This window comes from Maylandia zebra, linkage group LG11, assembly GCF_041146795.1.
Source record: "Maylandia zebra isolate NMK-2024a linkage group LG11, Mzebra_GT3a, whole genome shotgun sequence".
Lineage (NCBI taxonomy): Eukaryota > Metazoa > Chordata > Actinopteri > Cichliformes > Cichlidae > Maylandia > Maylandia zebra.
In genome coordinates this window covers 24331370-24399878 of record NC_135177.1, presented here as the reverse complement: position 1 = coordinate 24399878, position 68509 = coordinate 24331370, and the positions used below count along the sequence as shown (strand labels likewise).

The 68509-nt window shown below is 42.6% G+C and overlaps 7 protein-coding genes across 14 annotated transcripts in view; 3 read left to right on the top strand and 4 right to left on the bottom strand.

The window, feature by feature from the left end:
• The window catches only part of LOC101481823 (triosephosphate isomerase B), a 4844-nt gene extending 3424 nt beyond the window's left edge, over positions 1-1420 (top strand). The window contains exons 4-7 of the mRNA XM_004550804.5: positions 82-214; positions 354-439; positions 519-606; positions 684-1420. Of these exons, the coding sequence (XP_004550861.1) occupies positions 82-214; positions 354-439; positions 519-606; positions 684-802 (426 nt within the window). The 3' untranslated portion in view covers positions 803-1420. The remainder of the gene's footprint in view (positions 1-81; positions 215-353; positions 440-518; positions 607-683) is intronic.
• A 5805-nt stretch (positions 1421-7225) lies between these two features.
• On the top strand, positions 7226-8505 carry LOC101481546 (uncharacterized). Its single transcript, XM_004550803.2, has 2 exons — positions 7226-7512; positions 7624-8505. The coding sequence occupies exons 1-2, from the start codon at positions 7341-7343 to the stop codon at positions 8304-8306; spliced, it is 855 nt and encodes a 284-aa protein (XP_004550860.1). The 5' UTR covers positions 7226-7340; the 3' UTR covers positions 8307-8505.
• Positions 8506-19216: 10711 nt separating this feature from the next.
• Positions 19217-32786, bottom strand: atn1 (atrophin 1). Of its 6 annotated transcripts, none has more exons than XM_004550801.5 (10): positions 32350-32785; positions 30436-30570; positions 29866-29967; positions 29323-29442; positions 26297-29142; positions 25944-26160; positions 24308-25808; positions 22747-22914; positions 22416-22596; positions 19217-19956 (listed from the first exon to the last, which is right to left on the bottom strand). In XM_004550801.5, exons 2-10 carry the CDS (start codon positions 30460-30462, stop codon positions 19923-19925), a joined length of 5196 nt encoding a protein of 1731 aa, XP_004550858.3. In that variant the 5' UTR covers positions 30463-30570; positions 32350-32785; the 3' UTR covers positions 19217-19922. The 6 variants fall into 6 exon arrangements, 5 of the variants coding, with proteins under 5 accessions (XP_004550858.3, XP_076746188.1, XP_004550859.3 ...); XM_076890073.1 differs by having other exon boundaries at positions 24308-25805; XM_004550802.5 differs by having other exon boundaries at positions 22771-22914; positions 32350-32784.
• Positions 32787-35752: 2966 nt separating this feature from the next.
• Positions 35753-42707, bottom strand: LOC101480381 (gamma-enolase). Of its 2 annotated transcripts, none has more exons than XM_004550798.4 (13): positions 42508-42707; positions 41872-41957; positions 41612-41707; positions 41419-41477; positions 39929-39998; positions 39673-39806; positions 39359-39581; positions 39087-39284; positions 38478-38554; positions 37990-38114; positions 37795-37903; positions 36531-36589; positions 35753-36357 (listed from the first exon to the last, which is right to left on the bottom strand). In XM_004550798.4, exons 1-13 carry the CDS (start codon positions 42639-42641, stop codon positions 36288-36290), a joined length of 1440 nt encoding a protein of 479 aa, XP_004550855.3. In that variant the 5' UTR covers positions 42642-42707; the 3' UTR covers positions 35753-36287. The 2 variants fall into 2 exon arrangements, with proteins under 2 accessions (XP_004550855.3, XP_012774529.1); XM_012919075.4 differs by lacking the exon at positions 42508-42707 and adding an exon at positions 42310-42464 and having other exon boundaries at positions 35754-36357.
• An 815-nt stretch (positions 42708-43522) lies between these two features.
• On the bottom strand, positions 43523-50507 carry mlf2 (myeloid leukemia factor 2). The gene is made up of 9 exons (XM_004550796.6): positions 50185-50507; positions 47965-47979; positions 47764-47875; positions 47621-47656; positions 46150-46203; positions 45905-46033; positions 45499-45658; positions 45094-45309; positions 43523-44017 (listed from the first exon to the last, which is right to left on the bottom strand). Exons 1-8 carry the CDS (start codon positions 50226-50228, stop codon positions 45098-45100), a joined length of 762 nt encoding a protein of 253 aa, XP_004550853.1. The 5' UTR covers positions 50229-50507; the 3' UTR covers positions 43523-44017; positions 45094-45097.
• A 904-nt stretch (positions 50508-51411) lies between these two features.
• Positions 51412-58264, top strand: cdc42l (cell division cycle 42, like). Its single transcript, XM_004550795.4, has 6 exons — positions 51412-51537; positions 54626-54730; positions 54879-54951; positions 55068-55177; positions 56870-57067; positions 57192-58264. Exons 2-6 carry the CDS (start codon positions 54626-54628, stop codon positions 57279-57281), a joined length of 576 nt encoding a protein of 191 aa, XP_004550852.2. The 5' UTR covers positions 51412-51537; the 3' UTR covers positions 57282-58264.
• Positions 58265-59418: 1154 nt separating this feature from the next.
• Positions 59419-63762, bottom strand: wnt4b (wingless-type MMTV integration site family, member 4b). Of its 2 annotated transcripts, XM_004550794.4 has the most exons (9): positions 63513-63762; positions 62906-63133; positions 62415-62568; positions 62227-62311; positions 61977-62108; positions 61541-61683; positions 61309-61449; positions 60303-60465; positions 59419-60189 (listed from the first exon to the last, which is right to left on the bottom strand). In XM_004550794.4, exons 2-9 carry the CDS (start codon positions 62992-62994, stop codon positions 60020-60022), a joined length of 1077 nt encoding a protein of 358 aa, XP_004550851.1. In that variant the 5' UTR covers positions 62995-63133; positions 63513-63762; the 3' UTR covers positions 59419-60019. The 2 variants fall into 2 exon arrangements, with proteins under 2 accessions (XP_004550851.1, XP_076746186.1); XM_076890071.1 differs by lacking the exons at positions 62906-63133; positions 63513-63762 and adding an exon at positions 62839-62899.
• Positions 63763-68509: the final 4747 nt, after the last annotated feature.

Here is a 68509-nt window from a genome sequence, read left to right as displayed (position 1 = left end):
TTATTATTATTTCTTTTTAATGGCAGTCATTTAGATTTTTAAAAAACGTTAAATATTCATCATTGTCTCCTTTGTTGTTAGCTGATTGGTCAGAAGACTGCTCATGCTCTGGAGAACGGCCTTGGCGTGATCGCCTGCATCGGCGAGAAGCTGGATGAGAGGGAGGGAGGCATCACTGAGAAGGTCGTCTTTGCTCAGACCAAGGTCATCGCAGGTAAGCAGCTCACAGGTTTTATGCCAACATGAGTTCAAATGTTGTAACAGACATTCTTGTACATGCTTGTGCAAGCAAGAGTGTGGTGGATATCCGAACTCTTGTGAAATATAAATCTTATCACACGTCTCTTTCACAGACAATGTAAAGGACTGGAGCAAGGTCGTGCTCGCCTACGAGCCTGTGTGGGCCATTGGCACTGGGAAAACCGCCTCCCCACAGCAGGTAAATATTAGAAATCACTGAATATTTAACTTGCTGTGCTTACAGCCTGCAACACAATGTCACCTGTGTAATATCTCAGGCACAGGAAGTTCATGAGAAACTGAGGGAGTGGCTGAAGACCAACGTCTCTGAGGCCGTTGCCAACTCTGTGAGGATCATCTACGGAGGTCAGTGCTGTGCTGGGTAGCTGTTTTCCTTTGAGTCCCACATCGATCTCTTCTCAAGCGTCATTTCTTCTCCTCAGGTTCTGTCACCGGTGCTACCTGCAAAGAACTTGCCTCCCAGAAGGATGTTGATGGTTTCCTTGTAGGCGGAGCCTCCCTGAAGCCAGAGTTCATCGACATCATCAACGCTAAGGCATAAAATGCGGGCAGTTGCAATGCGACTGGATTAGAGTCCAACTCCAGACGGTCCAGTTCTTCATCCCTCGTTCTCAGCACTTAGTCCTTTCCCCCTTTTTTTTTTTTTTCATTCAAAGCATTTGTGATGATGTCATTCCCTCATTTTCCTTTTTTTGGGGGGGCGGGGGGTTGTATTCTGTCACAAAGAAAAGGGACAGGCTGACACACACTGTACTGCACTGATAACAGTCAAGTCCACTGAGAACAGTCTGTGCAAACTAGAAGCAACTCAGTGCTCAAGCTGTAAAGGCTGACGATTACACCTTGAGGTGGACGGGCAGTCCACACTTTAAGTAAAAGTTCATGAACTTTTTTTCTGTGTAAAACTGTGTCACAGCTCATGTCGATCAACTCTGTCTTTTTACTGGCGTCTCTTGTGTAATTATGATTGGGGTTTTCTTTTGTTTTTGTTTTTTTTTTCTGTGGCTTTTACCTCCCTCTAGTTGTGCGTGACCCATTCTCTCATTGGTTGTCCTGCCAAAAGTAAAGTGTCAGTTATGTTCATCACATTGTGTGTCACAGCTGATGGGAATAAGGGTAGGAAAGCTGTAAGGAAACATAATAAATGGTTTAGAGACTCTTCCAGTGCCTCGTCTCTTTCATCACATGCACTTGAGGCTGCTGTGTGTCCATATACACAGTGGTAATCCCAGTGGTATTCTCAAAATGGAGAGGGAGTATCATGTTACAGGAGTGAGGTCCTGTTAGCACAATGCCATGCAGAGAAGAAGTGCAGTGCTATTTTTAATCCCAGCGCTGAGCTAAAACAGACATGGCAGTGAAAGGTTTATGAATCGGGGAAATTAAAGCCAGTTACAAGTTTGTGTAGAGAAATTATTGTTTTTAGACTGTTTACAATTAATAAAAGCAAAAGCACATGGACCACTTCAGTCATGACAACTTGTTTACTGTAAGAAGGCTTCAATAAAACCACTAATCGCTCTCAGGAGGCCTTCATGAGGTCATTTTTGGTCCCAGTTTTTATGCTACTCTAAAATACTCAACACTTATACTCTGTGCAAGACTCGATACATATGTGGCCAGGGCAGCTGGATAGCGTAGTGGTTAGACTACACACCTTTGGAACAGAGGATCGCAAGTTCGATTCCTGCCTGGGGCGTCTGTATCCAGTAAGGGTCCTAAGGCTAGACCCCCTATGCTAAGCAAGCCTACCGCAGACATGAGCGAGACAGATAAATATGAAGGCATGCCGGCTCGGACGTCGCCCGGATCAACAAGGTCCGCGTCAGGTGTTGAGGAACCAGGGCACCCTGACGAAAAGTGGGCTACTGGAACAAGAAGGCATCGGTGGGCAAGAGACGAAAACAGGGCGTTGTTGGAATGCTACTACGCAAGTAACCCCGGCGGAAGGGGCTACATGAATAGGATGAGGGACCTATGGATTCTTCGATACCCAACATCCACAATGACGGCGAAACAATTAGTAGCTCAGTGTTCCAACATTCGAAAGAAGGGACTGCTCTCACAGCTAGAGATTGACGAGGTACAACACAAATGCTACGGCAAGGAGGAGTCAGGACGCCAGGTCAGGGGGGCGATATCACCCCCACCCGAGATTGGGTACATAGCCCCAAGTGCGATAGGAGAAGGATCGTTGAGTGCGAGAGGAACTGACCTGAAAAATAGGATCATGGCCAAGCTTGAAACCTGGATCCCCCGTAGCCGGTTACCAAGATTACGTGAAGTACCCTCAGAAGGTCTGCTAGATGATGTTAATGCAGCACTACAACCACGATTACCGACACTAACAAGCTGATCTACAATACGGCAGCAGTGATCAGTGAGATGCTTGGCTACAAGTTGAACAGCCACAAGGGGCAGTACCCTCCATGGAGAAGGAGGCTAGAGGGCAAGATCAAAGTAGCACAGAGGGAGGTTAGCCAACTAACGGAGTTGCAGAAAGGTGCGACAAATAAGGTGCCTAAGAAATACAGCAAGCTGTCCATACTGCCAAGCAAAGACTCACAGCTTTGGCCAGCCGCTTGAGGAGGTACACCAGAGAGATAGAAGGCAGGAGAATAAACCAGCTGTTCTCCACAGAACCAGCAAAGGTGGGTCAATACATGAGCGGGACACAGAAAGGAATTGGCAAGAATACCAGAGGCGCATAACACCAGCTACTGGTAGACAGAACAGTCAGCCGAGACTGCAAGACCAGACTGACCAACCTGTGCACTGCCTGGATTGATTACAAGAAGGCCTATGACTCAATGCCCCACAGCTGGATACTGGAATGCCTAGAATTGTACAAGATCAATGGGACCCTAAGAGCCTTCATCAGGAACTCAATGGGGATGTGGCGTACAACACTAGAGGCCAACTCCAAGCCCATAGCACAAGTCACCATCAAGTGCGGGATCTACCAAGGAGATGCTCTGTCCCCACTGCTGTTCTGCATAGGCCTGAACCCCCTCAGTGAGATCATTAACAAGACTGGCTACGGATACCGACTACGGAACGGAGCAGTTATCAGCCACCTCCTGTACATGGATGACATCAAGCTGTATGCCAAGAGTGAACGAGACATCGATTCACTAATCCACACTACCAGGCTATACAGCAATGACATTGGAATGTCGTTCGGACTGGAGAAGTGTAGTCGGATGGTAACAAAGAGAGGGAAGGTAGTCAGAACTGAGGGGATTGAACTACCAGAAGGCAACATTGCAGACATAGAGGACAGTTACAAGTACTTGGGGATCCCGCAGGCGAATGGGAACCATGAAGAGGCCACTAGAAAAGCTGCAACCACCAAGTACCTGCAGAGGGTCAGGCAAGTCCTGAGGAGTCAGCTGAATGGTAAGAACAAGATCTGGGCCATCAACACGTACGCCCTGCCCGTGATCAGGTACCCTGCTGGGGTAATAGGCTGGCCAAAGGAGGAGATAGAAGCCACTGACATAAAGACAAGAAAGCTGCTTACCATGCATGGAGGGTTTCACCCCAAGTCCAGCACCCTGAGGCTGTACGCTAAGCGGAAGGAAGGGGGCCGGGGACTGGTGAGTGTCAGCACCACAGTCCAGGATGAGACAACGAACATCCAAGAATACATTGGGAAGATGGCCCCAACTGACCGAGTGCTCAGTGAATACCTCAGGCAGCAAAAACCCAAGAAAGAGGAGGGAGACGAGGAACCATCATGGAAGGACAGGCCCCTGCACGGTATGTACCACCGGCAGATAGAGGAGGTGGCTGATATCCAGAAATCCTACCAGTGGCTGGACAAAGCTGGACTGAAAGACAGCACAGAGGCACTAATCATGGCAGCACAAGAACAAGCTCTGAGCACAAGATCCATAGAGGCTGGGGTCTATCACACCAGGCAAGACCCCAGGTGCAGGCTGTGTAAAGATGCCCCAGAGACAATCCAGCACATAACAGCAGGGTGCAAGATGCTAGCAGGCAAGGCATACATGGAACGCCATAACCAAGTGGCCGGCATAGTGTACAGGAACATCTGTGCCGAGTATAACCTGGAAGTCCCGAGGTCAAAATGGGAGATGCCCCCAAGGGTGGTGGAGAATGACCGAGCTAAGATCCTGTGGGACTTCCAGATACAGACGGACAAAATGGTGGTGGCTAACCAACCGGACATAGTGGTGGTAGACAAACAGAAGAAGACGGCCGTAGTGATCGATGTAGCGGTTCCGAATGACAGCAATATCAGGAAGAAGGAACACGAGAAGCTGGAGAAATACCAAGGGCTCAGAGAAGAGCTCGAGAGGATGTGGAGGGTGAAGGTAACGGTGGTCCCCGTGGTAATCGGAGCACTAGGTGCGGTGACTCCCAAGCTAGGCGAGTGGCTCCAGCAGATCCCGGGAATAACATCGGAGATCTCTGTCCAGAAGAGCGCAGTCCTGGGAACAGCTAAGATACTGCGCAGGACCCTCAAGCTCCCAGGCCTCTGGTAGAGGACCCGAGCTTGAAGGATAAACCGCCCGCAGGGGCGTGCTGGGTGTTTTTTTTTATATATATATACATACAAAGTACTTCTGTCTCTGATTATAAAAGGGTGGTGTACAATCAACATGTGATTGCTTTCAACACAATCATAGGTCTCTTATCCTATTCAGTAAGAACAAGTTCTGGGCTATCAAAACCTACGCCCTCCCCATGATCAGGTACCCTGCTGGGATAATAAGTTGGCCAAAGGAGGAGATGGAAGCCACTGACATCGAGACCAGGAAGACCACCTTACCATGCATGGAGGGTTTCACCCCAAGTCCAGCATTCTGAGGCTGTATGCTAAGCAGAAGGAAGGCGGCTGGGGGAGTGTCAGTACCACAGTCCAGGATGAGACAAAAAACATCCATGAATACATCAGGAAGACAGCCCCAACTGACCATGTGCTCAGTGAATGCCTCAGGCAGCAGAAACCCAATAAATAGGAGGAACCATCATGGAAGGATAAGTAAGCTCCTGCACGGTATGTACCACCGGCAGATAGAGGAAGTGGCTGACATCCAGGTCCTACCAGTGGTTGGACAAAGTAGATGTGTGATTGTCAACAATCAAGAGATGCCCTCATGAAAGGAAATGCAAAAGGTTTACAAGAAGGTGAAAAACACTTGTTACACTCAAGAACAAGAAGGTCAGATTTGACTTTAAAAGAGCCTGCACAAGCCTGAAAAATGCATAGATGAAACCAGCTTTTGGCAGAACGATGTGAAGAAAAAAGTATGGATAAAGCAAAGAAATAGGTCATCAAGCATACCGAAAGGAATGGCTGCCATTGATGATTTCTTAGGGCGAGAGGCAGGGTACACCCTGGACAGGCCACTAGTCTGTCGCAGGGCTAACACATAGACTATTCACACCTATGGGCAATTTAGTGTATCCAGTTAACCAAACCCCACTAACTGCATGTCTTTGGACTGTGGGAGGAAGCTGGAGTACCTGCAGAGAACCTACACAGACACGGGCACAACACACAGAAAGACCCTGGCCTGATGGTGCAATTGAAGTCAGGACATTCTTGCTGTGAGGCAACAGTGCTAACCACTGTGCCACCATGCTGCCCTTATAATAACTATAATTTCCACAATTTCTCCTTTAATCCTGGGACTCCTTTCCCTCCTGCCTCCTCTCTTTGTTGTGGTTGCTGTTTTGTTGACATGTATGTACCCAAGCTCTTTACACTTCTTCCCTCACAAGCTTTTCCCAGAGTTGGGGCAATGAGTTCAGGGGTTTGTTGACATATGGGTCCTTATATGGAGGCAATGATTGTTATTTCCTAACTGAAAACTTCAAAAACTGAGTTGAAAAAGTTGCTGGAATGAACAGGAGAAATCAACTGAACAGGCTTACAGCTGATATCCTGCTGTGAGCAATATCGGGGCCAGGCCTGAACAGGAAGGGCTTTGAAGCTGGGATGATGAAGTGAATGTATGTGAGAGTGTGTGTGTGTTTTGTCAGCAGACAAGAATAAACAGCCAAGAAAAAACCCCATACAGGATCATATACAATATTTTAAATAGAACTTGTCTGAAAAAATGAAGTAGGCTAAAAATACATAAATCTAAAAAGCTACACGGCATACCCTGATATAACAGCTGAGAAACAAACTCACTGATATCTGTCAGTCTCTAAAGGGTTATAAAACCTTTTATAAGACTTATCTACAAATTAAGAAAACCTGGAACAGCAGTGAAGCTTCCCAGGAGTGATCAATCTATCAAAATTACTCCAAGAGTACATCAATGACTCATCCAGGAGGTCACAAAAGAACCCAGAACATCTAAAGAACTGCAGGCTTCACTTGCCTCAGTCAAAGGATCAGAGTTCATGATTTAACAACAAGAAAGAGGCTGGGCAAAAATGGCGCACATGGGAGAGCGCTAACCAAAAAGATCACACATTTGCCAAAAAAACATCTTGATGATCTCCAAGACTTTTGGGAAACTGTTCTGTGGACTGATGAGACAAAAGCTGAGCTTTGTAGAGGGTTTGAGTCCTGTTACATCTGACATAAAATTAAAACAGCATTTCATAAAAAGAACATCACACCGACACTCAAACATGATGGTTTTAGTGGGGCTGCTTTGCTGCTTCGGGACCTGGATGATTTGCTGTAATTGAGGGAACCGTGAATTCTGCTCTCTACCAGAATATCAGGCTTTCTTTTCTGTGCTGAAGTTCAAGCACACTGGTGTTCTGAAGAAGGACATATTTTTTATTAGCATTGATATTAAAAAATGTAAGTGTCACAAATATTCAAAAAAGAGGAAAATTCTTTTTAACAGCACTGTTTATAATATTTAAATAGAACAGAAATCATAGTAAAGAATATTTTTTTATTTTATCATCAAGGCGTAACGTTTATTCTTGTCCTCCACGCCAGAAGGTGGCGCTGTTTTCTCGTGTTGCACATTTCTCACCTCACTAGTTTCATGTCCGTGTTTACAATCCAAGCGTGACGTTCACGGACCCGCACAAATACGTGTTCAGGAGCCACCGAGAGCTGGCAGCCTCCCGTCTAAATGTCCAGGATGCATTCACTGAAAGCTTTTCTGAGCGAGAGGCTGATGGTGGCCGCGGAGGAGATATTTGGAGCGGTTGAAAAGACAATAGCCGAATACAAAGAGGAGCTCTGTCGTTCAAAAGATCTGGAAATCAGCCGTCTCAGATTGGAGCTGAAGCTTCTCAAGGCAGGTAGGTTTGAATTAAACCCGCTTTATAGCCAAACCCGTGCAGCTTTTCCTTATAATGTCTGTATATTGAGTTAAAAATGAATAACTCCGGCGTCTTTTGTCTTTTGCTCAGAGCCTCCATCAGACAAATGTCTTGCAGCCCAGCTGCTGCAGCAAACCTATCACCGCCACCGTCCTTCTCCTCCTCCTCCTCTTCAGTCAGACCCTGCAGTGGATGCTTCTGAGCCTGAGGCCGAGCCTGAGCAGTGCGAGGAAGAGGAGGAGGATGGAGGCAGCAGCCTGGGGCAGATGGATGAGGAGCATCCAGAGACTTCAGAGGTCAAAAAGGAGGAGCAGCAGAAGAGCCACAGGGACTTCTGGATGGGTCACGATGCTGACCAGCTCGAAGCCCTCGAGTCAGACATCAAAGACTTCATATCCTCTCCTTCCAGTCTGAAAGCCAGTCTGCAGGACCAAGCCTTACATTTCCACCATTACCACCATCACCACCACCTCCACGGCAACGAGGAGGGCAAAGACAAACCCTACAGCTGCTCCGTCTGTGAAAAACGCTTCAGTAACTGCTCCCACCTGGCAGCTCACATCAGGACTCACACGGGAGAGAGGCCGTACAGGTGTGAAATATGCAGCAAGACCTTCATCACGACGAGCGCTCTGAACAGACACCAGACGATCCACACCGAGGGGAAACGCTTTGTGTGTAACTGCTGTGGCAAATCCTTCAAATGGATGGAGTCTCTCGGCAGACACGTTAGAAGTGTGCACAAGAGGGAGAATGTGGTTCAGGATCCATGAATGTGTAAAATTATAATCACGTAGTATTTACCTCTAAAGAAAAACACACGATGAGCTCGAACAGGGAATGTAAAGTGTGAAATGTTAGTTGTGGATTATGTTGGCAAATGTGCATGGATTTCATTATGCCTTGTGTGCATAAACTGTAGCAGCAGTAGATGATGTGAAAATAAACTTTTATAAACTGCTTATAACCTTAGATCGATCCTTTCAGAATAAAATATTGATTAAAAACCTGTTTTGTTTTTATGTCTTGTGTTCTCTGCTTTCCACGGTCAGTTCACGTGAAGGTCTGGCTCAAAACAGGACTTTGGGGGACAATTAGTCCACATGTGTGTTACCTTAACTAAAATAATTTTTACTTTAAAATGCTTAAAATATTTTTACCACAGTTCTTCTGAAACTCCTAAAGGGGAAATGCCCAAAACCTGTTTTCTATATGGGAAAAATCCTGACATATTCTTCCTTTTAGCTGAATGGGATGTGTGAGTCTTTTTGCTGCAGGAATATAAAAAGCAGAAGGAAAAAAGTTACACTTCACTCCACTAGGTGGAGCTTTTCCTTCATAGTTTCCCATCAATCTTAAGTATTTGGCAGGGTTCATATCGCCTCCTGTCCAATATACTCCATGTGGATTTATTTTCTGTGAGCTGGTGAACTCGCATATTAAAAATATGAAGGTAGTCTAGTCACCACATAATATAGGCCTCTGCACCATAAATGCATGCACAAGAAGCAGTGCTGAGGAAACTCTTCTGATTTTTAAACTACAAATACCAAAAGTATTTGTTGTAAAGAATGAGCCATAATTATACATTATTGAATTCATGTATTCACTGAGTTATTTTAGGGACCAAGAGGGATTATCTATGAGCCCATTATGGTTTAAACAGGGATGTTTATGGTTTCTTTAATGTTTCTCTTTGTGTTTATCATCAATAACAGATATTTTACGTGATTTAATGTATTTCATTTATATGTTTGAATCATTTTGATGCAAAAACAAGTTAATCCCACTCATCTCCATCATCACTTTGGGATTCAGTGTTTCCACAGCAGTAAATCTTGCTACTCCAGACGTGTTAGCCATCGTTCACTGTAACATCAACATAGTTGTAGTTTCTCTGAATATTGCACGGCGTAACTTGGGGTGAATTTGAAGTGTCTAGTCCTGGGACGACTGCGGCATTGTCTTAACACACAACTGAATACTCCAGACTAGCAAACTGGTCTAAAACTGCTTTTGATGAGCAGCACCTGGCTTTTGCATACCCTCTAAATTCCCATGGAAACATTAATAACACACTTTACTCTTCACCTGACTGCATATATGAAACAATCTGCTAAAAAGAATCAGATTAAATTCTACTGAAAGCAGTATTAAGGTCACATTATTTATTCTTCATGGAGGCTTGATTTATGCCTCACAAATAACTGAATTAGGCCTGTTTCCTGTCATACATGTGATGCTAGTTAAGCTGAAGACAGCCCAGTAAGTCATGACAGTACTGTGACTTGTACATTTACACCCTCCTTCTGTCTGGAGGACAACTTTGTGTCATTTGTACTTCGTGTACTTGGCTCCTGGTGAGAGACTAAAATGAGAAGTGGTATGAACTAATTAAAACTTGGCTGCTGGGAGGTGGGTTGGTAGCACACTGTCCTGGCTGATGGTGTGTGTAGTAATCTCCAAACTCATGGGCAGACTTGGCAGATATGCCTCTGACTGTAAAATGATATGTTTTCTCCTGCTGACTAAAAGTTTGTAGATCTTGACTGTATTTTGCACCTCATGCTCAAAGTTATACAACTCTGAGCTCCTACCAGGTTTTAAAAAGAGATTATGGCTCACGTTGACTTTATCGCTTTGGTTTAAAGGCACATTTGGACATTCAAGTACTCAAAGTTATACCAAATTATTGTCGTCCTATCATCCATCCATCCATCCATAGCCACTTTCTTAGGTCTGGGTCTGAATAGTGGGGGCAGCCAACTCAATTCTTCCAAGGAGACAACAAGGCTTCCCAAGCCTGCTGAAGGATCTAATCTCTCTGATGTATTCTGGTTTTTCCCCAAGGTCCTCTCCCAGTAGGAAAGGCCTGAAAAACCTCGCCTGGGAGGCACCCAGTAGGCATCCTAGTCAGATGGATAACTAGGATCCAGATATCCCTCCACCTTGTCATGATGAAGGGGTCTGTGCGCCTGTGTAATGCCAGGAGATATATTGTGAGGGCCAATTTACCGCTGGAAGGGTCTCCCAAGCAAAACTGCTTCTGAGTGAGGGGTCAGACAAGAGCTATTCAGAAAACCCCTATAAAGGGAAGAACAAGGGATCTGTTAATCCTCCCCAGGGTAGAGTTGCCTTGGTCCCACCCTGTAGCCAGAAAGAGTAACATGCACCCAGTCCCTCATAAGCCCACCATGTACAGGAGGGGCAGTCTGATCCCCAGTCGCCAAAACCTGTTATAAGGACACTGAACACTGTCACCTCTTTGGTGGGGGCATGTATACAAGTAGTTTCTGTGAGCCAGAAGCTCAAGCATCAGACTGATTTAAGTCACTGATTGATCTGTGTGATGCCAAAGAGAGGATACCTTTAACTCCTTAACTCATAGTGTATCATATTTGATACATTGAAAAACGGGAATAAATATCTCACCACATTTTTAGGCAATAAATTGCAAAAGAAAAAAAAATAAAAGGCCAGATGTAACAAATATGTAACAAATTCATTTATATGTTAATCTATATATCTTTTTTTTAAGTCAGGAGGTTCAATAAATGTTGAATTTAAAAAAAAAAGAATTATTTGATAGTTCAGGCTTTAAACAGTTAATATGGCAAAAATGTAGCTCAGTGAAAAGCATCACCTGTGATTTTTTTAAAAACATAATAAACCAAAATATAAGCTGCATAAAAAGGACAGCTACAACAAATTTAAATTTCTGAGAAACTGGAACAACATGCTTTGAATTTTTACTCAAAATAAGGGAAACGGTTTCCTCAGTGTGGCGTGCAGGCACAGAGCGCAGCACACAGGGTGTTCAACTCTAATTAGTATTTCAGGGTCTGGACAGGGGTGTAACATTTAGGAGACCACAGAACTTTTTGCTATTTTTGATCTTTAAAAAAATAGTTTGAAATAACGGTTTGATTCACCAGGAAACACAAAGACGTTTTTCACCAGCTCCTCACTCCATTTTTTGGCATCATGTGGCCATTATCTATACTCAGGGGTTACATTGGGACTTGTTGTTGCGAGCAGCTGTGACGCAGCATTTTCGCCTCCTAAAAAGTTTTCAGTGGGAGATACATTTAGTCACTTCTTCAGTCGTTTCTCACACTGGAAATGCTACGTCCTGGATGACTGAGCATGCATCAAGACAGCATCTTGGCCTGTTTGTCAGCGTACACATGCAGCAGCAGCAGGGTCGAGTATTTTGTGTTATGTGAAGCTGATATACGTGTTAATCAGCCCATTTCACGGTGTAGGTAATAAAGCTAAGTTCAGGTGTGCAGCAGTAACTGCCCTGTGACCTCTAAACATGAAACATGCAGTGCTTGCAAGCGAGCTGTGTTTGAAGATGTGTTTGTGTTTAGTTTATTTTTATTTCTTGCCTCTCATCCAGACCTGGTTTGGACCCAGCAAGTGCAAAGCCAGACCAGGCCTTTTTGGACAGGAATGTGCCAAGTTTGGTTTGGTAGATGTGTTAATTGTACGCAGTTTGAGGTCAGGATTGGTTTCTTAATATGACTTGATTTGTCTTCCTACTTTTAACTTACTGCAGTTGCCTTGGAATAAAAGCTCTGCTATAAGTAAATTACTGTCAGGGGCTTACTTTAACCGAGATATAGCCCTCAGAGTTTATCAGAATCAGAATCAGAATCAGAATACTTTATTCATCCCGAGGGAAATTAGGGGTTACAGCAGGCAGCACGTTTAATCTTTAAATCAGACATTTCCACCAAGTTACTTTGGGAGTTTTGCATGTAATTGGTTTTGTTAGTGTGTTTGTCCGTTTGTTTGTTTGTTAGCAGTCTAGTGTCCACAGTCTCAAGTATATCGTTTGAAATTTTGTGTGATTGTAGGTACCAATGACAGCTCGAGCTGATTTAACATGAGTGGAAATTGGGTCAATGTCATATCAAATGTGAAAATCAGTGAAAATTTTATATTACCCCCAATTTTTTAGGTGAAATAAAAAGAAACTTCAATTCTAGACCAGTTTAGAAGTTCCAGCCTCAGTTTCCAGAGTCAGTAAGTCAGTCTCTCCAGTGGAGTTCTTCACTGGGTTAGTTTTGGACTAGGCTCTATTCAAGTCTGGGAATTTGGCTGACAGACTTCAATATATAGACAGGTTTAATAAGTCAGTAAATTAATCTAAATGCTGCGTTTCTAAGTTCAGATTTAGGTTGATTTAAAATGCTTCCAGATTGTAAATGTGGAAAAAGCTCAGCAGGCACACTTCACGTCTCATAATAATGTCGAACAACATTATTTTATCGTACTCTCACTTATTGGAGAGAGACCCGCTGAGAGCTCTCATGCACACACAGGTGCTCCTTTCAGTAAACCACTTACAACAACGAGGAGACAATTAAAATAATGACACAATAACGACTTCTGGAGTTTCTACTACAAATCATTTTTATAAAGGACTTGGATTTAGGGAAAGATGCTATGGGACAATTTTCATGAAGTGTGAATACAAAAATGTCTCAACAGCGCAGATGACCTTGTTTTGTGACATCGCACCTCTGGTGTTTGGTAGAACCTCTCAGAAAGTACTTACCTTAAACTCTGTGCTCATATTAAATGTTTCAGGTACAGTCATGAAAAAGAAAGTACTCCCAATTTCAATTTTTAAATGTTATGTGTTAAGATGTAATTGAAAATAATAATCACCTTTAGCAGCAATAACGTGAAGTTAAAGCTTTCTTTATGAATTTATCAGTCTCTCACGTCGCTGTGGGGAAATTTTGGCTCAGTCTTCAGTTCAGTGTGGGTTCATTTGTTTATTCACAGCATTTCAGTCGCCTCTATTCTTTTCTTTTTCAGTCATTGTGTTGTACATTTGCTGCTTTTGCATGGGATCATCATCCTGTTGCACAACCCAATTTCAACCAAGCTTTAGCTGTCGAACACAGATATATTTGACTCAAGAACACTTTGGTATACAGAGGAGCTCATGGTCGACTTAACGACTGCAAGGTACCCCCAGGTCCTGTGGCTGCGAAACAAACCCAAATCCCCCTGTATGTGTATCACACATATTCATCTGAAGACTATCCAACCACTATTTGACAAAAGAAAAGATGGCTTTTATGTGTGCTTTGTTTTATAATTTCACTTGACAGATCTCTGCTGAACATCATTACTTTCTTTCTTCAGATGTTTTTCCTGCATTCCTTTTTGTTTTTTGAGCGTGACCACTGCAGTCCTTCAGCCGCTCCTGAAACCTACAAACATGAACGAACGTGTGCTCATTTGGACCCACTGTGAAATAATTTATCACCATCAAAAGCTTTCTGTCCACTTCTTGCTCTGTGCTGGCCTCTTATTCATCTACAAATGCATTTGGTAAACCCGTGCTTTTAAAATGTGTTGAATTTCATAAATATTTCAAATCAGACTACTCTGTCTTTAATAACAATGTGCCCTTCACATCATGTTCAAACCCAGCGCTGCATTTGCTCCAACACACGCACTACCACATGCTGATCCTCACAGTGACTGAGTTTTTTTTTTTATCCCTTTCTGCGCCTTTGACTCACCAACGCACCACTGCTTCCATTTCTATTCGAATAGGCACTCTAAAACTCAGCTCTCTCATTTGTCCAGTCACCTTTGCCATTCTTTTTATTTGTTTTAAACCTGACTTTAAAAGACTCGCATGGCGGTGATGGCACCCAGACATATGTAGTCACCCCTGCCTTCTTGAGCTGGTTGCTATGGTTTGTGTTCAGCTATGGCTAGTAGTAAAATAAAAGGTGTAATAAATGTTCAATCCCCCTGCTTTGGATGATCTGTCTTCAAAGAATCATTGCAGACCATATGTACACATTCTTGTAAGTTTCACACATGTCTGCATTGCTGGCTTGGAGATAACATAATGCAGCGTGTGTAAATATTCAATGAAATACAATCTGAGTTTCAAGTAATCATGCTGCTTTTTCAAATGAGAAATCGGTGCCCCTTCCTTTTTTTTTTCTTTTGCTGTTTCTCTTCACATCCTTTGCGTGCAGCCGCACCCAATCCTACATTTCAGCCAGACATCTCACATTTGAAATGACTTATAACACCAGCCAATTACAGTCTGTGTTTTGGGGTCTGGCTCATCACTCCCTGCAAATATGATACACATAGAAATGTTGGAGCGATGAGCTAAACATCCCTTTGAAGGACACAGGTGGATGTCGGGGTGGTGGAATGGTTGAAACAGCAGGCAGTGATGCAGGGAAATTCTGCAGCTTAAATAGAATGACAAACCGAGAGGGTGTTTTTCAGCTTGGACTGCTTGCCTAAGCTAGCTCGTAGGTTTGCCATCATTTGTGTCAGTGCACATGTCGATGTCAGAGAGCGAGGTGGCACGGAGGATGGTTGTTATACTGTGGAAGCATTTGCAGTGCATTATTTGTGCCATACTTGTCTGTTATCTGTTTCACATTCTAAAGAAGCACCTGCACTGGTGCCCCAGCTATCAAAGGGAGAGAGGTGACGTACACCCAGGACTGTTGCCCTTACCAGGGTTCAGGGAAATCTAATGAAAATCTTCACTGGATCAGATTCTGATAACATCATTGCTTGTCCAGCTGTAGTTCCCTGTGTCTGATGTAGAAGTTTTTAATCGAACTGGATTGCAAATCTCATTTGGAAGTGTGTCCCATATCCAACTATTAACATTAACTTTTCATGGATATTTTGACCGCAGGAGAAACCTAAGCTCTCAGAGAAATCTTGCACAACATCGGAAAACTATGCAAACTGAAAACACAGAAGAGCCTCACCCGAGTACAACTCCAAGAGGCAAAATATGTGGCTAGGATCACTAAAGCAAAACGTTTTATCAACCCTCTTCATAAAATGCTAGTTTAACTTTTACTAAAGAAAATCATATTTCTGTTTCGATGCTGAAATGGTGAAGATGTTGTCAAACCGATGTGCAGTGGAAGGAGGCAGAGGCCTCTCTGGTCCAATTCTCACTCTGATCACCCGCCTGTTGTCTACAACTGCTTAAAGATGCTCAGCAACGCCTCAAGATCATCCACTGGGATCATCTTCTCTGGGCTGCAGTGAGCAAGAGGTCAGGGGAGATTGATTGTCTGGGTGAGAGAAGGTGAAAAAGCCACAGACTCAGTTCTCCGCCAGCAATTGTGCCACTTTGCAGTTTGCCTGTCATTGCCGCAGGCTGGGACGACACTCCAATAGATGAATGAGATGTTGGGGGATTTGTTCAAGTAGAAGTTTCACTGACCAGGGTGAGTGTCTCTCCCAGTAGATTTCAGAATCACTATGAGAGTGTTGACGCTTCAGGGCTATGAAAGGTACGACTAACAGAGGAGCCACAGTACGAGACTGAAACAGTAAAAGTGGACAATGAAAGGGAGAGTTAGCAGGTGTGATCATGTGATCAGCAGCGGGGAAAAACACGACAGCTCCAAAGGGACAAGAAAGATGACTGTGGTGCAGATATTTTAGAGGAAGAAGCAAAGCGTGTTATAAAACTCTCTCTTAGGCAAAACAGCTGAATGAAAACGGAACATGTGGAGAAGAAGATATTTTTGCTGGAGGAAAATTTGGAACAGGAACTAAACCAAATTAGTCACTGCGAGTTCAAACCCAAACATATGACACTGAAACGTCACATAGTCTGTGGCACCATTTGAACGTTAGTGCATCATATTTGGCTCTTCGTCTGTTCCAGGTCTCGCTTCTCAGATTCTTGAATACTGATGAAGAGCTTATATTTTAAAACATGTGTTTCTACTATTATGAACTTTATTTTGAATAAATCTGAAATAGTATGCAGCAACCCTGACATTGTGCCCATCCACTTAAATACATGGAAAGAGCTTCCAAGGGCTCATAAATGATTATAGCACGTAGAACATGCATAAACTTCTTTGAGTGTTAAATCTGGCCCTGTTATTTTTGTGTGTTAAGTGTGTTGATCTGTGACCTTATACAGTAATTTACTGTAAACAAAATTAAAGCAAATTAGTATCATGTCATGTATTGCTGTACTTATGCAATTACAGCAAGATGTGAGATGATATAGAGAGCTAAAAATTATTAAACTGATAGCCAAACGAAATGGATAAATCGGTGAAACTGGTCATTAAACATAATGAAATGAATGGCAGTTACATTGAGTAGAGTGTAACTGCAAGGTTATGAATGGTTGAAACACTAATCTAATAAAGACGGTTTAACAAATGGTGACCTGAAAGTTCTCCGGGTTAACTGGATTTATTTAAGCAGGAAAGGTACTGGTTTCTGAGTCCATCTGCTGAGGCTGGAAAACATGACAGTCACCTGAGGCAAACTCCTGGGAATTCTTTCCTACTTCTGAGATGAAAGTAGCAAAAACCAAAATTATTTTTGGGGCAACTTTTGGCTGGCTACAGATGGGAATCAATCCCTACAGACTCCTTTGTTAAAATGTCCAACTTTATAGTATTAAAAAGCATCTTTACAGCCTGGTACAAAAAAGGTTTTGTGTTCATGGGTAGTTTCTCTATGGAAGCTTCCACCACTTAAAGGCAAAAATTAATCAATACATAAATTGCCATCTATAAGTCAAATTTTCTAGTTGGGTATCTCTAAATTTCTACTTACTAACTCAAACATCTGAGAAAAGAACTAAAAATGTAAAAAAATAACTAGAAATCTTGAGTTATTAAGCCAAGTTTTGAGATAACTTTACATTTTAGTTTAGATTTTTCAGTCAGGAAGCTCCAAGAATGTTTTATTTTTAGTGGTGAGAATAAACTTCCATTTTCCCTTTTCTTAAAAAAAAAAATCTATGAGTGGGGAAATTTTTTCATAACTCATTCACCTGGATCCAGGGGCGTGACCGTTTTGATTGACAGGTGTTCCCATCTGAGCCTGTTAGACCTCACGCATGAGTTTGAGTCAATACACTGGACTTTTTCATAATGTGTGAACTGTTGAATCTTTACTGGATTATCTTACTGACATTATGTCTTGTTGTGTGATGCAGATCACCTGAGAGGTTTGCGGGTCAGTTTTGGTGAGTGAAATTCTAGCATTTTAGCTAACTGTTTCCTAGCACCCATTCACTTTATGAACATAGCTTGCTAACCAAGCTAAATAGGGTTAGGTGAATAACTTAGCACGTCTCCCTTTCATCTGTCACTTCTGGATTCAAAGTCACTACATAGATGTAGTCACGGTGACTACATCTATGTTTTATACTGTCTAAGGACATTACCCATTGGTTTGAAACATCAACCTTAGCCATTTAGCTGACGCCATGTTGCTTCTTGGGGGCCAGTATGTGGACAAAACGTTTGAGTGCTAAGCTGTCAGTTGTTTATCAAACTGTATCAGATGCAGATACCTACTAATTACTTATTAGCAGGTATCTAAATACACTAAGAAAACTTTACTCACCTGACTTCTTGCCAGCGGTCTGGCTGCCCTCCTCTGACCTCTGGGTGAAAATGCCCTGTTGATGCCAAAGAGCGGCTACAATTTTCTCATTGTGTTAGAAAATCTCAATAGATTTGCATTTTCTGAAATTCTCATGCACCAGCAGCCACACCACGCACAAAGTCATTGAAATCACCTTTCTTCCTCATTCTGATGCTCAGTTTGAACTTCAGCAGGTTGTCTTGACCATGTTTAGAAGCCCAAATCCTCTGAGCTGCTGCCACATGATCAGCTGATTAGATATTTGCAGTAACAAGCAGTAAAATAATATTTCTTTGTTTTCTGTCCACTTATAAAAAGAGGCAAATGCCAGCCACATAGAATCCCTCAAACAACCTCATATGTCTTTCATCTATACCTTTCCCTACGTCCTCATCCATCTTGGGAAAGGACTGATGAAGTGCTAATAATAACCCCCAGATGCGATGTCACCGGGGGGGAAATCAGGTTTGTCCTGCTAGAAATCACTTTACATTACACTGACACACTTATTCAAGGTGACTTTAAATGGCCCACAACCTACATACCAACTCAACAGAATGGCCTGTACAATATATATATTTCATCATAAGGCCATCAGTCAGTGCCACAACAGTACGAGGAGCTTTTATTGCACAAAAGGGAGGCAGATTTGAGGCCTCTGAGGATCCACGTTAGACAGAGCACATCAGTAAAAATATTAAAGGCTGCGATAACGTGAAGTTTGTTTGAGCAGCTCCGTGCGCCAGCAGAGAGTCTGCCTGACGTAAAAAGGACGTATTCACTGATCCGTATCCGTTTTGAAGGAGATTCCTCTGGCAGGACGCGGTGAGAACACACACAGCCCCCAGCCTTCAGCAGTGTCCGTAAATCACACTCTCACAGCTCCTCCTTTCTTTTCATTTCTGTCTTTATATCTTTTTTTTTCTCCCTACTCTTCATTTTTACAGTGCAGTAAGGAATGCTCACTCTACAGGGTGGCTGGTGTTCACTGGAGCGACTCAACTCCCATGTCTCACACTCATCCCATGTGTCTCCTATTAGCCACACTCACCAAGAGAGGGAGGGAGTGAGCGATGAAGAGAAAGAAGGGGAGCAAGAAAGAGAGAGGGGGGGGCATATCAAGAATTTGATATGCTTTGTGCATGAGTGACTTGTATAAAACAAAGACAGGGGAAATACTCTGAATGTAAGAGCTGGAGCAGAGGTGGGGTTTGAGGGGGGGCACAGTGCACACACACACGAGCACTCGAGAAACTAGCAAAAAAAAAAGATTATAATTTATTTCCAGATTTTTTTGCCTTCCTTTGCATCTTGTTTCACAAGTTAAATTGAACGTAAAAATAAAAACTGACTGCCATACCATGAAAATGTAAAAAAATAATACAAATAATATGTGCTGTATATATAATTATATCATTATCAACAAACGGACAACATTAATCATTATAACAATGCTATTGATCGTAAACATAACAGAACACTAAAATGCTGGTCTCATGCATATTGAACGCCCCTCAGATACAAAGGAGGGGGTAATTACTAAAAATAGAACCAAAAGTTCCACCAGTTCAGAATAAGCGCCTATAGCTACATGCAATGACATAAAAGGGACTCATGTACACATTCCTTCTGGCATCAAGTATTTTACATATACTGTACTTCACTATTGCTGCCCCCATCTAATATACTGTACAGAGCACAATACAAAACAACATTATGCAGGAAAGCGCTGGAGTCTGGTGCCGTTCGCGGGGACTCTGTGCAAGGTTTTCACGCCCTCCTCCCTCTTTTGTTAATCCTTCAAAATCTTCTCGTTTCCTTCTGCGATTTCCCTGTCCACGAGTCCGACCTCTGTTCGGAGTCTTCAGTGCTTTTTTTTGTTTCGCTGTATGTGTTCTCTTCTTGCGCACACTCTCCCTTGGTTTTTCTCCATGCTGCTGTTTGTTGGTGCCCCTCCCTCACAGGGTCTTGTCGCTCTCTTTCTTCAGGTGACTAAAAAGTGAGAGGAGGAATCGAATGAGTGCATTAACCTAAGGTATTGGACGGAGGTTTGATTTCATCTCGGCACAAGTGTGTCGGAAAACGCTTCAAAGACTCGTCCCCGTGATTAAAACTTCCCTTCGATCTTCATCTACAAAAATAACATCAGTGATGTTTGTAGAGTCAGCCTGATCAAGTCTTGTTTAGAGGCAGATCAAAATGTAGCATGCAGATTTCTGCTACTGAACACATCCAAACAACGTGTGAGGCCAAACGTCAGATTTAGGGACATTTTTACTGATTTTGGTCTTCCTATGCCCCAACACACAACCAACTACAGTGATGATCAAAAGAAAGTACACCCTCTTTAACTTCTAAGACTTTACATATCAAGACATTACTAAATTTGAGTAGGAAAACAACATGGCATATTAGGCCATATATTGTTCCAGAAATCTTGCAGTTTATCCAGGTGCAGCTTTGCAGCCAACTCTTCCAAACAAGCCATACTTGTTCTTTTTCTAATTGTGCTGTTGTGAACTTTAACATTTAACTTGCTCACTTTGGCCTATAAAGTCTGAGATGTAGCGCTTGGGTTTTTTTTTACGTTTCTCTGACTCTGGGGTGAATTTGTTGCACTTCAAAATTGGCCTTATAACCCTTCCCAGACTAACAGACTAAGATCACTGCTCATTCTTTCCTTCTTGGCTTTGTGTTAACACAAACCTGAATGCTTCAAACCAGCAATCTGCTAAAACTTCTGCTTTTATTGACAGCCACACTCATTGATCGTCAATTAATCAAGTGAATTTGATTAGCAGTTCCAAGCTGCTACTTAACCGCTTTTGCTATGGAAGCCATAAGAAAGCTTCTGGTGAATTTTATTACGTCCTGATGTATCCTTTAAATTGAGGATGCAGTTTCTTTTTACCAGGACTGTGTATTAATGAATGCGACCAGGGAACAACAGATAAAAAACTAAATATAAATATAAAGAGAGAAATGCTAGTATATTCAGGAAGATTGCTTCCTGCATTCAGAATTTATTTGTTTAAGGTGATAAAATGCAAGACAGTCTCTTAAAAAATGAAGGATAAAAGAAACAGCTTTATTTTTATTGCAAACTGACATATGGAGTTAATTCTAATTGTTTTCCACCCATAGGAGTCTTCAAAGCTTGAACAGTACTTTGACAAAGCCTAGTCGTAGATTTAAAGATTCCTACCAGTGGAACAGACTAATAAGGGCTGGTGGCTCCACGGAAAATTATCAGCATTGTAACAGTTTTTAACCCGGTTTGTGTTCAGTAAATCAGAAATACCAAGAAAACCTGTAAAATTAAAATAAGGTAACACAGACTTTGCAGCATTTTGTTACCACCCAAAGGTCCTTTCTAAATCCAAAAAAAAAAATGTAAAGGAATTTTAATCATTTCTTAAAAGATAGTACTCTGTAGTATTTTTTTCTGTTAATTTTAAATATACAGAAGATAAAGCTTAAAGGCTCAGCAATGCGTTCAGATGGATTAGTCTGTAAAACAGTGCCTCAGTAACAGTAGTGGTCATTATATCAGAACATATTTATCAGCGCATATTTGGATGAATAAAAAGCTTCTGGCTTCCTATATGTTCAAAGACTCGGTTTCCATTTGTCTTATATGACAGCCACCCAGCTGTGTTCAGGGTCTGACTGTTGGTCAAGCCAAAAAAGGATACCACCACCCAAGGCAGTGCTGGGTGTCACACAGCACTGTAATTAAATTATATTTACCCGCAGTGAAGAAAAGTAGCACATTATTGTATTAAAGTCAGTAATCACACTTTCCCTAATCAACCCGATACTCATCGAACAATTATGTTCCATCTGTTTTTCAATTTTCTGCATCATTTTTTCCGATTTAAAAAAAAGTTAATCAACATTTGCTTTTCCTGCTCAGTTGTGCTACACAGTTCGTGTGGAAGGAGAAAACAGTATGTGGTCTATGAGGACTGGAGATAATGAGCTACTTTAATTTTACTTAAAGAACATGAACATGACGGTAAAGTGCAAAATGCACCCGGGCCAGGAACAACTATAAACTCCAGCTAACACAACATCACTTCACCAGCATCTATCAAAGAGACCAGGCTACAAAAAGCTAGCAGCCAAGAACTCAAAACCCACAATGTTGGTAAAATAGAGTGTATGCTGACCCCAAACCAAGCAGCCTGACCTTCATGAGGAAATGAAAACAGAGAAGGGCAGCCAGGCCTGTAGCATTGCTGTCGTACCTGATTCTACAGCTGAATCACTGTGACCTCAACATTTTCCTGTGAAGTGCATTTAAGGATGGTTTGTATTAATATTTGTCGTAATTAGGATAGAGCCTAAAGTTTATACTGTTAAGTGGTTATTGTGTTACAAATCATCTGAAAAAATTGAATAGTTAGAGTCAAACACTGGCAGCTGCAGTGGATGCACAGCCTCTGTACCTGTAATACTCATCCTGGGTGAGGGAGTGGTGGTGATGATGATGGATCCACTGCTGTTCCAGGGCCAGTCTCTGGATCTGCAGCTCTGCGCTCTGGGCCTGCTGCATGGCCTGGAGCTGATGGGCTGCAGACATAGGGCCGGTGAGGGAGGAAGGCTGGGGCAAGTCACGGAAAGGAGCACCTGTCACCAAAACAGAGAGGAAAGAGCAGCCGCAGCAGCAAGTGGGAAAGGGAGAAAGAAAAACAGGGATCATTCATCGCCGCCAGTGTCAAAATGTTTCTTCTTTAGCTTACAACACGGTGTTTTTAGAGAAGAAAACTGAACTAGTACATGGACGAGGAGCCTTCTCCTCACCGAACAGCTGTTGGCGGAGCACCTCGCTGTCAGTGAGGGGGTGTGCCAGGATAGGGGTGCCTAGTGTGGCTCCTGGGTAAGGGAGGCGTGCCAATGGAGACCCCGATGCCAACGGGTCCATCAGGGGGTGAACCCCGCCCGCCGCTGGATGCCAGTGATGTAATAGGAAATACAGGAGATTATTGTTGCTGCATTATAGCGCTGTTTGTTAACACTTAAAAGCTTTAGATTAAGTCAGAGCAGCTGTCACTACTGATACTGTGACATTAGGCTCATTTATTCAATAAAGGGGTAAAAACGTGAACTTAAGAGCCTTACAAACATTGACAAGTACAAATAAAGTTTGATTTTCTTTAGAGTTCGTACTTTAGTAATAATATAATCTGTCGTATGACATTCTGGCACCGCCCATAAAGACTCATTAATATTGATTTAAATCCCCCCTTTAAGGTCATCTATATTCAAAAGCACTACTCCATGTGTCTGTGATAAGCTCTGGATCTCTTTTTATAGAATTGGGCAAGTTCACAAGGAGCCAAATCTGGCTAGATCTGGTGGTGGGCTGGTGGTGGTGTTGCCAAGAAAACAATATGTTTTCATTAAGCTGTGTACCTGCATACGATGTTACGCATAATCGAGGCTGTTTCAGCCAAATGTTTTCCCTCAGATGCCTCAGGATGTTACAACAGAATTCACCCACAGTAATTAATTCAAATGATCAGCATGCTCCTGGTTGCGCACCTTTGAGCTTCGACATAGCAGGTTTTCCCACTGAAAACAGCTGCTAGGTCTTCACGTTTTAGCCACAAACTCGGCTTTTAATCACTAGGGGCGATCCTCGACATGAAAGTCGGGTCGGTTTGACACAAAAGTAGATGTTTGCTCCTTGCAAAGGTTCGAGTTCACAGAGCACACAGTGCAAACGGTCAAATCAAGACTTCCTAGGAACTTTCCAACTATAGAAGCAGTGCTAGAGGCAGTTCACACAGAGACGACCTTAAAGAGGAGAATAGCCAAACTTGGTTATATATTTTGATTTCTTTTTATGAGAAAAGTCCTGAAACTATGCAATCACAGAAAAGCTGTGTTCAGCGCTGAGCTAAACTAATACAAAAAGTAATTATACTGGAGTTAAAGGATAAGGCTTTTGTTTATCCAATGAGCAGAACCATCAGTGTGTTCGGTCAACACTTTTCAGCGCCGTGCCCATTTTAGATGTACTCGTACAATAAAGAGGGAAATCTTTTAAAATAGGTCACAAATATAATTTTTAGTTTTTCTTAAAAACGCGCATTTGTTCTGGGCTAGACACATTTACTGCAAGGGAAAAAACCCCAAAAAACTACCACCGGAAAACCTCTGGCTTTCTTCTTTATTGGTGTCTGTGCTTTACAGAACATCACCAGCTTTATCCTTTCCTGTAACAAGTTCTGTAAGATAAACTTTTGACTCCAGGAATTTTCTGAGCTACACGTCTGTGAAATCTGAAGATTGATGAGTTGGTATAGACAATTGCATAGTTAGTAGCAGTGGGTACCTGTGTCTTGCTGGTGCAGGTGAAGATGTGAGTGGATGTGTGAATGCTGGTGATGATGAGGCGTCACATTTAGCATCTGAAGACGCCCCAGATTCTCTCCTCCACCTCCTCCACCTGTACTGGCTCCACTTCCCCCTCCCCCTCCTCCGCTTCCTCCTCCTCCGCCTCCAACACTTCCTCCCCTTTCTCTCTCCCTCTCTCTTTCTCGCTCTCTGTCCCCAAAGGCCGGCAGAGCTGCTCTGTCCCTCTCCCTCTCCCGCTCTCTTTCTCCACTCCGTTCTCGCTCGTAAGAGGCAGGAGAGCGAGTGGGAGTGGGGTAGGTCTCAGGGGCAGCGGCCGGGGCAGGGGCTGGTGGCTGATGAGAGGACAGGGAGCCGAGAAAGGAAGAATGGGGGACAGGGTGGTGAAGTGAGGTAGCGTTGGAGGTCGGTGGGGCAGGTTGAGGAGGAGCCGGGGGAGGAGCGGCAGAGGCAGCTGGGGGAGCCGGGGGAGCAGATGAAGGGTGAGAGGGGAGTGTGGGTGGGAGCAGAGATGAAGGGGGTGGATTCGACAGGGACTGTGGAGCAGGAGGGTTGGGAGGTCGAGTTACAGGGGCCAGAGTTGGGTTCTGGAGGTGAGGTGGGCCAAGTGGAGCTGGTGGAGGCGGAGTGCCATAGATTGATACCTCATTACTGCCCGCTGCACTGCCTCCAAGGAGCAGAGAGTGTGCATGCGCATGGGCACTGGCGTGAGCATGTGAATGTGAATGAGCAAGAACTGCAGGATCAGGTATAGACCCTGGTGGGTAAACCCGCTCATCACTCTTAAACTCAAATCCTGGCTTTATCCGATCTCGGTGTGCAGCCATTGCATGAGGAAAGCCGACACCTCCCAATCCTGCACCCCCAATCCCTCCAGGTACTGGGCCCCCTGCCATTCCCGGGTGACCACCAACACCTGGACCACCTTCCAGGCTGCCACCATACAAAAATCCCAAGATGGCTGCTGCAGTAGCTGCATCAGTGGGCAAGTGGTGTGGGTGAGCTAAAGCATGATTCTGAAACTGAGGAAGAAAGAATGAGGGGTGGACGTGGGGATGACCATGATGAACTTGTGGGTGGTGTGCCGGGGCACGACTTGCCACCCCAAGTGGAGACATAGCGTGGGGGCGAGCATATTCACTCAGAGTTCTCAGCGCTGGGGTGTCAGGGCCTAAATATGGTCCTCCTAAACCTATTCCCAAGGCCCCCTGAGGGCCGCCAACCACTGCTGGTGACCCACCCATGGATGGTAAGAGGAGGGAGTGGGGGATAGAGTGGGAGAGAGTAGGGTGGAGATGGTGTGTCGGAGGAAGGTGAGCATGAGGATGTGAGTGATGATGTTGTGGATGAGGAGGAGGATGGGGGTTGCCCGAGGAACAAGCGGAAGAAGACGAAGGGTCGAGGATGATCGAGGTTGAGGAAGGAAAGAAGAGTGAGGAGCCCTGGCGACCTCCTCCAGCAGCGCTGGCATCCTTTTGCTGCTGAAGAGGAAATAGGAGAAGACAGTAAATCACATGTGCTTTGGTCTGCTTTACTCCCCTCCCATTAAACTGACCAATTTAAACGACATCAAATCCATTACATCTGACATGATTATCACCCTGAAATGTGCACACCTGTAGATGCCGATCGAGCTCTCTCTCACGCTCGCGCTCCCTCTCTCGTTCCCTTTCTTTCTCTCGCAGGTCTCGGGCTCTCTGCTCCACCTCCCTGCGGGCCCTTTCAATCATCTCATTCCTCTTCTTCCACAGTTTGGAGCCATCCAGGGGGACAAAGAGGACATCGCTGCGGGCGCAGGAGTTCCCACTGCCGCGGTCGAGGACCTTGTGAAACCTAGAGTCACGAGAGACACCGATGTAGTACATCATTATTACAATCATCAGGAGTCAGCAGCACCATCGTAACAATTATCGCTGCTGTTAATTACAGGGAGTGTACACATTTACAATCTCAATTAGGCTGACTTTACCGTGCTGACTGGCTGGCGTGGATAGGAATGTCTACAGGTTTTGGTTCAGGCGAGGGGCTTCTCATCACAGGTTGTGGGCTTTCACTTTCTTCCCTGTCTTCTATTGGTTCTTCCTTAATGACCGGTGTAGGAGGCGGGCCTGAATCCGAATGTCCGTCTCCACCAGGGAGCGAAGAACTGGAGGCAGGTGTGGAGATGCCATTGTTGTTGCTGCTGGCGGAGTTACTAAGGGGTGGAGGTCCCTTTGAGACATTCTGAGGTGAGAGTGACTGTGGATTGGTATTGCTGCTGTTGGGTGCGCTACTGTTGCTGCTGCTGCTGCTGCTGGCCATAGTACTGCTGTTGTTTCCGTTAGAGTGGTAAGATCCACTGAAAGGAGGGTGGTTGTTCAAAGTGCTATGATAAGAGGAAGGGCGGCATCCAGGCGAACAGCTAGATGACACACCTGTCGCTGGAAGCGGCATGCTGGCTGCAGAGGAGGAGCCAGGGGGAAAAGATGAGAAAGCTCCCATCTGATTGGTAGATGGGCTGGGTAAAGGAGAAAGGGGTGTCGGAGGAGTCTGGGCAGAAGACTGGTAGTGTGGAGGACGTACATTGGGTGCCATTCCTGAGGGGGGTGGTTGGGTGTGGGAGGCTTGAGGTGGGGGTAGAGGGGGCTGAGGGGGTGGAGGGGGATAAGGAGCATTCAAAGGGTGTCCGTGATGGCTAGAAGAGGAGGAAGGAGAGAGTGCAGGGGGTTGACTTGGGCCTCCACGGTTTTGGTATAGAGAAGTGTCTCGCAGATTTGAGTCTCTCTCTCTGTCTCTAGGCCCAGATTGGTAGTGGGGATGAGGTGGGTGGGGGTGCTGCGTTCCCCCGGGCCCTGAATACTCTCGTCCCAGGTTAGGAGTTACTCCAGGGGAGTTTAGGTACTCCCGATTTGTACCAGTGGAAGGAGGTGCACCAGCAGGGAAGTCTTTTCCTCCGGTGGGTGGATACTCCCTGTGAAAGTGATCCGCCCCAGAGGAGGGCGTTTGTGCCTGGTCGATGGGAGGAGGTAAGTCCCGGTTCGATGAGTTTGGGGGATGTGGGTGGGGGTGTGGCGGCAGGGAAGGATGAGTAGTGTGACTGGGATTGTTTTGGGGAGATGCAGGTGGGTCACGGTTCAGCATGGGGGTGACAGGTAGCCCGCTGGTTGAACTTGGGGGGTTTCCCTGTGGGATGGAGTTGTTGTTAGGGTTACTGCTCCCCACAACGTCTCTCGTCTGGCCCCCAAACTCACCCCATCTGCTCCCATCTTTGTCTCTGGGATGCCCCCCACTGGCTCCACTGGGGCCAAAGTCTCTACTCTGGTTTTGGTTTGGCAGATTAAACTCCCTTCCTCCTTCACGCTCCCTTTCACGCTCCCTGTCTCTGAAAGCCGGAGCAAAGTCTCTTCTTTCTGGCCCCAAGTTAGGTCCATCTCTCCCAGAACCTTGGAATTCCCTGTTCTGACTGACTGACAGCGCTCCAAAGTCTCTGCCTTGGATGCTATTGGGCCCACCCATCCCACCACAAGGACTGTTACTATTTGCCCCGCTGCTATTGTTACTACTGTTGCCAATCGGAGCGGAGAACTCCCGGTTGATCTCCCTCCCCCCACACTCCCCCCTCACTCCCCTCTCCCTCTCTCCTGCACCCCCCCTCTCTCTGTCTCCTCCCCCTCCAGCATACCTGGGAAGGTACTCCCTGTGAGGGTGGGGGTGAGGGTGGGGGAGGTAAGAGGGGTGGGAAGAGGAGTGGCGAGAGGATGGAGGGTTGTAAACGGAGGGAAGTTGCTGCTGCTGAACTGGGGGCTGGTGCTGTGGTTGGTGTGGGTGGTGGTTGCCAGGGTAACGGGTGTAGCCCCAGCTAGCCTGGCAACCAGTTGCCGTGCCACCCTGCCAGCCGGTGGAGCTGTAGTGGTGAGGGTGGGAGGAGGGTTGGGTCTGAGGCTGAGACTGGGACTGAGGCTGGGGACCAGTCTGTGGCAACAGAGAAGGTGGAGTGGACTGAGACTTGTCCAGAAGTTTGTCTCCTTTTTCCATTTTGTCTCTTTCTGCCTTAACCTCAGTAGGCATGTTTTGTGCCCCAAGCTCCAAAGGCTTCAGGGCAGGTGGAGGAGGAAGTGGAGGGGGCAGGGAATGGGGAATGTTGGGGCTGTTATGGGAATAATCTCCTCCGGAGATAGTTGTCTTGGTCACGCACTGTGTGCTGGCTTTGCAAGTCATTCTGCTGCTTAGCGCAGCATCAACGCTGGTCGGTCCACTGTACTCAACTTTACACATCAGCTTAGAGTCCAGGGAGAAATATGACTTTCTCCCACTATTGCTGTCATTTGATGAATCTCCTGCTCCACGGAGAGAGGGAGTCAGTCCAGAGGAAGAGCAGGGAGTGGAGGGGGGCTTAAGAGATGGACAGTCCTCAATTCTTGCATCCACATCTCGCTTTTCTCCATCTCCACAGGGCTCCTCACCCCTCCCCTCCCGCAGCACTCTCCTATCCTCTCCTGTCACCTTCCCTGCGCCCCCCTCTTTACCTTTCTCCCGGTCTCCTTGCTTTGGTGAATCGGGGCCATCAGAGTCAGAGTCCAGGCTGCCCAAAGGGGAAGCGGAAAGACTTGGGGATGAGGAACGATTGTCCTGGTCTATATCTCTCCCGCTGCTCAGACTGCTACTGCTATTGGCCAGGCTCCCTACAACTGAACTCCTGCTGCCCTGAGATTGGCCATCTTCATTGTCACTCTCACGGGATTGGCTGGCAACTGAGGTTGGAGGTGGGACAGTGGAAGGAGCTGAGCTGTCAGTCGAGTGTGTTGATGTTGGAGGAATTGGAGTAGGGGCTGAATCCTAACAAGAAAAGATGATTTGAGGGTGAGGTAAAAAGTTAAACTGTAATATCTGCTATCTACATGATGGCAGAAAATAATAATATATATCTATTTGAGGCGTCCCCTTTTAGGTGATTCATTTAAATCAAAGCTTTGTATTAGGTCTTTATATAACAAGTTGATGAAATGTAACACAAACCTGAACTTTCTGCCTCTTTGGAGGAGACACAAGTTCCTCCCCCTCACTCTCTGATGAATCATGCCCTTGTGATCTGCGACTGAAGCGATTTCCAGCCAATTCCTCACCAGCACCTCTTTGCTAAAACAACACAAGACTTTTAATTCTGTAGTGACGCTTTTGAATCCCTAATAGGCCTAGGTCTGTTTTTAGAACAAAGCTTCGCTTGCATGCACTCACGCTCTCTCACACATACACACACACACACACACGCGCACACACACACACACACACACACACACATACACACACAAGAGTGTCAAACATGAAACATCAAAGATTTCAAAGTGCTACGGTGTAAAACACAGACTCTAACAATTCTGACACTGCTAGGGGTACATCTATGGCAATCACAGGGATGACTCATTCACTGACAACACATTCACACACAAAAATTCAAGAAACACAGGAAGGCCTTTATTGTTCATTATGTACACGTACACGTTAATATATGGCCCAAACAGTGACAGGAGAAAGGAGATAATAAGATAGGCGGGGTCTAACCGTCTGTCTGTCGTTGCGTTCAGGGCGAGAGGGGCTGGGGTGCGGGCGTCTGCCCCTTCTTTCCTCACTTGCCCCCCGCCGTCGCCCACTGCGCATGGGCATCTGCGAAGCAAAGTGCAGCGAAAGAAGGAAATGTGGCATGTGGGGAAAGTGTTAAAACTGGACAATTATACAGGAACATCGCAGTATGCACGGAGAAATAAAGAAGTGATTGTAGCAAACACAGAGTTAAATCAGGCTGAAGGGAAGTCAACCTCGTTCAATCCAAGGTGGAATTTAACAAGGACGACAAGATGTAGTGAATAAAAGAGGAGGAAATAGAGAGGAGGAACAGGAGGATACAGGGAAGAAGGGAGGGAGGTAAAAGAAAAAAATCAAATTTACATGTGGAATCTGTTTTTTAGACGGCCTTTCGCAACCAAATAAATAATTTATATCTCAGTTACACTGGCCATTTTGAAATTTGATCACATATTGAACTAATTATAATGTGGAAGCAGTAATCAAGAGTTAGGCAGGTACACAATCGCTGACATCATCATGGAAAGCAGACATAGGCCTTATGCATACCGATTCTTTGTGTGTCCTTGTTTTCATTATTTCTTCTTTAGAACGTCCATTTTACAACACAAGCCATTGCAGGGACTGAACTGGTTCCAGCTGCTTACTGACTGGGCTGTACTACACGAGGAGAGCTACCAAAACCTGTGAAGAAGCATAAACAAAAACATGGAAAACCTAATGAGAACACAAGGCTTTGAGTAACATGAGTTCATGAAATGATGGCAAGATTTGGTATCATCATTGAGCGCAGGGTTCAGGAATTTGTGACATTGTTGAAAACATCTGAGTTTACAACTGCAAAAGCCCAGTTACCACATTTAAATTCCCAGCATGCTTCACACTGTATCAGCACAACTGCTTTCCACTGGACTCAAAACAGCCTCTGCACCCTTGTTTTCACCACAGCAGCCCAAAACCTTAACAGCACAATAGGTTAACCCACCCTGACTGATAATACATGCAGAGCAGAAAAGGTGCTGATTGGTAGACTTCACTTCGGATCGCAGTCTGCAGAAGAACTCCAGCAAAACATCTTGGGAATATGCGGCCACACCCCCCCTCCTCCCTCCTTCCACCTTCACAACAACAGCCCGAACCCACAGACACTTGTGGTTAACCCACATGACCTGGTTATGGCCAGCAGAATCACATGCTTATTTATCCAGCCAAGCCAACCATTAGGGAAAACACACACTATCAAGATCTTTTATCCATTTGATCGACAACATAGCCAGACTACTTCGCAGGGGCCCGACTAATCCATCCATTCATGTACCACTATGATGAAAAAATGGCTCATGTATATTGAATGAGGATATAAATAGTGCACACCGCTGGATGAAAAGAAAGAAAAAAAGAGTAGTTAGCAGAGCTGTGGCGTGGAGTCTGTAAATACGCTTGTATGTGTGTTTATTTAAAGCAAGTAAAGCCCGTAGCAGCCTCACTACACATGGCTATGCATTAATTAGTGCATGCTGCAGTGACTGATTCAGTTTTATGAGTAAAATCTTCATCACTGTACACACTCTCCACACATATTTAGAGGCGATGCAGTGCGTGCTGTGTGCATGTACAGTCCCCTTATTCATACACACACAACGAAGTTCATGACACTGAAGTAGAAGCATTCAGAGCCTGCCTGGTGGGTTTCTGTACACACACACACACACACACACACACACACACACACACACACACACACACACACACACACACACACACAATGCATCTCAGTTACAGGTGGCAGCTACTGGCCTGTCTGTGGTCCACTGGCAAGTCCTCAGTTGTGGTCGGAAAACAACTGCATTTACACCACAAGTTCCCCTCCTAACGCACATGCACACACATGCATGCACACAGCACGTATATTATCAACAAATTGGCCACTGCATGTGATGCAAAGCAGCAGCATGCAGTTGCTCTGCTTACATCACCAGCGAGCGGGGCACTGCAACGACTCTTTCTTCTTTCTTGCTGCTAATGTTATTGATACACATGCAGAGGAGACCGGCCAAAGCTGCTCTATGGTCTGCCTTCACAGACCATCCACGACGGGGGGAAGAGACGTGTTCAGCAGCACATACATGTTCCCCAGTCAGAATGGATGCCTGTGCAGTGCTGTTTCCAGACGCTCCACATATCTTCCTTTTTAAAAAAAAAAAAAAAAAAAAAAAAAAGGAAAGATGATATGGAATGGCGAATCATGGCATTTCGCACCGGCTCTCCCTTTTCCTCGCTGGAATGTGGGTGCGCGTCGTGCGCTCAGTTCACATTAATTCACCGGGACATAATTTAGCCATAACGCAGGATGATCATTAATGCACAAAGAAGGGGAGAAAAAATGGGAGGGAGAGCACAAGCGTGGCCAGCAGGAATAGCTCCAAACACACAAGTATAAGCATCCATTTTCCTTCTCCTTACCTATAATATCCAGCGATGCGTGCTCCCACTCCTCTCACTCTCTCTTTTCCTTTCTCTCCCTGTTTTGTCGTTTTATGTTGCACGCTGACACGTACACCTCAGAGCCCGGTCGTCTGTCAACAGAGACTCGTGCTGGCTCATATTGCAACGGGCTCCGATCATAACAATAATGCAGAGGAAATCTCTTGCTATTCGTTGTAGGAAAAATACAGGGGTGCCAACTGAAGACTGTACAAATTGATGCGTACCCTCGCCTCTTCCCCACCCCCTTTCGCCCCCTTTTCTCTTTTGCCCCCCACCCCTCTCCCACCCTACCTACTCCCCCCTCTTCCTCTAAGACGACTTGCACTTTTTTTTTAATGCCCCTCTCTTCTGTTCTTACAGTCACAAATTTTTTCAGCGGAGGGGTGAGCCAGAGAGAGGGATGCACGTTGGGTGAGAGAAAGGGAGAGAGGAGAGGGCGTGATTTGCATAAGGAGAGAGAGAGAGAGAGAGAAGAGGGGAGGGGGAGGCTGGCGAAGGAGAAGGAGGAGGGAGAAGGAGGGAGTAGTGAGGCAGGGAGAAGGAGGAAGAGAGGCGCAGAGGGCCAAAACTCTGAAGAGGGAGGGGATCAAGAGGGAGGGTCTCTATGTCTCTGTTGCCTAGTCCCTCCAGAGTCACCTTTACTGTATGGAAAGGCTCGCAGTGAATAACTGTGGTTTTATCTGGCAGTGAAACAGAAAGAGGAGGAGAAGAAAAACAACGAGAACAAATACTGTTTGTTCTCAGAGGTTCTGCTGAAGGTGGACTAAAGAGAAAACAGGAAACTGGGCATTTTAATGTCAGTGTGTGCGAGTTAACAAAGAAGGCTCGTGCGAATTAATTAGGCAATTAATAAACGATCAATTACATCTCTGTCGTGTTGTGTGTCCGCCAGGCTGTCCAGCAGCTCCTGTCTGTCTGGGGAAAGCTTGCAGCGGTGTGTCCAGTCAAGCGGCTCTGCAGACCTCCTCCTCCTCTTCCCCTCTCCGCTCCCGTCCCTCTCTCTCCCCTTCACTCAGCCCCCTGTCCCGTCTCCTATTGTGTGGTAACTATGGAAACCCGGCCGGAGACTGTGCGCGGTGCGCCTGCGCAGCTCCAGCGTTCCTTCATCATCATCACTAGCAACCGGGGCGAGACAGGAACCGAGCCCCGCTCGCGCTCCCTCTGCTGCCCGGCGCGTGCAGCTGATACCTGACCTGCAGTCACACCTGTGCAGCTGTCAGAGCCAGGTGTGAAGCTATGTAACCAATTTAAACTAATTTAATAATTACATGTTCTGTATTTCAATTTATTTTTGTTCCTTATAGAAGACCCACATTGACTTAGATAAAGTGAAGGTGCACACACTCAAACTGCATGAATGTGGCAGATTATTTTACAATATTCTGCTTTATTTTTGCTATTTTACTTTGTAAAGCCACTTTACTGCATTATATTCCGCTTTTAAGACAAGACATGCTTTATTTCTCCCTAACCTGCAACAAAACTGAAATAGGCAGGCTAAATTTATAAAGCAATGTATAAATTGATAAATCAATAAAAAAAAATACAAAACGACAAAACACGGTAAAAACTAAAAGGAGTAGACAAGTTTAATTGTAATACAGTTCCAATTGTAATCATTTAAAATCCAAATAAAATCCAACAAAAATTAAAATAGTACAATGTAAACAAGTGTTACATAGTAATACTACAATTATTGTTATTAAATAAAAGCTGAGTATATAACAATAAAATGGCTTCATTCAGTGAAATATCTCAAATTCAGTAAACAAACTAAAACATAATTAAAATAGCTTACATGATGTTTTATTGTATTTCATTTACATTTTATCCTGTTGAACTCAAATTCCACACACTTCATTATTAACCTCATTTATTTCAATTTATTTTATTTTATTTGGTTTATTTCTTTTGAGTATACTTAAAAGAAAAAAAAGAGCTTATTGAGATTGTTCCTTCATATGTCATTGAGAAATATATTAATTCTACTGTATTAAAGTGTTAAGCTGGTACATCTAATGTATATCTTAGGGTATTACGGGCCGTGTGTTGGAGGGGTTGTTTAGTTTTCCTATTACGATGTTTTTTTCTAAGTGGTCTGCACATTTATTATACCTTTATCAAAAGATTGGTATATTAATAGACTACTTTACATAATTTACACGTTTATTAGCCCACGCTTCAACTGTCTCCACTCCTACATCCACTTTACATTAATCTATCCACTATATGTATAGCTGTCTTTGTGTGTGTACTGTCTCTTCTCCTAATATAAACTTCTTTGTATTAGATTATATAAAGTCATTACCTTCTGTGATACTTGCTGCAATAACATTGTTTAAAACAGTTTCTAAAGACTATTTTTTATGCAGTATAAAAGATTAATAATATTAAAATGAAAAAAAGCTGCTGCACTGCTGCCTGTGGATGTAACATTTGAGCCACTTTTCACTCGGCAACAGGTCTTTTTAAATATTCCCAATAATACCTGTGCTTTTCCTGTAGTATCAAAATGATCTGCTATGACACAGACTGTTGACGAAAACAGCAGGTGTTTGCCTCTGACAGCTGGTTATATTTAACGATGCGATTCTAATGAATTTCTGTGCATCACAGAAGTCTGTTTAAGTCGCAATGTGTAAAGAAGTCAAGACAGCTACACAACTTTAACATTTTTTGTTGTTGTGCATGAACTGTGAAACCAAACTGTCAAACTGGAGAGACTCTTTGACCCAAACACACACAGATTAAATTAAAGTAATTAAAGTTGCTTTAACTTAAAAGACAAACGCTGCGCAATGACGGCAGGATAGAGCATGAAAAAAAGAGACTAACAAGATAAGTCTTAAAACACACAGGGTCACTAAAAGGAAACATTACAGCAACTATGACCTGACAAAGGCACAGGGCTTTTCTCATTACTACTTTGTGCCTCCTTGTCTTCTGTGTCCTCCTGACTGTGACCCAGAAATCCATTCCCAAATTGCATCTATAGGACAGAGGAGGCAGCAGGAGGAGCTAAAGTCGAGGATGCACAGGTGTTTCCCTGCAAAAGTGTTTTTACCTGCATGAAAGAGGCACGGAACAGGCTTGAAATATTCAAACCATTATAGGAAGTCTTTACGTATGAACAACTCATTCTTCTTATCCAGAAGTTGTTTCAGTCACAAAGACCACGAAACAAACAAACAAACCCCTATAGAAAAAAAACATTTGTGCTAAAAGATTCCCTTATTTCACCACAGGTTTGAAATTATAATCATAAACCCTATAAGATAATATTTCAGAGCTACATGGGTTTCTAGTTTTGCTCCATAACCGATTATATTTACCTCTCAAAAAGAAGCACAGTGAGGCTTCTCTTCAAAACAAACACACCCAGATCTTTGGTTAGAGTTAACATATATCCATCTCTTTATTAAGCTTCACTTTGAACAGACAAAGTAGCAGACACAACTTTGCAGCAAGCTGTTAAACAGGAGGAGGAGGAAGAGGAGGAAACAACAGGGCACAAAAAAGATCAAAACACTTCTGCAGCAAGTGAAAAGGAGAGAGTCAGGGGGCTCAGGAAAATGAGAGAAACTAACAAGCCCGTGAAGGGGAGTGTGACTCAGTAGTTCAGTAGATTTTTTTTTCCTCCACCAGGCTTTGTTAGGATTCGTGGAGGCTGGCTGTAGGCAATCATCTCTATCACTCACTGAAGTGTTAGATCGATATATTGTAGCTATAATGTGAAAACTAATTCGTTTTGATGCTTTTAAGTTCATCTTTGTGTGTTTAGTGCTTTGCTGATACACGTAAACTTCTCACCACATAGAACTAATCAGGGAAATATGACACTATTTATATGTATGCGTGGGTTTTTTTTTTGTTCTCTCTCATTTTGTCTGCTGAGAACACTGGCACCCCACTCCCTAAATGGCGCTGGGGTTGCGGAAGTTGTGTCCAGCAAAGCGAGCCTGATCGCCCAGCTCTTCCTCAATCCTGAGAGGAAGAGGAGGTGAAATGCAGAGCAGGAAGGTGAATGTGAAAGAAGATGACAACAGATAAAAGAATGAAGACAAGAGGAGAAATATCAAAATAGTGCAAGCGCTATACAGGAATCCATTTGCATACCATGTACATACATTTATGCAATGTAAGCTACAGATACCCACCTCATGAGCTGATTGTATTTGGCCAGGCGTTCAGATCGACAGGGAGCTCCAGTTTTGATCTGAATGAAGAAAAAAAACACTAACAGCTACAGACGTGGCTGAACTTTTATCATTAATTCAACAAATCTCCACATGTCTGATCGCCTGTCAACGTTTAGCTGATCTCTTCCTACTTGGGAGGTGGACTGCTGGAGTCTCCAGTAAGTGCAGTGCTGAGGATAAAGTTGTTTCGATCTGCAGTCCTCACAATTTGATTATTACTTGTTTTCAGCTTTAGACTGCCTGCATATGAAGCATTTAGGGAACAACGTAACCGGGTTACACTCCCCTCAAGCAGGTTCTGCACATTTAGTACTAATACTCTGTACCGAGGCAATAACTAACTGGCATTTTGATATTTAATACATATCGTTAGCTTCATAGCATAATTGCCTAAGTCATTTGACTAAGTCAATGACTTAGGCACTTATGCTATGAAGCTAACGATATATTATTCTGTGTATAATGTTACAAATTCTGACTACTATTCTTAAAATTATATTTTTAGACAAAAGTGTTGAGAAAAACAAGCTGCAAATTATTAGCATTATGAAGATCTTATGACCAAATGTTTTGTATGTTTATCTCCTAAAGTTTGCGTTTCGTCCCGTCTCTGCTCTCTTCTTTTCCCTCTCACACCCAACTGGGAACGGTGGTTGGCTGCCTCTACCCTGAGCCTGGTTCTGCCAGGGAGTTCTTTCTTCCCACTGTTGCCAAGTGGGCTGGCTGACTGTTAAGGTTTCTTTCTAACAATTTAGGGTCTTTACCTTCCAATATAAAGCACCTTGAACTAAACTGAATTGACTGTATTGATATTTCACTGTTGTTATCAATGCACTGATTAGTTAACTTATTAATTTCAGGACTTCAGTTGTTTTGTTTTTAGAAGTACAGTAAAAAGTTAATGAATATTGAGCTGCTTCATTTCCACATCTGTTTATTAGCTCATGCTCTTATTTGCACTGCTTTATCATGTATAATACATATTATTATACATAATTACAATAATCATACATAATTTCCTTAGGGATTAATAAAGTATGCTGATGCTGATTCTGATTATTGCTGCTTTGTATGGTCCCAAAGTGTGATGCTGCACTGTTATGTTGCTGTTATGTTGCTTATGCACCGGGACCCAAGGAAAACTTAGAGCATGAAACGTGATCAGTAATAAGCAGTTAAGCTAGCAGAGGGATATGAGCTGTCAGACTGTTGCATGTGTTACCTGTCCAGTGCAGAGACCAACCACCAGGTCAGCTATAAAAGTGTCCTCTGTCTCTCCTGAGCGGTGGCTCACCATCACGCCCCAGCCGTTCTCCTGTGCCAGCTTGCACCTGGAAAACCAGAGAGGAAATTAGTATAACTGCAATCCGTGTGCGTGCCCACAGATTTTGGCTTGAAACACATAAAGTCAACTCACGCTTTGATGGCCTCTGTAACAGACCCAATCTGGTTGACTTTGAGGAGCAGACAGTTGCAGGCTTTTTCCTCCACAGCTCGTTGTATTCTTCGTGGGTTGGTGACTGTCAGATCATCTCCAACAACCTGCACAGCGAGTGAAGTGAAGGGCACGGGGATTAGTATCACGTGTACTTATTCAGGGGGCATTAACCTTTGTTGTATCTCTAAGTGTGTAAATGAAGTTCTGGTCCACATAGAATAAATAAGACAGCAGTATTGGAGGGGAGAGGAGGGGTACGTGCTTTAATGTGTATGGATATTGATAGAAACTTGCTTTTTACGGCTTGGCTCATTCTGCTAAATAAAAACAGGATGACTTTACTTCTGCACCATTAATTTTGACTGTTCTTTGTTTAATGGAAGGAGGAGGAATACGAGATTACCTGTTGAAGAAGAGCTGCGCTGATCTACTTCCACATAATAATGGCATAATTTGTAATATCTTACCTGGATACCCACTGAGGCTGTGAACTGAGACCAAGCGGGCCAGTCATCCTGGTCAAAAGGATCTTCAATAGACACCACTAGAGGGAAGGACACATGGGTAAGATCATTTTCCTCCATGACTCAAATATTACAACACTGTAGGAGAAACACAAGGCTAGCTGAAATCACTAGTAGCTGTTCTAATGCCTTTAGATCTACTGCTATTAATTACAGATGCAAACATGCACACAGCCCACAAATAGTATGCACACCATTTACAGGGTAAAGACCCACATCAGAGCAGTACCCCGCTTGCCAAATTTGCAATGTAGCACATAATTAAATCTTCCTTAACAGCTTCATGTGTCAGGAGGCGAGACCAGGCTCTTTCTGCCGCCCCTTTTCTCTTTTTCTTTGACTATTTCTTTCTAAAATGTGACAAAAGAAATATGGTGGGAGGAAAAAAAACATATGGAGTCGACTGCGATAGCCCTGATGCTTTGATTCAAGCTGACGGAGGCTTAGAGAAATCAATAACACCCCCCCCCCCTTTTTTTTTTTTTAATGACTAAGAGGTGCCCACATTGTGCTCTCTGGAGAACATGTGTACTCACACACCACATTACACACCTGGGTAGTTATTAATGAATCCCTGGTAGATGGCGGCCAGCTCATCAGCGGTGATGTTGCGGGCAGCATTTGGTGGCGACTTAAAGTCCAGGTCATATTTGCCCTCACTGAAGAACTCTGAAGCAGCAACATCCATTCCTATCACCACCTTATCTGTGAAGCCCGCCTTCTCTATGGCTGTCTTTATCAGCTCCAGAGCTGACAGGAAGAAACAGGAGCGATATGTTAGATTAGGCTGAAGGAAATTGTTTTCAGGTGGTCGCCGTGCTTACCTTCACTGTTCTCTTGTATGTTAGGGGCAAACCCCCCTTCATCACCCACATTTGTAGCATCCTGACCATATTTCTCCTTTATGACACTTCTCAGTGTCTGGTAGAGCTCCGCCCCCACACGCAGAGCATCACGGAAAGACTCGGCACCCACTGGAAGAACCATGAATTCCTGCATGGCCAGCCTGTTCCCAGCGTGAGAGCCTCCATTAATCACATTAAAAGCCTAAAAGAATGTCAGATGGATGTGGGTTTTTTTATGGTTGGTCATTTATGTTTGGAGAAAAATTAATTTTTTTAAAAACTATAAAACTCACAGGAACAGGGAGGACCAGCTCTCTGTTTCCTGCCAGGTCAGCAATGTGACGGTACAGGGGGACACCTTTCTCTGCTGCGCCAGCTTTGCATATGGCCAGCGATACTCCCAGAATAGAGTTGGCACCAAACTTAGCTGGAGGCGAAATAGAGGCAGTCACAAACATAACGCACATATGCAGTCGGTACTCACTGGTGCGGAAACATGTCAGTACACATATATACCATCACCCCACACGAGATGTGAGCGAGGCTTACATTTGTTGTCAGTGCCGTCCATTTCAATCATCACATTGTCCAGCTTCTCCTGCTCCAGCACACTGATTCCCTGGAAGAAAAACACAATATTCCTCATACAGTAAACAGATTTTTTCATTTCAGTCCCGCTCGGCTGCTCATCAGGTTCTGCAGCATAAACTGAATATTCTTTTGTTTATCCCATCACTTTGCTGGATGAATCCCCATCATGTACTATTTTAATAGAGCATTTTGCTCTCACAATACAGGCTTACTTGTGGTTCCTTCAGATTTAAAGGGGGGCAGTGCTTCAGCTATCGCGCCCATCTCTCCTGGTTTGGGTTCAAGCTCTCCCTTTTTTTTGATACATCTTATAGTTAGTATTGGATTAGATGACACTGAGGTATCCCTTAGTTCAGGGGTGGCCAACTCCAGGCCTTGAGAGCCAGTGTCCTGCAGGTTTTAGATGTGTCCTTGATCCATCACAGCTGATTTAAATGGCTAAATTATCTCCTCAACATTTCTTGAAGTTCTCCAGAGGCCTAGTAATGAACTAATCATTTGAATCAGGTTTGTTGATCCAGGGTGATATCTAAAACCTGCAGGACACCGGCTCTCGAGTTGGCCACCCCCTGCCTTAGTTACACTGATGTAGCCTTAAGCTGATGCACTGATCACTTCTTCTCCACTCCCATCGTCTTCTCTTCCTATGCATTTTTATGTCACTATTGCACTACATTAACTGTGTATCTTCTCCCTTTGTTTTTGCCCATTGTTTCTCTTTACCCTCAGCCTAACTGGCTGCAACAGATGGCTGCCCCTCCCTGAGCCAAATGCTGCTGAAGATTTCTTCTGAGCAAAACGAAGCCAATGCCAAAATGCTAAATCTGCAGTTCCTTGTATGGCGACTTGGGGTTCTGTCCAACAGTGACTCACAAGTTTAAAGTCAAAACCTTAGCCTGGTAAATAACATATTTACACGGGACTGTAGTCTCTATGGCTAATTAACATTACAGGAGTGTGGACACTCTGACCTGCATATATTCCAACACAACGAGCTGGAGCCAGTTGTTGTTTGCTAGGCCTCAAGCACTAAACTCCACTTAATGAACAGGACCTCTGCCTTTTGGCACCAACAGTACTAATAATATGACTTGCAATGAAGCATGGCCCATCCAAAAGGATGAGTAAACCTCTCGTATTTTAAGAAGTATGTCACTTAGCAGGTGTGCCTGTATAACAAAAACAAAACAAATACAGCTAGGCTTCATAATGTGGAGCCAACCTAGAAATCAATGTCATGCTGGCTTCACCCATCTTCTATATACAGTCTATGGAGTCTTCTTCCCCCCACACTGATTGGTGATAGAGGCGCATGTGATGTTTTTGGTTCTCTCTGTAATACTATAACATTTCACTTACAACAGAAAGCACCTTGAGGTTACTGTTGGTTGTGAACTTGTGCTGTGTACAGTAAACAAAACTGAACTGAGCCAAAGTGAAGTACTCACAGACTGGATGAGGGCGGGTCCAAGGGTGTCATTAATGTGAGCAACAGCCTTTGTCACACCTTTAGTGCAAAACGTGAAGCCAGTTAGTCCCCATTTTGTTACAATAAGGAAAAGAACCATCATGCAAAATCAGATACAGGCAGAAAAACAAGAGCGCTTAGTGCAGGGGAGACATCTTTGTAAGTGTTCACACCTTTGCCCTTGTAGCGAGTCTTGTCGCCATCTCGGAGCTCCAGAGCCTCGTAGATGCCTGTGGAGGCACCACTGGGAACAGCAGCCCTGAAAAGACCTGGAATCGAAGCATATGATTGGTGGGTGGATAGAGGAGGCAGACGTAATGGGGTGAAAGGTTGAGGGAGAGGAAAGAGGATGGAGAAGGATGTAGTTAACCTTAATGAAATAATCTAAACATTAATTTGAGACATTAAACAAGAGATTTTATTTTTTCTAAACCTTTGTCTGTATGCAGATCTACTTCCACAGTGGGGTTTCCCCTGGAGTCCAAGATCTCCCTGGCAACAATATTCACTATAGACATCCTGTTAAAATAAATAAATAAATAAAAACAAGGGAACATTGGCCTCATTTCAAATGCAGATTTTATCCAGTGCTCATACACTCAGTCTGTTATTTTAATTAGAGAAGGAAACACATGAGCAAGCAAAGCTGCGCGTGAAGATGAAGCTCGGTATGAAAATAGCCTGTGAAATACCAAAAGCACTCATATGAAAAACAAGGACTTCACACTCTCTTCCTCTTTTCCACTTGAACACACACTGTGGTGATAGTGACGCAGCCTTGAGGATGGAAAGCAGTGGAAAAAGAGGTTCTCAAGGAAAATGCTCACACTCACACAGAGAAAGACATGAATCAGAAACCAGTGATGCGCACCTACTTAAAAATCTGTCAAACTGTTCCAGACCACAAACCAGCTCAATTTCTCGCCCGTTTCAGTCAGTGACAGAGAGCACGGACCAACAGAGATGAGACGCAAAAGACAGCGCAGGTAGCGACGAGGAGATGGGGGAGGGGAGCGGGATGAGAGGGATGGAGGGACTGAAGAAACAGATCAATCTTTTTAAACGTTACCTGCAGCTTGTTTGAAGCCTGGTGGAGAAAGTGAGCGAATGTAGGCGAATGAGGAGCAATAGCGGGAAGGGGAGGTGGGAGGAGAAGGGGTGAAAACGTATGACACACGGGGGGAGGGTGAGCATGTGAGTCATTGGAAGATGCAGAGGAGGGGAGGGAACAAAGCAAGGAGAGAGGAAAAAGAGATAGGAAGGAGGAATTGAGTAGAAGAGCTGGAGCAATGTGGATTTGTGTATTAATAGGGGTGCAGGAAACAATGTAACCATCTGAGCATTTAACATACACCGCTACTTTACACCCACGCAGTCCTGTCATACGTGCTGCGTACACATCTGCTCACTGCTGATAACTACAGAGGCACTCGTGACATGAAAATATTGTCCCAGCAAACTGATACATGAAACGTTCATTTGCGCTTCCTGTCAGGTCCAAGCAGCGCTGCGATACAGCTGAAGTAAGTGCATGTGGATGACAGGCAGGAGATGTGACAACAAAGCAACCACAAGGAGGATGCATCTTAGCAAAGACAGCAGAAAAGAAGGCGCCTTGTTGGGGAACGTTAGATATCTAATGATAGGGATTAAAGGAAACAAGAAGACAGGTAGACGGGAGCAGCCGCTGCCGGAGGGAGGATGTGCATTTAAAAATAGTCTTAGATGTAATTAAAGATACAGCCAGCACGAGCGAAATGCAGACGGGAAGCTATGGGGCGTTTGGAGAAAAGGAAAGTTTTTCATTGGCTGCCCCGCTTGAACGTGCCATCTGGACATCACATGACCTGCAGACACGGTGGCACAGGGAAGATGAAGAGGGCGCACACCTATGAATGCGTGCATGCATGTGTATGTAGACTTGCATTGACACAAATGAACACGTTATTTAGCTGTCAATACATTTTATGAATAAGCAAGGGTTTTAAAAAAAACAAAAGGAAAAATACAGAATCGGAAAACTCTTTAAACAACACTCCATAATTTAAGACATGCAACCCCAAAACATCAAAACAGAGGCACACTTTGCAATTATCTAACAATGTTTAATGAACTTTTTATTTATTACATTAATTAGTTATCAGTATACAATTCAATTCACCGACACACGAGTGTCTTCACAAACATAAAATGGATTGTACAGCAGATGTACTGTATACTGTAGCACTTTAGTGCAGTGGGCAAAGACACATGTCAAGTTTAGAGAATGAGTGTTTATATATATTTATACATTAAGTGAGTGTAGTTATACCCATGTTTACACAGGGGCGTTTGTAAGTGTGTCTGTGTGTGTAAGAGTAAAGAATTTAAACTCTAACCATTGTGTGTGTGTGTGTGTGTGTGTGTGTGTGTGTGTGTGTGTGTGTGTGTGTGTGTGTGTGTAATATGTTGTTCATGTAAAGACAGTCCAGTCATATCAAACATTTATGGCGGGCATCAACTTCCCGTCCTCATCGTGGTTCACAGCATCGGGGAAATCCTCAACTCCTTCAATCTGGTCGCATTGTTATACGGAACACCTGGAGGGACAAACACACAATGCCAAAAAAGTGCATTAGATAAACTAAACTGAGTGATTGGTAGCTATATTGTGGGCCATAGATCACTGAGGCGTGATCTATGGCCCACGACTACTAATAGGCTTGCTCACACCTTTGCACAGCACTGAGACCCCAACACAGTGCTGGGATTTTGTGGCTGCTGTGCATTAGCCTAAAGGACTTAAGATTCCTAGAAGAAAATGATCAGGCTACGGTGGCGGTGCAAACAGTAAACAGAGAAGAAAACAACCTTATTTTTAAATTATTTTTTAACGGTAAGAAAGTTTATTTGGGTATTGCTGAAATTAAGTCGATGAAATTATGAGACATGATCAGATAGATTGGACAGGCCATGTGCTGTTATAAGGTTTCAGAAGCTCTTCTATATATACAGGAGCCTGGCCATATAAGGTTTTATATGTTATAATTAATATTTCAAAATTAACTCTGAACTTCACTGGAAGCCAGTGAGGCCCACCGCTCTCTGCGATGCGGCATATGGTCGCCTGCTCATCCCAGTGAGCTAAACTGGTGCCCCTGCCATTTTAATGATATATGAATACGGAAGCTCCGAGATTCAAAGGTTATACAGAGGGAGACTTTCTGGAAAAATAGAGTTTGGAAGACTTTGGAAAAAAACCTCTAACTTCTTCACTTCCTATACTAAGAGTAATGTGGAGGTTTTCTCTGAGTAATGGCACCTATTGTTCAGGAGGATACTGCAGCAGGTACTCATGTGTGAAGAGCAGTCTCAGAAAAGTGTTAAAACAAGGGCAGTAAACCATTCTGTAGAACTACGTAGGGAAAATAGCTGGCATTGTTTAATCTCCTAGCATTCAAGGTGCAAATGAACAAAAGCAAATCAAAAAGCAGTGACAACGTTTAGCATTTATAATTTCTTACTGTGCAAACCAATATACTGCGAAAAAGTATTTATAAGAGTAAAATATGGCCATTTAATTTTATGTCTGATAACATTCAGAAATTAATAAGCTCACAACAGATTACAGCAATTATAATAATAGTGGCACAATGATCTCTGACATCTCTCTTACCTTCTCACCAGTCGTAACGTGGGCGGGTTTGGGGCTGACGGTGTCTGGGGGACTCGTGCCGATGACCTGGTGGGGACGTTGAACTGGGAGGAGCGGTAAGAGCGAGCTGCTGGCCGCCTCCTCGTCGATCGCGGCCGTAGTCCAACCCACGAGCATTCGGGGGAGCGTATCTTCCTGCTTCTCTTCTCCACTCCTCGTCAAATGCTGGACCCTCACCTAGCAGGAACAAACACCGGGTTAAGAGCCAAAAAGAAAAAAAAGAAATCACACGTGTGTGAAGTGAGACCATCAAAGTCACAACTCCTCATTCATCTCCTTTGCCCCCTTTTTAAATTCAATTCCAATTAGCTTGAATAGTAGGTGAAGCCTGAGCTAAGATTAGTGTTGTAATCAGGGTCGACTCACTCTCATCCAGGTTAATGTAGTCTTGCCGTTCTTCACAGTCTCCAGTGCGGCGATTTCGTGAACGCGCCATTATGTGTGCACGGTCTCCAATGTGGTGGCCAATGGCAAGACCCTCCAGGCCGCTCTCGCTGTCCCTCACCGACTGCCGCGTCTCACGGATCTGGGGGAAGAAAAAAAACCCAAAAACAAATCAAAAAATACCTCAGATTACAAAATCAGGCAGGAAGGGATGAACTTAAGTTCATCTCTGATATTTATACTGTACATAATCTATTTACAGTCACTACACTTACTGGTGTTAATGAGGCCAGCAGACTAATTAGGCCCCAGCCACTGAGCAGGTCTACTTACATGGCTCTGACCACAACTTCGTATATATATTTGAACTAATATGAGTTATTCCTACCCCCCCTGGGCCCGTCCTTGTTTCACTGGTCTGCTGATAAACTTTAGGAGCCCCTGGGTCTGTTGACGAATATGAGATCACTGTTGAGGAGGAAAACGTCTGACAGTTTGGTGAACCAGACATTCTGTCCTGGAAGAAGAAAAATAATGGAAAGTAAATAGAAATGATGGAGAACTAGTGAGACACACATTTCATTTACGACAATAATTCCTTTCTGTTTATTTGGAAAGAAAAAAACAACTCACCACGTTTCCCATCATTTCTCCCATCATGCCAAACATATCCATGAACCCTCCACCCTGCAAGCAATAAGAGGATCTTTACATTTCTCATTTGAGTAGTCCCCAACCACAGGCAGAAAAGCAGCATACATTGTGTGTTGAGTGCACAGTTGTCAATAACCACTTTTCCAGTGCAGGAGCTCGTGGCAGCCATGAGGTGCTACACAGCGCCATAAACAGCCCTTTCAGCCTCTCTGTTTCCCACTGTGGTCTAGAACCCTTTGATAATAACAACAGTGGACACTGTTGCGTCCACCAATACTGGAGAATTTCAGTGTTGATAGCTACTCTTCTTCCTGTTTCTGACTAGTAGATGTTTTTTTTGTTTTCAAGATTAACCAATTAACTGGGCCACTCAGATATCTAACCTAGAGTATGCACTTCTATGCTAAAAACAGACTGAAAGATGTTCTATGACGGCAGTTCCCGTTGTTGGAAAACGCCCAAAAGTGTTACGTTATGTAGGAGAAAACATTCTTTGAGCAATCCCCTTAAATTTTTTAACCCTTTATTTAATCCAGGATCCCAGATGACATCAGGGAGGAGATGAAATACACCCTGCACAGGCCAAACAAAGATAAACAAATAACTGACACGAATGTCTGTAGATTGTGTGAAGAAGCTGGGGCACCCAGGCTAAGGAGAACATGCAAACTCAACACAGAAAGATGGTCAGCAGGATTAAACTTTGTGGCTTATTGCTATATGGCAGCAGCGATAACTGCTGAACCACCATAATCATAAAATCCATATAATAAATGACAAAACTTATTTTATTATTTTAAATCAGCAGTCATTCTTTTAAGATTCGTTTAAGGTAATAACAGATCTGGGTAATGTGCCTTTATTTATTTTGTTGCATTTTTATTCAGGTTTACTTTTTTTACTTTTCTATATTTAACCGAGCTCCTTCCTTGCATATTTTTTTTACTTTATTGAGAGATTTTGCTTTGCCATATTGTATTGAGCTGGTTTCACACTGACACTCTGTAAAAAGTCAGAAAAAGCAAGTTCAGACACAGCAGGAGATGACTTGCGGTGGGTTCTCTCTAGAGAGAACATACTTGGCGAAGGAGCTGCCTGATGAGAGGGTACAGGAAGCAGGACACTCGATGCCAACTCATTAGCTATTATTAACTATTATTACTGCTGCTATTTTTTCTTATCCGAGCAAATCAATAAACTTAAACTTTGCACCACCTACGTTGTGCAATACCTTGAAATGTTCAGGGCTACAGAGTTTTGGGGATGTAAACCTCAATCTAACCTATTAAGAAGTCTAATATAATTACACTGGAACCTATCAATCATCAGTCAGAATATCATCATGTGGCTGGTGACAGAATTAAGAGTTCTGTAATTCCTTTAATGAAAATTAAGTCACCATGCACCGTGTTTGCAGTTGTTAAAAGAGGTCATAGAAGGTGTTACTAACCATTCCCATCATGCCAAAAGGAGCCAGAGGGCCAGCCTAAAAGACAAATATACACCTTAAGATTTTAAAAAAGGCAGTAAACAAAAAGCCAATCTGGACATACAAAACTCATACAAAGTATCTATCAGCACAGAGTCTGTTACCTGTCTGCGTGATGCACGATGTGGCTGCATCTGAGGAGCAAGAGGGAAAGGCTCCATCCCAAATGGTCCAAACAGACTCCTCATCTGCTGCCTGTGAGCTGCAAACGGATCCCTGGAAGAAATCAAAAGCATTTATCAGACTTTTGTGTTCGATTTCACATGTATGAATCAACTGAGTGTAGCTGTGTGAACTGTACTCACATAGGTGAAGGTAAACTGAAAACGACACAAGGAGGAAAACTGTAAACTTTCAAGCACAAGGCAAATACTCCAGCAAAGTGTTTCAAGTTCCACTGGGTTTGTGAGCCCAGTTTAGCCAACCATTATTTTGCTTTATTATTTTCTTCAGTTTGGGGGTTTAATACAAGAAAAGCCAGTAATATAAGAAAATCTATTATAGTGTATTTTGTATACATATAAAAAAATTAATAAATTCACGCAGCGAACTCTTCTCTCATGCACCCTGCTTTATTAACCAGGCTATCAGCCACCTTTGTTTTCATTATTTTCATAATCTGAATATTGTTTCAACAAGCAAGTCAATCAACTGACACATCGTTTTGTAGCTAAAGTGATTTTCCAACCAGTGACCAGTGAATATCAATGAAATTTTGCTACTGTTTTTTCTTTTTCTTTCATTATTTTTTAAAAATTAAACTTAATTCTTCGAGCAACAACTTTGGCAGCATAAAGTGGGAAGACACAAACTTTTCTCAACTTTCAGGTGAGCGATTTGAGAGACTTCCAATGAGAGCACAGGATATCAATGATTGATATTATCGCAGGTTAGTAAATACTTTAGTGGGTTACCTCGACAACCAGAGCCTGGAATACCCACTAGCAACCAGCTTTAAAGTGAGGACACACCTTGATGTTTGGTTGTTAACGAATAGTTGTCGAAAATTAGTCCCCACTTCATGTTGTCCGTTCTTGCTTTAAGCCCCTCAATTTAGTTATTTTTCTATGACTCTGGCTGCATTGTTGCTGAAAATTGGTGTCTGTCTGGTTGCTCCTTTAAAGTGTGTTTGCCAATTTAAAATGTAATAGGCCAAATGATTAAAAAAAGAAGAAAAAAGATATTAAAGGACAAAAACAACTGCCAATGAATTAGTTTAATAACCAGCCAGTAAGCCTGGAGGCACACCAAACATGGACTTGTATAACATCAAGACCCAAATCAAATACTGAAATTTGCATTTTGTGCATCTGTGTCGTTAGATTGTGCTGTGGTTTTAACAGAAAGCTGATGTTTATCTGTTAAATGGAAAATAAGTGTGATGAAGAGCTGAGATGCAATCATTGCATCTTTATTAATAAAAGGCCTATTGGAAATGAGTCAACACAGAAAGTTTATTTCCACCTACAAAAGGTGTTTTTGTTTTTTGTTTTTAATTTCCATTATAAAAATGCTTTTACACTGCATTTATTAAAAGAGCAAAATATTATGCATTTTCCATTTCCATCCATTTGCCTGAGGGGGAAATGCACTAATGTAAAGAATGCAAGACTGGCAAGACAGTAGGTCTTGAGAATGATATGAATGCAAAGAGAATATGCATACACATTTATTCAAAATGAGTTCTCGGCTATAATTAGAGCACCATCTGGAAAATCTAGAATTATGTACTATTTGGGTTAGACTATACTGATACTTTTGTTTTTGTGGTACACCTTCATTTTGATAAAACCTGTATGAAAAGTTAGATGAAAAAAAATAGCTATTTTTCATTTGCAAATAATATTTTGATTTATTTTGCATTATTGTAAAGTACAAATATATGCCATTCAGAAATTTTCACTAGTAGTCTTTTGCATTGTGATGTTTTTTTTAAGTTTTTTTATGTGTGTTTAAATATCAGAATAAAATCGCGGTTATATTCCATAATTGATCAAGCAGTGCGCCTTTTCTAAAAATAAATAGTTTGTTTGTGAGAGATTAGCCGAAGTAGAAGATTTACTTGCACCTGTTATTTCGATTTTTTTGTCTGAAATAAAAAACCAAAAATGCATATATGCTGTATTTACTGAGGGCTGCGAGATTACGGATTTTTTTCATCCATTTGCCAGCGGGAAATGCGCTAATGTAAACCTGCCAGACTACAAAAGTAAGCACTTTTAAACCTAAAAAACAAGCGATTTAAAGAAACAGTGGAAATCCAATGAGAGCAATTGACTGCTAAATGTAGTGACCGGCTGGTTATAACTAAATACTGTTGAACGCTAACACCTTTTTGTTATTGTCTATCCAATATGGTGGACCAGTGTAGGCCCCCACAGCTGGCAGGAGTAACGGAGGGTACCTGCTACAAGGGACAGTGGAAATTTTTTAAACTTAGCAATCCGCAATATAGCTACCAATCACTTATAGAACACAAAGACACCAGTGTCAAAAGAAAAAAAGTGTGAAATGTCAGTACTTACATCATATAGGGATCTTCATCAACGTCACTCAAGAACCGAAACATGCTAGGTGATTTCTCAGCTGGCTGATTCGAGCCAGCTAGCAAGGTAAACAGTTTTTAAAGGCTGATAGAAAATGAACTCAAACTCGATTTAAGCTGAAGTGGGGGATCTTTTACCAGCTCCCTCTCGAAAACCACGCACAATTACTACTGCTTAACAAGGAGGCAGAAATCGTAGCGTCTCAATAAACAGCGATTTCCAGAAACCTGGAGAAAACACAAAAACGGAAGTCAGTCCTCTGACAAAGGGAAGCAACGCTGCTATCAAGTTAGCATCAAAGCTAACAAAGCTAACTTCCGGTTAGCATATTTTCACAATAACACATTTCCGGAGAGGCTTCTAGGACAATTTTTGGCACTTTTTCTGCAGATTAGGGGTGTTTACAGGTAACTGATACACATGCATTTAAATATAGTATTATTTTATTTTAGTTTTATACTTTATTTTTGTTGTTTTATATTTTATTGAGCTGTACCATAGTACTTACTTAGACTACTTGTTATACGTTTGTTGTGTTTAACTTACAATTTAAAGGAATTTTCCAACTCTGGGATAAATAAAGTCTTATCTTATCTTTTTAGCTTTCCAGTCTTTCTGAAGTTTTTCTTTAAACATCGGTTTCCTACTAATTCGCAGTCGATTTCTTGTACCTAAACATTTATCAACTAACTCAAGGAAGGAACAACACACAACTTAGCAAAGAACCATTTTAAAATTGTATGTTTAGGTACTTTGTTACTAGCCCCATGTTAGAAAAACATATTGTTGGGGAAACACAAGGGCAACATTCAACAATTAGACTTAACACATATGGTTTGCTCGCATTTCTTTAGCTGAATCTACAATCAATCTATCAGTCTTTACTGACAGACTTTATGTCCTTAGTTAAAACTTAATAGATCTTAATAGGAAGAGAAACAAAGATCCAAAACAAAAGGCAGTCAACATCTGAAGAAGAGCTTCGACTGACCTTCAAAAAGCCTGAAGAGCTATTTCTGAAGACTATTTAAAGATCTTACAAGAAAGCTTCAATAGACAGTTCAGGCTTTGTTGGATAATAAAGATGGTCAAACAAAATATTCACTGTCAAGCTCATGTGATTTGTATAAACACTGTTTATGCCTTATGTGCTGTTTTGCCATGTGAAAAAAAAACAGAAATGTGTTGCAGTTTGGGCAGCAGGCGACGCTCTTTCTTTTGTATCGATTCTACAATCGGGACTGGGTCCCGGTTTGCTATGCGCCTGCGCACAAAGTAATTCGACCCTCAAACCCGGATGTAACCAACGCCTAACCTGTGGGAAGAAAAACGGTGAGTAGAGTTACAAAAACTGCTTAAAACTACTATTTGTGGCTAATTAGAGTAGGCGACACATGCAGGAGAGGCCCTCTAACAATGTTCAGTCTAACAGAAATGAAACATTTGTTTCTAGATGTTTTAAATCTGCGGGGTGGTTAAAGTTTTCTACCGATCAGGGTTAATTCAGAGCGGACAAACATTTCTTTAATGAAGCTGTCATGATTGTTTGTCAGCTTTGGTAGTGTGATTACTTTCATTTTGATCGATTTAGATCCCGCTGTACATTGTAATTAAATAAGAAATCTACCAGTGACAGTATTTTCACGCTGCCTGTCCACTGTTCACAAATCTGATTTAATTTATTCAGTCAGACTCAGTCTTAAATGATTATTTTTTTATATGTTGGCTAAAACATCTCATTTGCAGGTGTTGAACTTTCAGATAACAGATTAACAGATGGAGCTCTTATTTAGCGGAAGTGTTTGCAGTATCCGTTTCTAAATGTCATTTTGCTAATAGGCGGCATTTTCCTTTAACATCCTCGCTGTGCAGCTTATGCGGAAGTTATTCACTGTCATTAATTTTTCGCTTGCACATGTAATAACAAGCCAAATAGGAATACCTCCAAACGGTATGCACGCTGCTTGAACTCACACCTATCTATATACAGCCGTATCCTTCATGTTTTTGTTTCATTTAGACTAATTTTGCATTAATTTTTATTTCAAAGTAGTTTTTAACTTTGCAAAATCGTTTTCCATTTGTTTATTCTACTTATTTATTTGGGCTGTTTTGATTGTGCCAAACAATTTTCTCAGTTTTGGGGATAAATAGTTTATCTTGTCTCATCTGATCAGAGACTATTTGATGGAATAAATTTTTTTTGTATTTTTTTTAGCATTGTTCATCATACTGCAAATGTTTCTTTTTGTTTTTACAAGTAAGACTAGGGCCCAACTGATATAGGATTTTAAAGATTGACACTGATATTTGGCAATTTTAGAATCCAATATATCAACCAAATTTGACCAACATTTCTTATGTGTAGTTATTTAGTTTAGTTACATGCGTAGAGTTCTTATTAACATAATAGAAGTGCAATTTAAAAAAAGAGGGAAGTTGGAGAGGGCCCGATGGTGGACAAACTGTGCGTCAACACTGATAAAACCACTGAACAATGTTTTCGCTGTCTCTTCTTTACTGTTTTTTCTTTTATTGTGGAAGATGCAACAGGATGTGGAGTGTGGTAACAAAGCACTGACAGAAACAAGAAAGAAAACAATTGTAAAAGAGAAACAATCCATCCATATTTGTACACATGTTGTGTGGTTATGTGCATTATGTGGATAGGTGAAGCTCTATTCAGTCTCATTTATCAGCTGTTATAAATGCCAGTAATGACAGATGTGGACCAATAGATGAGTGGCGTATATCACTGATAAAGCTGTCATGCTCTAACTAATGCTCTCTCTGTATGCTTTTATGCCTAATAACTTAATTGGTTTGTTCTTCGAATAAAAGTCGTATTACTAGAGGTCTAAGTCACATAAAAACGCCTTGGTATAATTCATCAGCACCACAAAAGTTTAATTCATTTGTCTCAAACTGATTCGACTTTTACTGAATATTATATTTGTCATGAAGGGTGGATCGGGTTGCAGTCGTTTTAGGTGCTGCACATTAAAGTAGCAACAGAAATGTTTAGTAAATTTGACTTTTAAATAAGTGGGATGAATTTAATAGTTAACATGTACTGTAGGAAGGTGTGGCACCAAGAAATCTGAGCAGGCACTGTTTAAATATGCAAATAGTTTATTTGACCTAAAAAAAATAAGTTAATACTAAGTATTACCTTCACATGGGATTCAAACTTTGTTCCCTTTGATGTGAACGTTTTATGTTTAATCCATTGCAACACTACAGCTTAGTACCTGTGTGGACTTTTTCACCCTTTATGCTACTTTATATGACTCACCCCAGCCTGTCCAAATAGACCTATGATTGGATTTTCAAAAGCCTGAACACAAAGCCCAGCATCGGCGTAAGGGTCTAGTTCTGGCTCAGGCCATTTGAATTAAGATGCTGAAATTCTATAATGGATACTTTTTTGTCCACTAGTCCTAAAAAGACATACCCTGCCCCAACTGTAATGTTATCGCTTATCTTAGGACAAAATATGTTAGCAGTGTGAGCTTAATGGATCAAAACTATGAAAATGGCCATTGAAATGCTGCTGTTGCAATATGTAATGTGTAAGCATTTTACTATCAGAGTTACAGAGGTTGAGCTATTTAAAACTTTCAGTTTTTATTTGGTAAAGTAATACTTTAACACTTAATACATAATACTTAATACTTTATTTTCGAGTATTTGCATGTTTGATGTCTAAAATCCTGTGATGCTGCATACGAATAATTACTTCATATATAAAGTTATGTAATCTTTATATGCAGTCCATTCCCACATCTACACTATAAATCATTGCATGTTACAAGATTAGAGACAAATTCATGAATGATCAGACATGCCTTTCGTCTCAGAAAGGCATGTCAGGCGTTTGCTGGTTTCAGTTTTGCACCCCCACCCAAGGTGGAGGAAGGGTTTGTGATTGCTGCATTCTGCTTTTCTGTCAGACAGCAAGAGGGTGCAAATTCCACCAGGCCAAATTCCAGGAAAATATTGACAGAAAAACATAAAGGTTTAATCGTTTTCTTTAAAAATGCAAAGTAGGCCATTGGCCTCCGCTGAGGATGCAGTCTGTAAGTTTATAATTGTTTGACCTTTCATATTGTACTGACCAATAATTGATTAATCTTCAAAATAATGTGCAGATTATTCAGTAGTGAATATAAATATTAATTCCAGGCTTAGATGTGCTGGTTAGATGCATCACATGTCTCTGTGAGTCTGTCACAGTTAGTGCTTGTGTGTTTGTTTCCATGTTGTTTCACTGCCTGTATGTGAACCCATGCATGATTCTAGAGACAGTACTAAGAGTGCTTGTGTATTACTTCCTCTCTAAGAGTCTAGCTAGCTGTCTGGTGTGCTGTTTCTGGCAAACATCTTGTCATGTTTTCCTACTTTCTGTTTTTCTTTGTAGATGCAGACGATAAAATGTGTAGTAGTAGGAGATGGGGCTGTAGGAAAGACGTGCTTACTGATCTCCTATACAACCAACAAGTTCCCCTCAGAATATGTGCCTACGGTAGGAGGAGGAATTAAGAAAGACTGAGCCATATTGTTGTAAACATGCTCACCTATAAAATTTCTGTTTTCTTATATTATTCATGGTTATAATGCTGCACTACCATTAACTGCCCTTTTTTGCTTACTTCTTTTTTGTGTTTTCAAAGGTTTTTGACAATTATGCCGTGACAGTGATGATCGGCGGAGAGCCGTATACGCTCGGTCTTTTTGACACAGCTGGTAAGCTGGTCTTCGAAAGTCTCTCAGTTTCACTTTTTCTCTCTCATTTCTGTCAGTCTAAAACCTTTGGAAAAAAAATGTCCTTGTTCTGCTTCTCTTTTGATTGCTGCTCTCAGGTCAGGAAGATTATGACAGGCTGCGTCCTCTCAGTTACCCACAGACAGATGTGTTCCTTGTATGTTTCTCTGTTGTCTCACCCTCGTCATATGAAAATGTCAAAGAGAAGGTCAGTTTTGAAATCTCTTTTCACTGTTTTGGGAACAGAGATGTTGACTATTTTTTGTTAAATGTGTTGGCAGACTTACACTGGTCACTTTGTTTTATTCATAATCTATAATCAGCCAATCATGTTGCAACTTAGTACCTTTAGGCATTTAGACATGGTCAAGATAACTGGCTGAAGTTGAAACTGAGCATCAGACTTGGGGGGGAAAAAGGTTAAGGATTTAAATGGCTTCAAACATGGTCTGAGCATTTCAGAAACTGACGATCTACTGAGATTTTCCACACACAACCATCTATAGAGTTTATAGAGAATGGACTGAAAAAGAGAAAATATTCAGTTGGCAGCAGTTCTCTGGGGGGAAATGCCGTGTTGATGCGAGAGGTCACAGGAGAATGACCACACTGACAGGAAGGCAACGGGAATGCAAATAACCTCTTGTTGCAACAAAGGTATACAGAAGAGCATCTCTGAATGCACAACATGTTGAACCTTGAAGCAGATAGGCTGCAGCAGCAGCAGCAGCAGAAAACCACACCGGGTGCTACCCCTGTCAGCTAAGAACAGGAAACCGAGGTTACAGATTGCATCTGCTCACCAAAATTGGACAACAGAAGGTTGGAAAAACGTCGCCTGGTTGGACGAGTTTCAATTTCTGCAACAATATTCAGATGGTAGGGTCAGAATTTGGCATAAACAGCATGGAAACATGGATCCATCCTGCCTTGTATCAGTCGTTCAGGCTGTTGGTGTAACAGAGTGAGGCACATTTTGGGGCCTTTAGTACCAACTAACCAAGCATCGTTAAACACCACAGTCTCCATCCCTTTATATAAGCAGTGTCCCCATCTTCTGATGGCTGCTCCACCAGGATAACGTGCCGTGTCACAAAGCTGTAATCATCTCAAACTGGTTTCTTGAACACTAGAGTGAGTAGACTGTACTCAAATGGGCTCCACAGTCACTAGGTCTCAAATAGAGCACCTATGGGATGAGGTGGAATGGGAGATTCACATCATGGATGTGCAGCCATTAAAACTGCAGCAACTCTGTGATGCTGTTATATCAATATGAACTAAAATCTCTGAGGAATGTTTGATGCATGTGGAGTTGAGGCAGTTCCAAATGCAAAAGGGGGTCCAACCAGGTACTCGCAAGGGGAATCTGATAAAGTGGCCAGTAAGCGTATAGATCTAAAAATAATGATTATTTTTAAAGATCTCCTGTTCATTTTCTCTAGCTAGCCTAATGCTTATATTTAAATAATTTTGTATGTAATAGAGTGAAGAAAGTGCTGTAGTTTTCTAAATTTGACACACGTTCAAGAGCCACTTGCTCAAAATAGTGAAGTTTTCACTGTGTTCTTATGATCATCCTGATGTGGAGGTGTAACACACCTCCACATCAGGAGTCGCGATGTCCTTTCTGCTTGGACTGCTTGGAATTTTAATAATTGTTTTAATTGTCGTCCTTATTCTCAATAAATGTCACATGGAAGAAAAAGCCTCCTGCTTCCTCAGTTTCTCTACAATCTCACCGTTTTACATGCCAGACATTTTATTACACATTATTTTCTATGAAATGAAAAATATGAATCAGAAACTATTTGGATTAAGGGAAAAGCATACCAGCTTTTGATAGTCGCAAATTTCATTGGGTATCTAAGATAAACTTTGTCTTTTTGTCTGTATCCAGTGGGTCCCTGAGATTTCACACCACTGCCCAAGCACCCCTTTCCTGTTAGTGGGGACACAGGTAGACTTGCGGGAAGACAGCAACACGGTGGAGAAGCTGGCAAAGAACAAACAGCGCCCTTTATTACCCGAGAGCGGCGAGAAGCTGTCTCGTGAGCTCAAGGCTGTTAAGTACGTGGAGTGCTCTGCCCTCACACAGGTATGTAAAATCTCACTACACTTTTAAAACGTATTTAAAAAGTGACAGATTTGTTTGAAATAGAAAGTTATGCTTCCTTCTGTTATGCTTCCGTCATCTTTTCCTCTTCTTCTTCTTTAACCAGCGAGGACTTAAAAACGTGTTTGACGAGGCCATACTGGCAGCTTTGGAGCCCCCCGAGACCAAAACAAAGAAGAGGTGTGCTCTGCTATAGAACAGTGCTGACCGCGAGATGCAAAACGGTGCATATAGAAAAAATAGGTGGGATGATTGAAAACATCATAAAGATTAGTGGCCATTTTGACAAAAAAAAAAAATCCCAAAAAACAAAGGACAAAACCAAAGGGGAAGGGACGGTACCGTGGCATCGAAATGTATTTCGGTACACACGTACACTGATTGTGCCTTCAAAATAAAAGCTGAAACAGGCTGAGGATTCAAAGTATCAGATGTGCAGTGAATGCAGTTTAAGCACCAACTGTGTCCTTCTCTGAAACCTTTAGAAATCGCAGTGTTCTCTCTATAAATATTCAGGTGGGGCAGGCCCCCCCTTGCCTGTCACTGTTTTTTTTTTTTTCCCCCCAAAGAAATGTTCATTTATAAACTTGACATTGGCCTCTTCCTGTGTTTTACTTACTGTGGCCTACTGGGTCCTTTAAACTCAGTATAGGGAAGTATAAAAGGGGAAATACTTCAGTTACATTTAACATTAGTACGTTTAAGGGGGCAACTTGATGTTAAGTGGTACTCTACTTGCTTTCTTTTCCGACCTTCCTCAGTTGAATAATGTCAAAAAACTAAACATTTGCTGTCACTCCAAACAAAAGCAGTTGTCTGTAACGGTTACTTTCTTCTAACTAGTGGTGACTTGCAGGGATGAAAAGTGTTTTCACCAAGTTCCCTTATCCAGGTTACTTATGAGTTTCTGTTTTCTTTTTTGTGTATATTGTAATTTCACAATGCTGTTTTGGGAAAATGTTAGTATTTTTTAATTATTTTTTTCCCATTTTGAAACTTGAGTTGTTGTTTTTCGTTTTGTTTTTTTAATTGCAAGACCTCCAACATTTGAGCGAATGATGAGAAGATTCAAGTTGTAATATTTTTAATGGCTCTTGAGAAGATGAACTTTTTCTAGTCAATTTCTGGGTGTTTGTAATCACAGGATATTTTTAATAAAATGGTTGAGCTCAAATGAAATGTAATCGTTGTTTTGTGTGTTTGAAGGCAAAAGACTGAATTCGAAAGTATTATAAAGTTTAAGGGCGTGATCACACAAGTCACACTTGCCTCTGCACTTGCACTGTGTTAATGATCTGGGCCTGAGTATGCTTCTCTCACATGCTCCCACTGTCACAAACACTTGCTCTACCAGAGCACAATGAGCTTCGTAATTTTATGCATTTTGTTGTTTATTTTTAGATCTTCTTAAAAGCTGCAGCATGATCAGTTGAGGAAGCGTAAGGTATCCAGTGAAGTGGGGAAAAAAAATCCCTCCAAACCTACCTGGTCTTATTTGAAAAAACTGCCCCCTAAACCTAGTAACTGGTTGTGTCACCCTCGGCAGCTAGAATTGCAATCAAGCGTTTTTGATATATGGCAATCAGTCTTTCACATTGATGAGGAGGAATATTGTCCCAATCTTCACAGCAGAATTGTTTGAATTCAGCCACATTGGAGGATTTTCGAGTATGAACGGCCTGTTTCAGGTCGAAATGACAAAGCATCTTAAATGGATTTGGAGGACTTGAGCCATGCAGCCAATCCAGATAAGGATTAAAGGATTGTTAACATGACGCCAGGTAGGTGGTGATTTCTCTGACTGCAAAAAGAAGTTCAGTTGTTTACAAGTCAATAGGAAAACAGCGCCCTTGATCTATGACGTCAATAACCACTTTCCTGATGAGTTTATGAGCTCGGTCGCTGGTTTCAAGTCTTACAGAAAACAACATGATGCTTATTGTGTAAATTATGGCTCCTATTAGATTAAAAACATGATTAAGCTGCGCATGTTTTAGGGCGAGGCTTTGTGATTGAAAAGTTGCTTTAAGTGGGCAGGGTTTGAGAGTCACATGATGTAAGAGGACTCCACAAATCAATGAGTGAGATCTCTTTTTTTATATAAAGTCTACTAGCAATGACAGTCTGACAGTTACTGAGTTTCACTGTAGGTTTTAAATAATAAATCAATCAATGGTATAGTCATGCAAAACTAAACATGTACAGGGACCTGCAACTACAACTTCTGTTCCAAACAGTCTCACAGGGTACCATTCAATAAAGAAGCACTTTGGTATTTTTTTTTTTAATAAACTACTCTATTTATTAGAAACTCAAAAAGATCTAAACGCACTCATTGTGCAGGAAACAGAACAGTTTCATACAAGGACGAGGGACAAAAACACAAGACATGGAAGTAAGTGCAGCAAAGACTCTGATATACAAATAAATAAACCAGAATCAAAAAGAAGACATAAATACAGTACAAGTCCAAAGACGTGCTAGCCTATAACAGAATACAAGATAAAAGAAATCTTCAGTGTTTGAGAGTTAGTTTGGGTTAAGCTCTGCTTTAAAAGCTTTGTCAGTTCAGCGTGTGATTAACTGCTGTGTTTGTGTGTGTTCATGGCTACACCTGTATGCATGTCTGTGCCTGTCAGTTTGTCTGTCTTAATATTTTGAGCAGTTTAAAAGCTGAGCAGACTTTTTTTTTTTTTTGTACTTCCCGATGGAGCTTTGTCTTTACATTAGTTCTAATTTTGCAGTTTTTACAAGAAAACAATCAAACCAAACTGCAGTTTCACTTCTCTAAGGGAAAACGTGGACAAAGAAAGGCTGCTTTGGACAATAATTACGATAATTTGGTGTCAAAGTTAACCCGCGCTGTGTCCAGCGGTGTCTGTCTGGTGGTTGGTTAGGATCTGGGCTCATTTGGTCAGGCCTTGTTAGGACTTCTTACACTCTACAGGTATGAATGGTGACCGTATTCTTGCACTGCTGGCAACGCACCGAGCAGCACCAGGAAAACTTGCAGGAGCAGCGCTGCACCACCTCAGCCCGGCCTGCTTTGTAGCCTGGCCCGCAACACACCAGCTCGCAACCATCTGGTGCCAGCCGAGACGTTCCTGGGGGGAGGGGGGTTGGTTTAAAACATTGCAACATCACTTTCTAAATTGATATGAGTGGTAAGTTGGATTATGTGAATTATTTTCCTGTGACGTGGTCCTGGTGATCTTACCGTTACATCTTCTACCTGCAGTCCCAGGAATACCATTTTCAGGGTCGAGACGGCAGAAATCTGGGGAGGGTGCAAGATACACAAGATCTCTGGCAGCAGGGGGTTTGACCTGTGAGTCTCGGGGGAGCAAGGCTGTCCTGGAGCCTATACGTGTCAGGCGGACCTGGGAGGATTGTGACATTAAAACACAGTAATGTATACTGTAATAATACTGACTACTAAACACGGTCAACGTTTTTAAAATATGTGGTCAGCTTATGCAGAAGTGATCCAAAAGCTCACAGCTTATTTTAGACTGTTTTCCTTCTCTTGGCTACTTCTGATGTCAAAGATAATATCCTTAACCCTTTAAAGCCTGAACCATGAAATAATTGCCAGGAAATTCAATTTTTCTGAAAATGGAGTGCTTATTGAACATTCTGACAATTTTTAAAAAATTAATCATATTTGATACATTGGCATTATTTTTTTTTTTTGCAATTTACTACATAAAAATGTATTGGGCCCGAATTATTTAGTTTCCGTGGGGACAAAAATCACACTGATGATCGATAGATCTCTAAAACTCAAGAATTTGAGGCACTTGGTGTTACAAGGTTAATATGGTAATCCCGAGCACACAGCTCTGGCTTTCAGGAAAGTAGCCCCAAAACTTGATGTTTAAACCTTCTGTTTGCAAGGAGCAGCCAATCAGAAAAAAACTGATTTAAGAGGAGGGAAGTTAAATTGCTTTTAACCCCCATATTTCATGAGATGATGAGCTGAGGGCTTGCAACAATCAACAAGATAAATAAAGATTTATTTTGAGATGTGAATCATATAAAACTACTGTAGCAAGGTCCAAAAATACAAACATGGAGCTGAAAAAGCATAACATGTTCATTTCGAGATGTTTCAGCGGAAATTGTAGTTTTTTTCTGATAAATAATTTACTTCAGCTGTTGTGACGTCTGCTCACCCCATTAAGCTAGGGAAGATAAAACAAGCAGAAGGTATCATCTGTTACCTCTGTGGCTCCATCAAAACGTTCCTTGAGCACAACGCCCACACGCCTGAATGGGGGCATGACCTTCCAGCAGGTCCTCAGCTCACAGGACCCAGACACACCGTGACATTTACACTCAACCTGCATGTTATGAAGGATGGCCTGAGGAGGAGATAATTATAAAGGACAAAAAAATTCTGTAAATTGACACAGGGATTTGGAAATCTGTAAGGACATTGGTGATGTTGCTAACCTTTCGACCCGCCTCGTTGTTGTGGAGGTTCATGAGCGGCCGGCCTGCTGACAGCCCCTTGGCTCGCTCTGGTTCATCCACAAATGTCTGAGAGAAAGCCACACCATAGGACAGGTTGTCACTGCACCCTGACCACTGGAAACCTGTGGTGGAACGAGGCTTAGATTAAGATGATCTGTGTTACTGCGATTTTGTAAGGTCAAAGAAGGTTAGATGTTAAATGGAAAATCCCTTCTGGTTCATGTGAGGCAGGGGGCAGCTGCTACAGTCTCACAGCACAGGTGTGTTACATGTGACAGCAGATGGGAAACTACCAGCTGACATTACTGCTGCATACTTTAGACCCACAATCAGCACTGTAGCAGCCTTTCTATGCTCTGTGTGAGTCAGAGTCGATTTACTCACTATATTTTCATGGAATAGAGTTAAAGCTCACCCTCCGGGCTGACCCCCCTGACCTTCCTGTCACAGCCACACCTCTCCAGCTCCCCACGGGTGCAGGCTCGGGTCACCGCAACCGCCACAGCTGCTGAGGACAGAGCGTGCACAAAGGCTGCCTCACGAGTGCCTGAAACCACAGCAGAGACATGACACAACTTTATTTTTAGAGAATATTTATAAATGTTGCTCAGTGAATCGAGGTTTCTTCAGAAAATTCACTAACTTCATGCCAGTAATGGGTCTACCTTGGTTCATCACTCTGCCAAATACATTGATCCCACGTGGGGTGATGGAACAATTCCAGCGGCGATTCCTGAACTGGTGCTGGCACTGAATTGGACAGCGAGTTACACACCAGGTATGTAAAAGTTTCCATCTCTGCCACACATAATGGTGATTGTTATTTAAATCACTCAGAAGTTATGCTTCATACCTCTTCTATGACCATCTCTGCTGCCTTGCGTACAGACTCCATGACCTCCCCCCGTGCTCTGCACACCCCCACCTGGCCTGGGGTCAGCCCCCTCAGCCGTGCACATGGGGCAGCACCAGACACAGGCCGGGAACGGGGCAGCCTCGCCAGGGAGCTGGGACATAAAAATGGAAGGTGGAGGAGTGATTCACAGCAAGTACGTGGGGGAAGATGCATATTTAAGTACAAGGCTGGGGCCTTTAAAAGAGTGACAGAAAGATGAAAAGGTAACAAATAGAGAGGATGAAAACAAGGAGACAAACAGGCAAAGAAGACACGGAGGGCACAGTGAAGGCAGGGAGAGAGAGAAAAGAGAAAAGGTCACCAGGAGCGAGACAAAGAAAAGAGGGGAGCGACTGAAAGAGATTTAGTGACATGTCACCACCTTTTAAAAGTTATAGCATGACAAACAAACTCCCTCTTTCTCATCCTCCTTCACACACTAGACTTACAGCCAATTGGTTGCCATGGTGGGGTGGGTTGCCCATAGCAACAGGAGGAGGAGTGGTGCCGTGAGATTGACAGTGGAGACAGTTGGCATCAGACTGTCTGTCTGTCTGTCCGTCTCCGTGCGTCAGGCTGGGTCTTTGGGTCCACAGCTGAAGTGATCGCTCCGTCCGTCTGTGTGTTTGTTGCCGTTTAAGTTTAAAGTCCAGAGTCTGGGGATGATCCCCACATATCTGTTGAAATCACAAGTTAGCAGGTTAACGATGAATGCAGAGATGCTCTGCATGGTATTTTGGTCAAGTAAACAATAAATTCCTTATTAGTTTTCTAATGATAAGGTTTATGCAAGTTACTGGTGTTCGAAGTTAAGTCTGTATATGCAGTTTATCATTTTGTAGCAAATAAAACCACAAAATTACTGCGTTATACTCGTGAAATTTCCTTCAGGTTGCAAGAGTTTTAAAATTGATTCTTACCAGTTGATATTTTTGTGATAGCCAGTTATTCTTCTTTTTGTTACTGAGTGGACAGAATTTCAAAATGAATCACAATTTTATTCACCAAAGCTGCTCTTCAGCTGCTCTCTATTGTTGCCAAAAAAAGCATACTTACATGACTGTTTCACAAACTCATCCTTGATGCACAAAAAGACGTCCATATGTCCAATTTCAGTCCCAGATTAACTGAATTCACCCCCAAAAACAAGAACCTAAAATCCAGAAACACTAATAAAAGTCACTTTTTTATTAGTCAGGAAAACAGTAGCACGGTGTCATCTTATGGTTAGTTCTTTCCCGGGAAAACAAATGTGTCCATTGCGAGTTGAAAAAGCAAGAATGAGTGAGGGCAGTGAGCTGGGAGTGATGGGTTATAAAGGAGGTAGAGAGTGAGGCTGGGAGAGAGAGGACATCCAGGCTGTGGAGTGATGCTGAGGGAGGAGGAGGAGGGTTTGGAAAAGGGTCATTGTTTTACTACGCAAGCATTACAAGCGTAAGTATGCCCTCTATTGTGTTAATCTGGCATGAAAACTAAAGTCTGAGCCTGGGCTGGTACCTGGACTGAAATCACAAATGTGGTTGTGTGCATACATGCCTGAACACATGTATGAACATATATATATGATTTATATCAGAGAAACTTATGAGAACTCCAACTCCAACCTGTTTGTTTCAATAAACTTTTCTGCAAAATCCTCTTGTCAGTGACTGAAACGCAGCACTTCCAGTTCCACATATATGTACACGCATGTGAGAAAGTGTCTTACCTAATGTGTAATTTTCCCAAACTTTGTTGCTCATTTTACGAGTCCAGCTCTCCCCCCCTACTTTTCCTCTATGTCCCCCACATTTGCCCTCTCGTTCTCCTTCTCTCTCACTCCCTATATTGTCTTAGAAGAAGAGGTGACATTTAGACAAGGGGAAGAAAACAGACTGCCGACAAATATTGGAACTAAGGCAAATAAATCACAAGAAGGGAGGGCACGAGGACAGAGCGGATCAGTGTCACACGGGGGATTGGGAAAAGCAATAAAGAATAATAAACCAGGTTGGTGGTATATGAACTGAAGACCAAATTCTCAATCAAATTATCCACGTGAACATAGATTTTCTGGAGAATTTGAAATACCCTAAAAATTTTTTATTGATTACTGCATGTTGGCTGTTTAGCACAGAAAAACAAGCGCATGAAATAAACTGTACAGCATTTTTTTTAAAGAATATTTATCGCTGCATATATTTTCATTTTTTATTTTGTAGTATTCCCTCCCTTTCTCTCCTTCAAACCAGTCATAGCAATACTGGAAGAAATCCAGATGTACCTTCAGTGTTTTAAAAATTTGTGTTTCCTTTAGATTTAAGCTACTTTTGGGACCTATTCCAGTCTTATAACACACTGAAACAACCAGAAGAAGCATGTAAATTATGACTATTTCATTCCCCATATTTATGGTTTTTACTGAATAATGTAAGGTCTTTAAGGCCTACTAAGTCAAACTATAAAAGATATAAGAAAATAAAGTTTTATTGATCTATATTTTTTCCTCAGTTGCCCGCTTCCCTCGGGAAAAGAAAAATCAGGTTGTCACAAGATCAGTAAAATGTCAGTAAATGTGCTGTTTCAGCTTTCTTGAGCATCAGAACTCGTAAATTAATATAGCTCATAAATGTATTAAACGATCAGTATATGATTATGATATGAATAAAACATGACCTTTAAATGCAGCTTAATTGCACATAATCACACAAATTCCACTTCAACCAGAATCCTAAACCAGAAATCTGGTTCTGTTGTTCTGCTAATCTAGGCTAGTTAGCATAGAAAGTAGTTTTGTATTACAGTTTCCTCTGTTATGATGAGATTCAGCTGATGTCCAACAAAGTAAGTGAGAAGCATCAACGTGACTTTTAAAGGTAAATTAGCTACACGGTGAAACTTGCAGCTACGTCACCAGCTAACTATAACCAGATGGTGGTAAATGCAGTTTTTTAAAATTCAGAGTTTAAATGTTTAATTTAGGTCCTGATTTCCACATATTCTGACATCACTGATGTCTGATGGTAATTTTTCTTGATTTTAAAGTTGAAATTTAACTTCAAAGACTATAAATTAACATATGTGCCGCAGTCTTGTGACACTTAATGAAACCCCATTTGCTCATCTTAGAGGCTCATGTGTTGAATCAGTCAGTGCGTCACTGAAGCCAAACATTTGCAGACTCAAATGTTGGGAGTCCTCGTCTAAGATTTGGTGGCCCATCTACCTGACACCCAGAGTAAATGGTCACCCATCTCTCTTGCACACTTTCCTCTGTGTGTATCAGCAAAGACAGGTCTCTTCGAGGCTCCCTTCCCTCCTTTTTTAGTCTTCCACATGTCGTATTACTCCTTTGTGTCCCCTGTTTCTCCAAGTGACGTCTTCTGCTGTCTCCCACAGCAACACCATGGAGATGAGCTGGCCACTGTCATGTCCGGCGCCTCTGTTATGCTCGTCCCTTCACCCCTCTCTCGTAAATAACCTGCCCTCTTTTTTTTATCTTTATCTTTCCCCCATTTTGTGGACATTTTATCATTCCGAAATGGTCCCACACTGATTGACTGTAGCCAGGTTGCAAAGCCTAAAGAGATGCTTGTTAAAGCTTCAGCATGACATATATGTGGAGATGAGTTGCTTTCCCTCTGTTAAAGTGGGAGACAGCAGCAGACTTTGAGAGACAACTCTTAACTGATCTCACTTTGTCCACTGATTCTTACCATTGGGATGGATGATTGGCCTCATTCGGACAGGGCTGCCTCAGGGTGAGTCTAGACTTCACGAACATGCCCCCCCCCCATACCCCTCCCCTCATACCCCTCCCAAGGTCATTAAGAGACAGAAATGTAACCCATCACCTTTTTCTCACTCCTTGATCTGCTTTGTTACTTCCCTGCAGTTGAGGGCTACCTGCCTCAGCAGTCTGAATGCAGATATCAGGCAGGAACATGACTGTTGTGCATGAGCAGGCTCACATTGCTCAGGCATCTCTGCCAACAAAGAGCACTGCACGCACTGCTGTGTATGAATGTGTGTGGAGCGTGTGCATGAATATTATGGGATGGCGGGCGGTGGTGTTGTCAGGCAGGGAAGAGGGGGTGGCAGAGTGGGCGGCGAGCTGTGTGCACATGGGGGGAGGGGGCAGAGGGAATGGACGACCCATGGATGTTATGGAAATATGGCGGTGAGTGTACGTGTGTGTGTGCGCGTGTGTTTGTGGTGGTGGTGGGGGGGGGGGGGGGGGGGGGGGGGGGTAGCAGCCTGCTTTAGGTGGAAGGACAGCTGTGCATATAGGATAGAGGGAGCAAGATGAAGCGTTGAAGATGACGGAGTTGCACTTGAGTGCATGTGCACCCGCACATGCATGTGTAAGGGGCATTCAAGCAAAAGTAACGGACAATGACCAGACGTAGGCCTTTGTTGCTATGCGATCTGCATGTCCTGTACAGTGGGGAATACTGCAAAGTGGCCTCTGGAGTGTAGAGAAAGGCCTCACATCTTTGCAGCTCCTGCCCATTGAGATCTGAATCTGATACCATAGGAATCTTTCTTTTATGAATCAAAGCAACATAGGTATCAATAATCAAGACCCACAAATAAAAAGCAGAATAAAATATTAATCACATGCCTATTTAGCAGTGAAAAAAATAATAGTGTTAATGTAAACTATGTAATTTTTTTCCCCCAATGAAATGAAACACATAGATCTCTGTGAAAAGTAAAGAAATACAGTAAGTTAATGGGCAGGAAATCCAATTAAAATGCAACGCATAATTACAGTTTAGTTATCCATGGCTGACAGTCTAAATAGTAACATGTCTTACGCCATAATGAGCAGAGCAGCAGTCATAACAAGCCAAATGCTGCCAAAATTGACATAAAATGTCTGTCAGATATCAAACACACTGAGGTGAACGTTGCACAAAACACCTGACTGAATGCTAAACTGCTGCAGCTAGTAGGCAAAGTATGTGTGTGTGTGCAAGCATATGTCTGTGTGTGACAGAGGAATATGATGCTTAAACTGTACGCAAATCTGATTCAGTGTGATTACAAAGTGCTCTTCAGAGTAGTAGAAATGAGCATTTCTCATGGTGAATGAGTAAATCTTTGGAGCCTGATTAGACGCCATGTGGCCTTCGATTGCTCCTTCTAAACTCGTTTATGAGTTCAAACTTTTGAAATTGGACTTAACATTAAAGGGATTTTACTTTGGGAAGCCACTCAGAAATGAAGAGACCCCACTGAGCAGCTAAAAGCATCCATTTTCATTTATTTCTTTTTTAAAATAATAAGTTTTAGAAATCAATCAGTGAAGCCACAACAGGGAGCTGAATTTAGCAGAGGAGTGTGCTGCTGAAGCAGACACATTTTAGTTAACTTATTTGGTACTTTTGCTTTTGTATTACATATTATCTTTGGTACCTGCAGCTTCCATATATATAAAATCTATCATGATTATTGCTGCGATGGTTTTGGATGTGCTGAAGCTCTGGTTGTATTTACTCCAGACAGAACCTGAAGGCAGCAGCAGTGTGCATGTTTTTTATGAATCAATTTTAAGATAAGATAAGATAAGATAAGATAGGTCTTTATTAATCCCACAACGAGGAAATTTTTGCGTCATTTTAGCACTTCCTTTCGACTGACACTTTACTACACAAGATACAAGATATGTGTGTACTTGCAAATCTGTTGGCTCTTGAAAGTAGATGACCAGATGGGAGACAGATGTGTTGCAGTCGAGTTGTAATGAACCCACTAATAACAGTCTAATTTAGGAACTCTACGTATGATAATGGCCATCATTTGTGTACATAATCAAAACTGAATCACTGTGATTGAAATGCTGAGTGTGGCTCTCTTGTAGTGTATCAATAAATCTGTACTCGATCAAACTCACATGTGGCTCATCCTGAGCTCTTATTTGCACATTCAGGTAATTTTACTCCAGAATTACTGAACCAAGCAAACCCAGCTGGGAGAAGGTTTTAGTCAGGCCTGATTTCATTTTTTGATCCATCTGTTTTCTTCTTCTTACCCAATTCAGGGCTGTGGGATGAGGGTTGGGGTACACC

Coding starts and splice junctions, on each gene's coding strand:
- LOC101481546 (XM_004550803.2), top strand. CDS start 7,341: ATGTCCAGGATGCATTCACTGAAAGCTTTTCTGAGCGAGAGGCTGATG. Junction 7,513..7,623: donor GCTGAAGCTTCTCAAGGCAG/GTAGGTTTGAAT, acceptor TCTTTTGCTCAG/AGCCTCCATCAGACAAATGT.
- atn1 (XM_004550801.5), bottom strand. CDS start 30,462: ATGAAAACAAGGACACACAAAGAATCG. Junction 29,143..29,322: donor CAAAGAGGCAGAAAGTTCAG/GTTTGTGTTACA, acceptor TTTTCTTGTTAG/GATTCAGCCCCTACTCCAAT. Junction 22,915..24,307: donor CCTGCACCAGCAAGACACAG/GTACCCACTGCT, acceptor ACTGGCATCCAG/CGGCGGGCGGGGTTCACCCC.
- cdc42l (XM_004550795.4), top strand. CDS start 54,626: ATGCAGACGATAAAATGTGTAGTAGTAGGAGATGGGGCTGTAGGAAAG. Junction 55,178..56,869: donor ATGAAAATGTCAAAGAGAAG/GTCAGTTTTGAA, acceptor GTCTGTATCCAG/TGGGTCCCTGAGATTTCACA. Junction 57,068..57,191: donor AGTGCTCTGCCCTCACACAG/GTATGTAAAATC, acceptor TTCTTTAACCAG/CGAGGACTTAAAAACGTGTT.
- wnt4b (XM_004550794.4), bottom strand. CDS start 62,994: ATGCCAACTGTCTCCACTGTCAATCTCACGGCACCACTCCTCCTCCTG. Junction 62,569..62,905: donor ACCATGGCAACCAATTGGCT/GTAAGTCTAGTG, acceptor TTTATGTCCCAG/CTCCCTGGCGAGGCTGCCCC. Junction 62,109..62,226: donor TGGCAGAGTGATGAACCAAG/GTAGACCCATTA, acceptor CTGTGGTTTCAG/GCACTCGTGAGGCAGCCTTT.
- mlf2 (XM_004550796.6), bottom strand. CDS start 50,228: ATGTTTCGGTTCTTGAGTGACGTTGATGAAGATCCCTATATGAT. Junction 46,034..46,149: donor GAGAAATGATGGGAAACGTG/GTGAGTTGTTTT, acceptor TTCTTCTTCCAG/GACAGAATGTCTGGTTCACC. Junction 45,659..45,904: donor CAAGGACGGGCCCAGGGGGG/GTAGGAATAACT, acceptor TTCTTCCCCCAG/ATCCGTGAGACGCGGCAGTC.
- LOC101480381 (XM_004550798.4), bottom strand. CDS start 42,641: ATGACTCACATGCTCACCCTCCCCCCGTGTGTCATACGTTTTCACCCC. Junction 41,478..41,611: donor GACTCGCTACAAGGGCAAAG/GTGTGAACACTT, acceptor TTTGCACTAAAG/GTGTGACAAAGGCTGTTGCT. Junction 38,555..39,086: donor ATTCATTAATAACTACCCAG/GTGTGTAATGTG, acceptor CCTTCCCTCTAG/TGGTGTCTATTGAAGATCCT.